Source organism: Rutidosis leptorrhynchoides, chromosome 9 (assembly GCF_046630445.1).
Source record: "Rutidosis leptorrhynchoides isolate AG116_Rl617_1_P2 chromosome 9, CSIRO_AGI_Rlap_v1, whole genome shotgun sequence".
In the NCBI taxonomy this organism is placed as follows: domain Eukaryota; kingdom Viridiplantae; phylum Streptophyta; class Magnoliopsida; order Asterales; family Asteraceae; genus Rutidosis; species Rutidosis leptorrhynchoides.
Window position 1 is genome coordinate 86,985,273 of NC_092341.1, and position 72,089 is coordinate 87,057,361.

At 33.5% G+C, this 72,089-nt stretch overlaps 3 protein-coding genes across 5 annotated transcripts; 1 reads left to right on the forward strand and 2 right to left on the reverse strand.

Annotated features, from left to right (window-relative positions):
• Positions 1–6,328: 6,328 nt before the first annotated feature.
• LOC139866498 (protein TIC 22, chloroplastic) lies at positions 6,329–16,070 on the forward strand. 2 transcript variants are annotated; one of them, XR_011765475.1, is made up of 9 exons: positions 6,329–6,761; positions 6,946–7,008; positions 7,222–7,296; positions 7,670–7,720; positions 8,143–8,202; positions 8,289–8,360; positions 15,286–15,321; positions 15,424–15,589; positions 15,757–16,070. XR_011765475.1 is itself a non-coding variant. In XM_071854752.1 (8 exons), exons 1-8 carry the CDS (start codon positions 6,366–6,368, stop codon positions 15,514–15,516), a joined length of 846 nt encoding a protein of 281 aa, XP_071710853.1. In that variant the 5' UTR covers positions 6,329–6,365; the 3' UTR covers positions 15,517–15,755. The 2 variants fall into 2 exon arrangements, 1 of the variants encoding a protein (XP_071710853.1); XM_071854752.1 differs by lacking the exon at positions 15,757–16,070 and having other exon boundaries at positions 15,424–15,755.
• Positions 16,071–16,272: 202 nt separating this feature from the next.
• Positions 16,273–17,504, reverse strand: LOC139868228 (uncharacterized). Its single transcript, XM_071856558.1, has 2 exons — positions 16,992–17,504; positions 16,273–16,491 (listed from the first exon to the last, which is right to left on the reverse strand). The coding sequence occupies exons 1-2, from the start codon at positions 17,502–17,504 to the stop codon at positions 16,273–16,275; spliced, it is 732 nt and encodes a 243-aa protein (XP_071712659.1).
• Positions 17,505–18,744: 1,240 nt separating this feature from the next.
• On the reverse strand, positions 18,745–22,210 carry LOC139867331 (pre-mRNA-splicing factor SLU7-like). Of its 2 annotated transcripts, XR_011765805.1 has the most exons (5): positions 22,072–22,210; positions 20,209–21,317; positions 19,124–19,343; positions 18,851–18,980; positions 18,745–18,773 (listed from the first exon to the last, which is right to left on the reverse strand). XR_011765805.1 is itself a non-coding variant. In XM_071855695.1 (4 exons), exons 1-3 carry the CDS (start codon positions 22,112–22,114, stop codon positions 19,125–19,127), a joined length of 1,371 nt encoding a protein of 456 aa, XP_071711796.1. In that variant the 5' UTR covers positions 22,115–22,210; the 3' UTR covers positions 18,759–18,980; position 19,124. The 2 variants fall into 2 exon arrangements, 1 of the variants encoding a protein (XP_071711796.1); XM_071855695.1 differs by having other exon boundaries at positions 18,759–18,980.
• Positions 22,211–72,089: the final 49,879 nt, after the last annotated feature.

Genomic DNA, 72,089 nt, shown 5'->3' on the forward strand with positions numbered 1-72,089 from the left:
AATCCACGTGGTTCTCACATGCATTCTACGAACTGGTGGTGTTTTTGGGTAAGCTTCTTGGTCCTTTTGTTTTCTCGTTGATTTAGGGTTTGCTCGTTACTTTTCTTTGCAAGTCTCCTCCGATATCCTTCTTTCATCGTTCGTAGGCGGCAAGTTCCTCTTGGAGTTCAACATCCGACTTGGAGGGTCTTTTTTTTTTGTTTGGGCCGATGATTTTTCCGGCAGGGGGTTTTTCTGTGTGTCAAATTTTTCGGCGTTTTGGCCGGAGCATGTGTTGGTTTTTCATCTTTCTTTTTATAAAAAATGGCGGTTTTGTTTCTTTCAGTCGGAGTTTACTTATGACTGGTGTACCGAATTTTTGTTTTTTTACGTTAGCTACCGGAAACTTCCTGTCTCGGATTGGTTTTCTGGTCCGGAGGTGTCTCCGGCACCTTTCTTTATTCGTTTCTTCCTCGTCCTCCCATTACATGCTTCCTCTGGAATTTTAGTTTCTTGTTGGTCTCGATGCCGGATTTCTTTCCAGTGTCTCACCGTGTGGCTGACTCAAGGTCCTTGTTACGTTCTACCTTGTGGACTTGTTCTTGCGATTTTAGAGCACACATTCCATCCTTCTCGTCGTAGGTTCTTTTCAGAGGGTTCTGATGTCGTTGCCGACTTAACTGAAAGGGTTACATTCTCATGGGGGTCTCTCGATAGTTTCTCGGCCATCCGTAGGTGAGATTCTTCTAGCAGGTACTTTTAGGTGGTCCATGTTGTTGGCGAGTACTTTTAGTTTATTGGTTATCAGGAGTTCCTTTCGGTGTGCTAGTTGCGGCGGTCTCGAGGAGGTTGTTCTTAGGTTGCCTATCGTGTTTCCTTTAAACGCCCTTAACTCAACCTGTTTTTTAAATGTTGACTGACATCAAAGCTAGCTATATTGTGCGGCGCGCCACAGATCTGCGCCGCGCGCAATAATGCTGTTTCAGAGCTGCACATGACAAAACATACAAGACACCTGAACAAAACTGCTAATGACCAAGATAGTATGCATATGTCCGGAATTCCATTCCAAAACATAAAACCTTATTTTTACCAACCTGATCACAATGTTACATAAGCATGACTCCCATGGTTCGAAAATTCATATATCCACAATTTCATCCCTTCGTAAACTTTCAAAACATAAACTAGTCATTAAGTCTTAAACTTACATCAAAAAGACCATCAACAATTTATTGATGACTAAGATGTGTGGGTTTTTTGTGTGGAGTATTGGTGGTATGGGTTATGAGTATTATGATGACGTGTTAAAATATAATTGGGTTAAGTATTAAAAAGGGATAAAAATGATATTTTTAAAATAATAATAAAAAGCAGCGTGTGCTTGTTCCGTTGCTTACCAACGCACGCGGACCAAATGCCTCTATCCAACGCCCCAACACATGGAATAGAGGCATGAGTTTGCATCCATGTAGGATCCAATGCTTGTTGGATGTAACCGATACAATCCGTCTTATACATTATAAGGAGTGGTAGTGGTTAAATGAATTTTGTCATTTATACATGGTCCATACTTTTCAATGTTTAGTAACCAAAAATTAAATTTAAAAAGAAAAAAAATATATGCAAAATCACATATTTGCCATGAATGAAGTAAATATAAAGACATTTTTGTTTTTTATTATTGGTAGTAATTTAACTTAACAACTATTTTCTTTTCAATTTTCAACTATAAATACAACCACAATTTTCACACAACAATACACCTTTCAATCTAGGTTTCTCAATATACGATATTCTCAAATTACCTATCACACAATATAAATAGAATCTTATGATATTATTTTTGCATCTGAAAGTAGTATAGATTTTGTGCACCGATATGTGGATCAATCTTCACAACAATGAACCCCACAACCTCAAATCTACATTCTGAGAGAGTGGGAAGGTGGTGCGAATCGATTATGGAAGGATCACTTTTCAGAGACGCCTAAATATCTAGTAAACATTTAAGAAAAAAAAAAAAAAAAAAATCTGAGCGCTACTAGTTGTTCCTTCAATTTCGCAAGATATATCTCAATATACTCTTGGGACTCACATCTCAAGCATTGGCAATTTTTTAAAGAGACTTATGATATATTCGATCATTAATCTTTAAATACATCACAGAAGTGTACATCCGTCATGCACTAATTGGCGTATGGGAAAATCGCGTATATTTTTTTTTAGAAATACTTACAGATGAACGAGACACCGACCATCAATTGTCTGAACAACTTATTTAAGAGTATATCGCCCCGAGTATATGAGAAACACCATTGCCCAAGATATTACACGTTTATATTGAGCACACGAAGAGAAACATGGAAGCTTGAGAGTATTGACTATATACATTGGAAGAGGAAAAATTGACTAAATGCAATGAAAGGTCAGAAGGTGATCGAAAAAAACGGCGACTATGCTTGAAGTAGTTGCTTCGTATGATATATGGATATGGCATGCTTTTTTAGGATGGAGAGTTCTAACAATGATGTGATATTCTAAATGCCTCCTAGTTGTTAGATGCGATAAAAAGATGAACTACTCCACTCACTCCAATTGATGCGCATCACTATAAAATGATACTACCTTGTGGATGGTATATATCTAGTTTGGGCTACGCTTGTCAAAGGATGGTCGTGTCCTACTGATGAGCCACGAGCCAAGTTTACAAGATTTCAAGCAACTGCTTGTAAGAATGTTGAGCAAACTATAAGGGTACTTCAAGGTTGGTTTGCAATTTTGTGGATATCTTCTCGTGCTATGAGTGTAAACAAAATGCGAAGAGTAATGTACACTCGTGTAAAATCACGCAACATGATACATGAAGATAAATGATTCGCAATTAGTTTAATTGAGAAGAAATGAATGTTATACTAGAGAACCGAATTCAACGTATTAGAGATAGATGAAGGTTCCATGAAACAATTAATAAAAAAACACGAGATAAGCGAGTGAATGACCAACTGAATGATAATCTCGTCGGGCACATATGACACCATCCACCAAATTTTCGCACTATGAATAGTAAATTATATTTTAGCGATTTTTAATTTATGTAATTTTGTAATTCTATATTTTAGAAAAATTTTTGGTTCGCAGAGGCAACCTCCCTAGTGACAATCACATTGGGTCTCCACTAGCGAGTAAAACACTTGGGTGACAAGTCCCCCGAGCGACGAGACCCGTAAACGGATGTATTGCGCACATTGACACCTCCTCCGATCAAGAGTCCGTTTTAATTCGATGAATGTATTTTCAGGATTTTAATTGGCATTTCAATGTATGTATTTCTATATTATAAGATAATTTATTTAATTAATCTTACGTATTTTATGTATTTTAAATTTTTTTTTTCTTTTCGAGGAATGATTGTCTACACTCCACCTCCCCATACCCTACACTCGTGGAATTAGGTATTGTTGTTGTTGTTGTTGTGTGTAATATTTATTTTTTTATTTTATGATTTATAATAAAAATAAATAAAGCTGAGACTTGTTAAATTTTTTGACATTCAAATTTAATACTCACCAGAATTTACTTTCAAAAATTGACACTGATCGACATAGTCAAAATATTATTTCTCCTAAAACAACCATTAAATTTTTCTACACGTCAGTCAGTGATGTGTGATCTCAGTGATCTCATACAAAGTGTTTCACAAAACATGAGTTTTAGATGTTTGTTCATGTTTTCCTGCATGAATAGAACTCGATCAGGACTCATTAGTATCTGTTTACCCGACTTCAATATCTTTAGTCGGTTATACGCAAGGTTGAAAAATACGCGAGACGTGGCCGAAACGGTAGCAACCTCAAAACGTTGCAACGGAAAAAACGGGGTCGAGACGGGGTCGAAACGGATGTTGACTAATGTTGACTTTTATATATATAAATATATATTTACACATATTTTAGAGCTAAAAAACCTTCGTTGACAAGTTTGTACATATAATTGCTATTAGCGTTAATATAATACAAATTAGAATACTAAACTAAGTTAATTTTGATTGATTTGACCGACTTATGACCGATTTTAACAGAATTTCTGACTTTTGACCGGCATTGACCCAATTTTTCATTCATTTGACATGACTTTTTACCGTTTACCGGCTTATAAGAAAACGGGATGAGGTTGAAACGGTTTAGTCAGCAAAACGCCGCAACGGGCGTCGCAACGGACGCCGTTTACAACAGTGGTTATACGTGTAATAATTTCTTTTCTGTTTATTTTCGAGTTCAAGTTTTCGACTCGCTTTGCGAGTAGACTAATCTCAAGATGAAAACCTGCTTTGCAAGCTGCTCGAAGTCGTGCATTGTGAACCTCCGTGGTCATAAGAGGTATAATTTGGTATATTTAAATATTCAAACTTGTTAATCGTGGCAGATAATGTATTCGTTATCTACTTGGGTTGGGGAACCTTGTTCTTCAAATGTTCAAGAAACGCATCCATCAAGATCAAGAAATAGTATTTTTAATCAATGCAATCATATCATATACTCCTATCATATACAGAGTATCATAAAACCTAAATTATGATTATGAGAATAGAATATATAGATAGATTAGAAGGCATAAAGATTAAGAATTAAACAATAGAAAATTTGCATATTCACCACTTTTAGAAAGATGCATTGAGCATGTTTCATCCGATCCTATTGAACTATTCGATGGATAAATCTTTTCGTCTATCCAAGATTTCAAGAGATCAATAGATTCAACATTATGCATCGATTCTAAGGTTACGAAATTAAATCCTGACCACTCGATCGAGCAAGATGTGCTTGGTTGATTGAGATAGCGCGATGCCGAATTTGCTTCACCGTTAAATCTCTTTCGTATATTTCTACCAGTTTACATACTAATATCCATATTTACGAATATTCACATCATATCCTTCATGTTCGTCTTTGTCTAAAAAGGTTTGGGAAAATATACAAATATAGATTTTTCAAAAGATTATCTAAAAACTTTGTTTATATTTACTTAGGTCGATAGAATTTATCCCTTTTTAAATAAAAGTTAAAAATTACAAATTTACCTGGCGTTCGCCCAAAATTTTTATTTATTCTCCCAATTTTTGGCGAACGCGTTGTCCGAAAATTTTGTGGTTTATGAGTTATGACCGAGGAATTTGATTGTGACTGTTTATGCCTTCTAATCTATCTATATAATTCTATTCTAATAATCAGTATTTATGATTATGATTCGTTGTAACCCAATTGGTTTTGAATAATTTTAGATATCTGGACATTGTCACATGCTATGAGTCAAGTGTCTCATGTTGCGAGTCAACTGTCTGAAACTTCTTGAAATGATAGGTGTTTTGAGTAGAAGGCTCAATTTTAACTTCGAAGATACGTGTGTTCTCATAATTATTTGATGGGAATATATGATCAACTTAGTCTTTGTGACTACGTTTTAATATACGTTTTTCATTTTATCTTAATGTTTTATGCTTACGTTTTTGTGTTTTACGTTATGTTTTTAGTTTACATTTTCTGTTTACGTTCTATTTACATTTTAGGTTTACGTTTTTCGTTTATGTTTTATGTTTTAGTTTATGTTTACGTTGTTTATGTTTACGTTTAGCTTGACGTTTTACATCACATTTATGTTTTACTTTACGTTTACATCTATATTTTTCATTTTACGATTTACATTTTACGTTTACATGTTACAAAAATTCACAATCCAAACACATTATCTATCTATAGTTAATATTAAAATACTACAATGATAATGTCATTATTAGGCTAATTTCTTTGTTAAGAAAAAATCAAAAAATCAAAAAAAAAAAAATCTAAGCATGGTGGGTGATGTCATTAATCTAAATAATTTTGAATTAAAATTAAATCTTATTAATTAATTCTTATTAATAATTATTTTAATTATTAAAATTAAATAATTTTGAATTATTTTAATTAATTATTTTGAATTGAGTAGGAGAAGGTATAATTATTTTGATGTGAATTGTTTAATATGCATTTTAGGTGTTTGATGAAATGTTCAGCTGACGAGTTTCTCAGTCGGACTTTGTGGTTTCACAGGTCATTAAATTAAATAATTTTAGCATTTACGTTCACTAAATACCTAAAACATATCATTAAAATGTTTCGTTTAAACAAACCCGTGGTTTCAAGGGTCATTTAACTAGTATAATTTTATATTGAGATTTTAAATCTCCGACCAAACTTCAGCTAACATTTGTGTCAAATCCTATATATGGGCCGGACCAAATAGGCCCAACTACAAATATATATGGGCCGGACCAAAATAAATGTAATATACAAAAAAATCATCTTCCTGTTTCATCTCTTTCTTTTTTCGGTTGTTGTTCATCGGTAATGGAGTCGTCACCAAACCCTTGTTCTTCAGCAACACCTAATCCCTTCACCTTCATTAACCACCATTTCCTCCGTCTACGCGCTCACATCACCACGCGCCTTGATGAAACGCGCCGTGAAATCACCAAAAATATCTTCCAATTTCATAATCTACACAATAAACATCACTCATTACCTTTTGCTTCATTATCACACCAGCCACAAGAGCACACCGGAAAACATGTGTTTGATTTAGCCTTAAGCTCTGCTAATGTCTCTAAAACACTCGCCGGAACGGAATTGTACACCGTCAGTAATTCCGATAATGAATTCGTTTTGATTTCTGATCCTAATGGACTTAAATCAATCGGATTGCTCTGTTTTCGTCAAGAAGACGCTGAAGCATTTCTAGCTCAGGTACCATTAGTCTTCATGGTATATATATTTTATTAGTTGTAATCAAGCAATTAACGAACTACTCAGCTTCAGTATACAGTATTCGAGCTCGAAAAAACAAAAATAACTTCTTCACTAATTCTACCAGTCTTAGTTTATATTAGCTAACAATGTATATATGTAATTATGTGAATGTGAATTGCAGGTTAGATTGAGGAAAGGAGAATTAAGAGGGAGGGCTAAAGTTGTACCAATTTCACTTGACCAGGTGATTGTTTTTATAATTTAGGGTTTTGAAGTTATAATTGAAGAAATGTACTCAGTTTAAGGTTTGTATATGTGTTGCTATAACTGCATATGTTAGGGTAATTGACTGCATTGAGTCACTGACTAACTGTTTATATCAGCTAATAACATGATATGATGAAACTCTGTGTCTCTGTTGCATTTGGTTTTACGTTTTTGTTATTTTTATGTGTAGGTTTATATGTTGAAGGTTGAGGGGATTGCATTTCGATTTTTGCCTGATCCTGTTCAACTTAAGAATGCAATGGAGGTTGGTGGTTTCATGATTATGAAGTTTTTAGTGAGTAGTTACATAACAGAAACGGAGTTAACCGTTAACATCCTCTCTGTTTTCTATTAGTAGTTTTCTGTAACATTTTACGTGGAGCTGACAGGTCCTTAGGAATCTACTTTTGAAAATTTAATCAAAACGTTTTAAATGAAATTATTGATGTTATTGACAAATAATTCAATATGATCAGCCAGTTTTTACTGTATTTCATGAATAAGTCATCTTTTGGAGATTATGGTCAATATACAATGGTAGATAGTAAGCATTACTAATCTGTATATTTGTATTTAGTTTGCTACCGATTTTGATATTGGTGTGTAATTGTAAGTAATTCTTGATGTCTTGCTTATAGCTGAAGGCTTCTGCTACCAATAGTGGGTTCGATGGAGTCCCTGTTTTCCAGGTATGACAAGTTACTTTCTTTAGATATAATATAAATATAAATTTAACAATGACTCATCGCTGGTGGACGTTACACAAACCGTAGCTTCTGTACTTAATAAAATAAGCTCTTCAAAAGAGTTCAAATTTAATGCAAACACTGAAATCCAGCCAAGTAGCCAACTTTGTAACTACACAAAAATGGGTTACTAATGTTGGAGACGAGTAAAGATCTAGCAACTGTTTTGCAAAATCAATGGGCAATTTTATATCCTTGTAGAAATGTTCCTGTAATGGGATGTTTTTGTATAATAACTTGGTTTTTGTAACTTTAGAACGTGAAAAGATTGGGACTTGGGATATAGTAAATATAAATAGTTGCTTTCAGATTTTTATTGCTTCTCACAATATACTTATCGTTGGTTCTTTTGTTTCTTTGAGCAGTCTGATCTCCTGGTTATAAAGAAGAAAAACAAACGCTATTGTCCTATATATTTTCGAAAGGTTTGTGTTTTTTAACTTTTTTACATCCAGATATAGGTAATATTTATTCGTAATTATAACTTAAATCATGCTTGTTACAAAAACAGGAGGATATCGAGAAAGAATTATTAATGGTACCACGAGGACCTAGAGGACAAGGGGTTTCGCAACATATTATGGTATAAAAGTTTTATAAACTTTTTTGTATCTCATATCTCTTAACTCATATACTTTAATTGGATGTCAATTGATATTTTCAAGAAGCTCAATATGTTGGAAATTTAGTGTAATTTTGGGTTTTAATCTACACTTGTAAATGGGTTTGGAGGTACGGAGTGTACACCCATTAAGTGATAGATTACCCGGACCCAAAAGTGGTTTTCCATTATTTACTATCATGACTTGGTCTACCTGAAATTTGACTAAGTGTTTTCAGTACTAAGTTTTCTTAGTAAGTTGAAATTTGGCTAAGTGTTTTGTGCTGGTTGTTCTGCATTGCTGGTCCTTGTACTGGTTGTTCTGCATTGCTGGTCCTTGTGCTGGTTGTTCTGCATTGCTGGTCCCTGTGCTGGTTGTTCTGCGCAGCTGGTCCCTGTGCTGGTTGTTCTGTGCAGCTGGTCCCTGTGCTGGTTGTTCTGCGCAGCTGGTCCCTGTGCTGGTTGTTCTGCGCAGCTGGTCCTGTTTGCTGGTTCCTCTGCGCTGCTGGTCCTGTATGCTGACTTTTGCGCTGCTGGTCCTGTATGCTGACTTTTGCGCTGCTGGTCCTGTTTGCTGATTTTTGCGCTGCTGGTCCTTTTGCAGTGCTGGTTCTTAAGAGACAGCAGTAAGAAAACACTTAACACAATTTTGAGTGATTACGGAAGAATTATTCTTGCACCCACTTTTGCTTTAGTGGTTGAAGGAATAATACTTGTTTATTATAAAGTGATCACTCATGCTTTGATAGTTGTAAAATATAATATTTGTTTATTGTAAAAGTAACAACTTTTACTTTAATGATGGAAGTGATAATATTTGTTTATAGAAATATTCTTCCTGTAACCTCTTTTGAATATTATAGAAGATACTTTTATTAATCAATCGGCCAATTGATTTTAATAAAAGACTCTTTCATGATTAAGGGTGTATATAAATATATTAACCAATATGCATGAGAAAAACACACAAGTTACGAACACCAAAATATTCTTCTGCAAAAGGAATTCTTGTTTCTGCCAAAACAAGAATTTAATCTCTGTCTTATCCCAAAGTGATATTCGTGTAACCCAGGCTATAAGGGTCGAATAATTACTTTCGGAAAGTGATACCACGATTCAGTGATTTATCCGGCTATCGATTATTTTACCCTACACGAAAGAATTTAATAAAACCTCCAACAATCGAAAGTAATTATTTGTTATAATCGATGGCGGCTACGATGAAACACATGACGGCGAATTTCTCCAAACTTGATAAGTTTGAGGGAATTGATTTTAGGAGATGGCAAAAGAAGATGCACTTCTTTCTGAGCAGCATGAGTGTGGTGTACGTACTCAGCACACCAATTCCTGAAGATCATGGTGATGATGCCACTATTGAACAAATTCGAAAAAGGTGCAAGTGGGAGAACGATGACTACATCGCTAGAGGTTTAATCCTCAATGGTATGGCTGATTCCCTTTTTGATATTTACCTAAATGTTGAATCTTCTAAAGAACTATGGGACTGTTTAGAAACCAAGTATATGTCTGAGGATGCTTCTAGTAAAAAGTTCCTTGTGAGTAATTTTAATAATTACAAGATGGTCGATTCTAGACCGGTCTTGGAACAATACAATGAGCTCATTCGTATACTTGGTCAATTCACACAACATAAGATGAACATGGATGAGTCTATTCAAGTCTCAAGCATAATTGATAAACTACCTCCATCTTGGAAAGAATTTAAACATTCTTTGAAACATAAGAAGGAGGAGTTAACTCTTGTTGAGTTGGGTAGTCATCTGCGTATTGAGGAATCCCTCAGGTTGCAGGATAATGACAAGCCAAAGAGCAACGAAGTTGCTGGTACGTCTGTTGTCAATATGGTGGAACATAAAAAGTTCACTAGTAATAATGACAAAAAGGGCAAACGTAAACATCAAGGTTATAACAAGGCTAATCCGAACAAGAAGTCTAAATTGACTTGTTGGAAGTGTGGTAAAACTGGACACATGAAAAAGGATTGCAAGGTTATTTTTGGTAATAATAATGCCAAAGGATCTAGCACAAGCGGTTCGGGAAATGGTTTAGACAACCACAACTCGAAAGGTCAGAATATATTTAATAATTCAAATGAGAATTATTATGTTTCATATATATCTGAGGCTTATTTTGTGCAGGATGATGATGTCGCGTGGTGGGTTGACTCGGGAGCCACCACCCATGTATGCAAGGATAGATTTTGGTTCAAGACTTACGAGTCCGTGACTGATGGATCAATTCTTCATATGGGAAATGAGTCAACAGCCTCTGTTCATGGACGTGGAAGTGTGGATTTGTGTTTTAGTTCTGGAAAAACTATTTGTTTGTTTGATGTTTTGCATGTACCACAAATAAGAAAAAATTTGGTTTCCAGTAGTGTGTTAAATTGTTGTGGTTATAAACAAGTGATTGAATCTGATAAGTTTGTTTTGTCAAAACATGGTATGTTTGTTGGTTTTGGTTATTTATGCAATAGAATGTTTAGACTTAACATTAATCACTTGAATGTTAATTTTGCTTTTATATCTACTTCTAGCATAAATAATTCTACACTTTGGCATGCTAGACTAGGACATATACACTTTAAAAGAATGCAAGATATGTCTAAAGATGGATTAATACCGGCTTTTGACATGAACAATGAAAAGTGTAAAACGTGTATGTTAACAAAGATCACTAAGAAACCATTTCAAAATGTACATCGTGATACTGAAATTTTGGAATTAATACATAGTGATTTATGTGATTTGCATGCTACTCCTACTTTAGGGAACAAGAAATATTTTGTGACTTTTATTGATGACGCTTCTAGATTTTGCTATGTTTATTTGTTACATACTAAGGATGAAGCATTAGATAAATTTAAAATATTTAAAACTGAAGTAGAATTACAACAAAAGGCTTTGATTAAAAGACTTAGAACAGATAGGGGAGGTGAATACATTAACCAATCGTATTTCCAATCCGTTGGTATTATCCATGAGACCACAGCTCCTTATACTCCACAACAAAATGGTATATCTGAAAGGAAGAATAGGGTCCTTAAGGAAATGGTTAATTCCATGTTATCCTATTCGGGTTTAAGTGAAGGATTTTGGGGGGAAGCTATGTTAACAGCTTGTTATTTGCTTAATAGAGTTCCTAACAAAAGAAACAAAATTACACCTTATGAACTTTGGAATAAAAGGAAACCTAACTTGAATTATCTTCGGGTATGGGGCTGTAGGGCGGTTGTAAGACTACCTGATCCCAAGAAGAAAAGTTTAGGTGAAAGAGGTATAGATTGCATATTTGTTGGATATGTTGAACATTCCAAGGCATATAGGTTCTATGTAATAGAGCCTAATGAGTTTGTCTCAATCAATTCTGTGATTGATTCAAGGGATGCAATCTTTGATGAAAATCGATTTTCATCTATACCTAGACCAAAGGATATGATTCCAAGTAACAATGGAATCAATAAGGATTGTAATGATGAAGTCTCTGAAAAGGCTGTTGATCAGTCACTTGAGCTTCGGAAAAGTAAAAGAAAAAGGAAACCTAAATCATTTGGACCAGATTTTCAACTATACTTAGTTGAAGGTTCTAGGGATGATGTTTCTACCCAATATTCGTATTGTTTCAATGTTGATGATGATCCTAAAACATATGATGAAGCAATGAGGTCTCAGGATGTTGCATTCTGGAAAGAGGCAATTAATGATGAGATAGATTCTATCATGGGCAATAACACTTGGGTGTTAGCTGATCTACCTCCTGGTTGCAAACCTTTGGGTTGCAAATGGATTTTCAAAAAGAAGATGAAGGTGGATGGAACTATTGAAAAGTTCAAGGCAAGGTTAGTCATTCAAGGCTTTAGACAAAAGTCTGGAATTGACTATTTTGATACTTATGCTCCCGTGGCACGTATCACTACCATTAGACTGCTGATTGCTTTGGCTACGATTCACAATCTAGTTATTCACCAGATGGATGTGAAGACAGCATTCTTGAATGGTGAATTGGATGAGGAGGTTTATATGAACCAACCTCAGGGCTTTGTCATGCCAGGAAATGAAGGCAAGGTGTGCAAACTTGTGAAATCCTTATATGGTTTGAAACAAGCACCTAAGCAATGGCATCAAAAGTTTGATGAAGTGATTTTATCTAGTGGTTTTAAATTAAACCAAGCAGATAAATGTGTATATAGTAAATTTGATGATTCTGGTAAAGGAGTTATAATTTGTCTATATGTTGATGACATGTTAATCTTTGGGACTGACCAAAGTCAGGTTGATTTAACAAAAGAATTTTTGTCATCAAAATTCTCCATGAAAGATATGGGGGAGGCTGACGTTATCCTTGGCATTAGGATCAAACGTGAAAGCAAAGGAATTTCGATTTGTCAATCTCATTATATTGAGAAGGTGTTGAAAAAGTTCAATTGCTTTGAATGTAATCCTGTGAGTACCCCTGTTGATCCAAGTGAGAAGCTTATGCCTAATCAAGGTGAAGCTGTATCACAACTTGAGTATTCTCAGGTGATTGGCTGTTTGATGTACGCCATGACTTGTACAAGGCCGGATATTGCTTTTGCTGTGGGAAAACTGAGTAGATATACTAGTAATCCTAGTACTCATCACTGGCAAGCAATTAGGCGGGTACTGAAGTACTTGAAGAAAACTATGGACTATAGTTTATCTTATAATGGGTTTCCTTCGGTAATAGAAGGATATTCTGATGCGAGTTGGATAACCAATATTGAAGATCATTCTTCAACGAGTGGTTGGGTGTTCTTGCTTGGGGGAGGTGCTATTTCATGGGCTTCTAAGAAGCAGACATGTATTACCAACTCAACGATGGAATCTGAGTTTGTTGCTTTAGCTGCTGCTGGTAAAGAAGCAGAATGGCTTAGAAACTTGATCCATGAGATACCATTATGGCCTAAACCTATAGCACCCATGTCTATCCATTGTGATAGTGCTGCGACATTGGCAAAGGCTTATAGCCAGATGTACAATGGAAAGTCTAGACACTTAGGTGTCAGACATAGCATGATTCGTGAACTCATCATGAATGGGGTGATTTCTATAGTGTTCGTGAGGTCACAACAGAATTTAGCTGATCACTTGACGAAGGGATTGGCAAGAGACTTGGTGAACAAGTCTGCTGTGGGGATGGGTTTAAAGTCCACATAAATTTCTAATTATAAGATACCCAATTCCCTTCTGATGAAAATTAGAAGTTGAATTCAATGTGGAAGGCTTATACTTAGAAATTTGGAGTACAAAAATTTTGTATCATCCCAAGGTAATGTATGTACTCGGACCTGCTGAAGGTGAGGTTGAAGTCTAGCTTCTTAATAGTTCATTTGAAAAAGTGCATGAGCAGGTGCATGACTGAAATGAACTACCTATGTGAATGTGAAGTTTTGCCGCTTCAACAAAGCTTGGACTTTTGCTTTAGATACATTCATGAAAGGATATGGACACATGGCTTGTAAAGTGTCAGGATAGCTTTAGAGTATTTGAAAACTTATGTGTATGTTATTTTCAGCTATTCAAATGGGTTGAAGGGTTCAATTCTTAGAACACCCCGATTCTCGAATATTTGGAATGTGTAATGTACTAAGGTGAAAATTCAATCTTCAAGATATTTTCATTTATGCATGAGTTTTGTTTTAATTTGTTTAATTCTCATGAAACGAATTGCACTAAATTGGGGAGGATTGTTGGAAATTTAGTGTAATTTTGGGTTTTAATCTACACTTGTAAATGGGTTTGGAGGTACGGAGTGTACACCCATTAAGTGATAGATTACCCGGACCCAAAAGTGGTTTTCCATTATTTACTATCATGACTTGGTCTACCTGAAATTTGACTAAGTGTTTTCAGTACTAAGTTTTCTTAGTAAGTTGAAATTTGGCTAAGTGTTTTGTGCTGGTTGTTCTGCATTGCTGGTCCTTGTACTGGTTGTTCTGCATTGCTGGTCCTTGTGCTGGTTGTTCTGCATTGCTGGTCCCTGTGCTGGTTGTTCTGCGCAGCTGGTCCCTGTGCTGGTTGTTCTGTGCAGCTGGTCCCTGTGCTGGTTGTTCTGCGCAGCTGGTCCCTGTGCTGGTTGTTCTGCGCAGCTGGTCCTGTTTGCTGGTTCCTCTGCGCTGCTGGTCCTGTATGCTGACTTTTGCGCTGCTGGTCCTGTATGCTGACTTTTGCGCTGCTGGTCCTGTTTGCTGATTTTTGCGCTGCTGGTCCTTTTGCAGTGCTGGTTCTTAAGAGACAGCAGTAAGAAAACACTTAACACAATTTTGAGTGATTACGGAAGAATTATTCTTGCACCCACTTTTGCTTTAGTGGTTGAAGGAATAATACTTGTTTATTATAAAGTGATCACTCATGCTTTGATAGTTGTAAAATATAATATTTGTTTATTGTAAAAGTAACAACTTTTACTTTAATGATGGAAGTGATAATATTTGTTTATAGAAATATTCTTCCTGTAACCTCTTTTGAATATTATAGAAGATACTTTTATTAATCAATCGGCCAATTGATTTTAATAAAAGACTCTTTCATGATTAAGGGTGTATATAAATATATTAACCAATATGCATGAGAAAAACACACAAGTTACGAACACCAAAATATTCTTCTGCAAAAGGAATTCTTGTTTCTGCCAAAACAAGAATTTAATCTCTGTCTTATCCCAAAGTGATATTCGTGTAACCCAGGCTATAAGGGTCGAATAATTACTTTCGGAAAGTGATACCACGATTCAGTGATTTATCCGGCTATCGATTATTTTACCCTACACGAAAGAATTTAATAAAACCTCCAACACAATATACTTCATTTAAGCTCTTTTTAGTACTGATAAAGTGATAATGCTGTTTCTAATCCCTACGCAGGTGGGAAGTTTGGAAGATGTTTTGAAAAAAATGGAGGTAACAAACTTATGTAATTATTGTGCCCAAATGTTGTTGCTATATAATATGATTATGTTACTAATTACTAATACTATATTATATATATGCCTTGGGTGACAGATGAGTGAAAAAAATTCTGGTTGGGAAGATCTGATTTTCATTCCCCCTGGTAAAAGTCACTCCCAACACTTGCAGGAAGTTGTAAACGCATAGAAGGCTCGATTTATAAAATGTCGTATCAAACGTAACCCCAAATATATCATTATTGAGTCCTTTCAAAAAACAGGTAAATCTAGTCCCTAGTTTTGTTGTCATGTTATGTCAATCTATTCGGCGGTTGTTAAAGAAACGATCGGGTGCATTTTACAGTTTTTGACAATGAGTAAAAAATGCCCAAACATGTAACTGAATGATGCCAACTTACATGTATGGAAATCTTACATTTTTCTTCAGGATTGTGTTACGGGTTACCAATTACGGTTTTCGGAAAGATGAGATTACCAGAAATTTTTTTATATTTGCAAATTTGGATTAGTTATTGTTGTATGGAAAACATAGCAGTTGAATTGAGACTAAATGACCAGAACTGTGTAGTTTGCTTGTGTTTATTAAATTTTGATTACAGATGTATGAAAGCGTTTATGGAAAGGTCGTGGTCTTTAGTTGGTATCAAATATATTGTTACGGAGTACTTTGTTAGGTTTGTCAATCGGACTGATTAAAGTCTGAATCAATATGGTTGAGAAATGTGTATATCAACTAGATATTTGGATCTATATTGTAGTAAATTCTTATTTTTGTTGAAGATTTTTTTATAAATTTACTAATTTTTTTTGAAAAGCAAGTAGAATTATATTAATCACGAAAGGTTACAATGGTAGCGCGTATGCTTACGACCAATCACGAAGAACTAAACAATATAAACGATACAAACAATACACGAAATTGCAAAGGTTGCAATATAAATAACTAAGGATTATTAAACCAAGAGTGCCAATCCATCTTATGTTTTTTGTGCCTTCTCGAGATCCAATCGAAGGATAGAGATTGAATTTCCATTAACAACGAGGGAATCGAAGGATAGAGTGGTGTTTGGTTTGTTACCGGTGGTTGGCCCCTTGCTTGCGCAACAACGCCCACCTGGCATGCCTTTCGTGTTTCTGTTTCTGTTTTCAAGGCCCCTTGGCTCTATTTATTGAGGCAACACCAAGCGTCGATTAAGTGGCGTCTTGACTGCCGCTTAGAGCCTAAATTGATTTTCAGGCAGACTTTTAAACCCATGAAAATCTGATTCTACCATTTTCATGGCGTCTTTATTTTATTTTTATTTTCTTTTTTATTTTTAATTTTCTTTTCTTTTTTTTTATCCTTTTTTCCCCCATACTATTTCTTAGTTTTTATTTAAAAAAAAAACAAATTTCCTACTTTTTTGCCGGAGGTCCACTCGGAAGCAATCTCTTTATCCGTCGAAGAAAGACAGGGATGACTTTCTCTATTTTTCTGGGTGGTGAAATGACCTGTTTTTATTCTCGGGTAGGGGAAGGATTGTCTACATCTCACCTCTCCCATACACCACTCAGGTGGTATTGGGTTTTGTTGTTGTTGTTGTTGTTGTTGTTGTTGTTGTTGTAACGAGGGAATCGTCGAAGCCTTGTTCTTGAAAACTTTAGAATCCTATTCTTCCAAACCAAGTAGCAAACAATCCAACAAACGGCTTGCCAAATTTTCCGTTTATTATCAAAAGCGGAAGACCCGAATGTGCCCAAGAAGATGTCTTCATACCCGAAAATACTCGAACCGTAACCCCACCATTTGAGAACTTTGAGCCAAACCTCTTTAGCAAAATTACAAGTGAAGAGGATGTGTTCAACCGTCTCGATATCTCCATCACAAACCGGACACCTCAAGCTATGTAAATCAATACCTCTTTTATCTAATTCAACCCGAACCGGAATCCGCCCCCTCCTAGCTCGCCATATAAAGACTTCAATTTTTTTTGGAACTAGGCGGTTACGTAAAGATTCAACGTTGTTATTCTCCCTTCCAAATATTACACCGTCAATTATCTGTGACAATTTCTTAACTGTGAATCCATTTTGTGTGTCGAAGGTCCACTCCCAGCCGTCATCTTTATCTCGATCCAGAAAACATTGCTGAACCAGACTTTGTAATTCACTGAATTGAGCTGCAGTCCGGCCCATTAATTCCCTGGACCAGGCCCAACAGCCCGCTGCACCTTCATCCGAACCTGTAAGCCTATCTCGAACCGATGCGTTTTTGTTACTCTACAAGCGATACAATCTCTTGTACTTGTTTTTGAGACAAGTATCCCCAACCCACAAGTCATCCCAAAAAAAGAGTATTCGCCCCATTCCCAATCTTGCGAGTGAACGAATTAGAGAAATTAATCCCTAAATCATCCACACTTTTTCCTGCATCACAAATAGAAGACCATAGACTCGCGTTTGAATTACGGGCAAGCCCGTCACCAAGCACAAGCCCACCATTAAAACCATAAATACTACGAATCACGGTGATCCACAAAGTGTTGGTTTCGGTTTTAAACCTCCACCACCACTTACAAAGAAGAGCAAGGTTTTTTGATTTAAGAGACATAATATTTAAGCCTCCTTCTTCGTGAGGAAGAAGGATTGTATCCCATTTAACCCAAGACATTTTTGAATTAGAACCCGATCCGCCCCAAAAGAAATGACGTCTCACACTCTCTAAAATTTTTAGCACACAAGGAGGGGCCAGAAAAAGCGAGAAATAGTAAAGAGGCAAACTAGAGAGAACGGATTTAACAAGAGTTAAACGACCACCAAAAGACACCGTTTTAGATCTCCATTCCGCTAACCGATTGTTGATTTCTCGATAACCGGGGACCAATCATTCACTTTCTTCATCTTACTACCCACGGGAAGTCCCAAGTACATGAATGGAAGCTTGCCCGCTTAACGACTTTGTTTTGAATTCGAATATTATCACAATTGAATTCGAGCTAAATGAGTTTGAACTCAAATAGCTCTTGGCTGCATCATTTGATCTGGACTTTTACCTTACTTCTATATATACTTCATCATCTTTCCTAACGTGTTTGTGTTAAAAATAATTTATAAAAGTAATAATATTTGTTTATTTTCCTACATTATGTTTATAAGTGTTTAACACATGAATGGGTTATGTAGGGTATATTACAAATCGGTGGATTTGATGGCTGTTGGCAATTCAAGACATGCCAAATTTCTAGCTGAAATTCGAGATGCAACAATTTTACTATATGTCTATATGCAACAATTTAAAGGGCATCAACGTATGCAAAATCGACCGTCACATGTTATCAACTCAGTTTACCATATACAAGTTTTACACAACTCATACGGGATTAGGCATAATCATTACATTAAAAACATCAGTTGTGTGAAACTGAGTTGATACAAGTGTCAACAACCACCACTACCTTGTATAGCCTACAATATGATGAAAAACTACAATTAGATTTCATTATTGTCACTTAAAAAAGTTCTCGACATTTTCTCAATCTTACCGACATGTTTCATTCAAATGTGGATAAAGATAAGAACATGAAGTGTGTATGGAAACTAGTTTAGGAAGTCTTTAATTGGATCATCATGGTGAACTCTTCATTCTGTAAGCCTCTATATCTTCAGCTGTCACTTGAGATTCATAAAAAAAAAAAAAAAAAATGAAATTAAAAACCAGAATAGGTTGCATATATTTAAGTAAATTAAACTTGAAAAAAGAATTAGTAACTAACAATATATAACAAGAAAACGAACGAAAGGAAATAATGACAAACCTTATTTGGCTTCTTTGCGAGCAATATTAGCCTTCATAAGGTCTGATGATGCAGCTTCAGCAGCTTGAATACCAGCAGCACCTGTACAGTAACTGTTCCTAACAAACTGCTTACAGCACTTATATCCCCATTTATGGTCTTTCCACCACGAACCCCAAACAGTTGTATGGTTATTAATATAAACATCCTCTTCATATTTACTCTTAGTAATCGCCATTTCCTGCAAATAATACAAGTGTTCCCCAAGTCAGATTCATTTACATTAAAAGGCCTCCTTAAATAACTATTAACAAGGGTAGTCTTCAATACATAATGCTTGAATTTGTAAACAACAAATCATGAGCTTCCATAATGCTCTATTTATATTAATTCAAGTAAAATACTAGAGACAATTTGGAAGGTGAGATTAGGTAAGTTTACCAAGTCTTTATTAGCACAATACACATGTGCATGTTGACTAATTTCATCAACCATCAACCATCAACCATCCACTTTATTATTTCAACACAGAATGTACAGAAAATTTGATAATAACATACATGCAAGATAGAGAAACTAAGGTGGTGTTTGTTTTTAAATATGTTTTTGTCTGAAGATCTACGGACCATGTCTGTAAATAAGATGTGGTTTAAAGGTCTGTTTGTTTTTATGTCTGCAAAATAACTTAATTCTATCTGCAACATTTAGAAGCATATTTCTAAGTCTGATTGCAGACATAATAAGACATTATTTTATCTTATGTCTTCAGAAAAACAAACTGTCTGCAGTAAAAACGTTTGCGAGGGCGCAGACGTAAGACATAATGAGATCTGCGGACAGAAAAACAAACTAACACCTAAGTATTACTTGCTCTCTGTCAACTAATATACCAAATTTATATATGAAAATAGATCTGATATTAAATTCAGCTCAGTCTCACTATTGTTCAAACTGGTATCACTTTTTCTATAGGGTCAAAAGCTATAAAGGTTCAATAACAGAAACTATACAGGGCAATTGATAAGAAGAATGCACAGCTCAATCAATAACAGAATTTGGCAATTCAAGCATTTTCATCAATAGTCAAAGTCAAACTTATAACATACCTGGCCCTTAATGATCCTACCAGCACGATCATACTCAACTTCCCTCTCACTTTGTCCAAGTAAAAGCTCTCTCGAAATTACATCACCAGAAGCTGCATTCCCATATTTCTCTACAATCGTCTCCTTCAATTCCATATTCAACTTCTCTTTATTAACCTTAAAGTTTTTGAACAACATCTCAGCTTGCGAGGGACCCGCTTGCATGTGCACATCGTTCCCCTTTTCAAACGCTTCCCACGCATGTACATTCAATTGCTTAAACTCCAACGCTTGACCACTTACTCTATTCTGATTATCTCCAGCATAAAACTTCTCGTTCGGATCCATATCCGGAAGCGGGTCCTCACGCATGGACCGAGTTTTCGGATCATAATGCGCAGAGTTAACATCAAGATTCAGCAGATATTTTGGCGTATCCTCTCGATAACGCAGATTTCTAACTGTTCCGGTACACCCTCCACCCATTGTAGGCACACGTTTCTCAACTTTAGCAAAATCCATCTGCTTACTTTCATCAACCTTTAATTCATCTTCATCATCCTCATAATCACTAACACCATCTTCAACATTTTCAGTATTGTTTTTCTCAAGCTTCATTAACTGCTGATCCTTCAAGAACTTTATTCGAGCTTCTTCACGAGCTTCATATCGTTTAACCACATTAGCATACGATGATACATCATACCCGTTCCAACGATCCCGTTTTCCATCATAATCAAGCTCGAACGCCTCTATTTTCTCGTCAGGTGCAATATTCTTACTAGTCCATTTTGCCCCAACCGTTCTAGGCCTCTCGATGCACGTTTTGATCGTATGTGTCATGGCCCCACAGTTTTCGCACGCACCTTTTCTGTACTTGTCAGCCTGGTATGTTTTAGCTCCTCGATCATACCATGTTTTTGTACTATTTGGATCTGATTTCCGTTTTCTTTGATGATTTAAACTTGGGCTCTGTGCATTAAGATACCAAGGAGCAGAAGATATATACTGAGGAATATGAGGATTAATTTCTTTTCCATCTTCATCAACCTCTGCAGGTTCAAGCCCAGCTTTACGAGCTTCTTCCAATTCCATCTGCTTCTTATGATCCTTTCTCGATTTAAAAGCCACTGCAAAAAAAAAAAACAAACATTCAGTGATCAGTTACAACAACAAACAAGAAACCCTATACCTGGAAAATGGGTCGAGATGGGTTGGGTTGGGTCAAAGATCAAATGGGTTTGGGTCGAAACGGGTCATGGGTTGAAATGGGTCAGAATTAAAATGGGTCGAACGGGTTGGGTCGAGACCCGGGTCGGGCTAGTAAAATTGTTCTTATTTGTATTTTTTGATGTATCTCTTCCGAACACTCGCCCCGAAAAAGCGCGTCGAAAACGCGCCTCAAAAATGACGCATCGAAAATGAGGATCGAAAACGCGCGTAGTAAACGCGCATAAAAAGCATGCAACGAAAACGCGCGTCGAAAACGGGCTTCGAAAACACGCCTCGAAACCGGGAGTCAAAAACGCACGTCGAAACCGAGCGTCGAAAACGCGTGCCGAAAACGGGCAGTGAAAACGCGGCCGAACCGGGCATCAAAACCGGTCGTCGAAACCGCGGGTCGAAAACACGCATCGAAAATGCGGGTCAAAAACGCGGGTCGAAAACTACCAGTCTAAATCAAAATCAACTGGTAGATTATATCAGTTGTTAATATTTATATTTTTGAACGCGTTTTATATATGATCAGATATACGATATATATACAAATACAAGATAAATAAACCCTAAAAACGAACAACTCGAATAAAAACAAACAGATAGGGTTTCTAATAGATACACGAAATAATTAAACTAATTGATAGGTGAGTGATGAATCTATACCTGATGCGGTCGACATTTTGAAATCTTTTGAGGATAAAACCATTGTAATCTACTCGAACTTGAATATGGGATTAAAATTGGGCTTGGAACGAAGAATACAGCCCTAACTGAATCGAATCGAATGGAAAGAAAATAAAAATATTACGGCGGTGATCGATTCAAAACTTGTGGAAGATTTTGCGTCGAATAGGGGCTAATAAAAGTACTCGTATATAATTACCCACCCGATTTAAGTGGCGGGAGCCAAATCAACTGTTAAAAAGTGGAGTACTTGATTTTATTAACCGACTTATGGCTAAAGTTTATTACCGATGGCAAAAAGACTAATACTTGATAGGATTATTTATTTATATCCGGTTCAAACTAGATCCGATGTTATTTTTAATTACTTGAATGGACTTGATAAATCTTTTACAAAGTTGGTAGAAACTTATAAAATGAGAAATAGATAACTACCATAAATATAAATACCACTTATATAAGAAAACAATTTATATCAAAATTAGAACGTAGGTGAGAGAGAGAATGAGAGGTGAGAGAGAAAGAGCGGTGTATGGCGGTTCGAGGAGCACGACGGCGGCGTATGGAGGTTTCAACGGTAATGGCTATGGTAATCGACTAAAGAGTGTATTCGGCAACCAGGTAACATCGTTTCTTTTCTTTAATTTCCCCATCACGTGGATGGTACCCGATTTCTGGCGACTTTTCAAAAGATTCGACAGGGTTCGTGATGTGTATATTGCGAGGAAAACGCTGGCTAATGGCTAGAGATTCGGTTTCGTAAGATTCGATGATGTAAGGGATGCTGATGCGTTTGCTCTGAAACTAAGTTCAATCTTAATTGGAGATATCCCCTTAGGGTTTTCAAGGTTATAAACGACAAAGGCAAAAGGAACAATAACGGCAATGAAATTGACCAATTTAGAGGTATTCGACAAAACTCTAATTGGGTACAAGATAAAAGAACTTGGAACGGGTCTTTTCAAGATGGTAGAAATTTCAAGGATGTAGCAGGAAATATTGTCAAAAAAAAAAAAAAAAAAAAAAAAAAAAAAAAAAAAAACCTGATGTTTCTGGTAACAACGTAAAACCTCAACCTCCAGAAAACCAAACATCAGATTGCAGAGAAGTTTCGGTTTTGGCAGATAATATTAACACTGAAATATTAAGGAAAGCTATTATAGGATAATTAAAAGATTACAACACACTCAAACGTATCCACCTACTATGCAAAGAAGGACTTAATAACTTTTCCTTAAAATATCTAGGCGGTTTGGAAGTAATGCTGTTGTTTAAAAGTCAGAATTCAGTGGATAACATTCTCAAGGATGAAAGTCACTGGATTAGAGGCTGGATGTCAAAACTAATAGAATGGGATACCAATTATGTTTCTCCAGGACGTCTAATTTGGATCAACATTTATGGTGTTCAATCACCTGCTGGAATGTGGATACGTTCAAAAGAATTGCATCTTGGTGGGGGCCGATTATAGACATGAGAAATTGCAAGATTAATGACAAAAATCAGAATCTACTGGCCGGAAGTGTACTCATAAAAAAGAGGGTTTCAACTTTCATACAATGTAAAATAAAGCTTAAAGTTCAATCAAATGACCAACCAAATGTCCATTCAACTGTTATCAATGCTCAAGTTGTTGAAGAAGTCGGCGATGTAATGGAAATCAATATCGATGAATCCGACGACGAGAGCGATTGGGACTCAAGCTTGTATTCTCACTCTGAAATTCCTCAGATGATGATGAACCCCCACCGGAATTTGAAATTCCGGCCAACTTCCAAGAGGTGGAAGATGAAGCATCTAGGTGCATGGAAACCTGTGAAGAATTCAAAAGAAGCAATAACGAGGGTCCAGTTTTTGAAGAAGATGTTGGCGGCTTGAAAAAAGAGAGTAAGACAGAACGTTTTAACGCAAGTCACAATGGCGTAGATGGGTCCCATCAAAGTAATAATCAAAGCCCTAGTATTAACTATAACAACACCTTACCACATGTAGACGTGCCACACGCACAACAAAATCTTAAAAGCTCAATCCCAACTAATCCTAATCCGTCACCCCAACCCACTGCTAATCCCAAGCCCGCGAACTCAAAAAGCCCAAACAATAATAAGCCCAATCCCTCTTTCCACCCTTCGACTAACTTTAAGCCTACCAACACAAATAACCCCCTACCTTCAAAACCTAGTCGGACACCACAACCTGATGCTAATCTCAAGCCCAATAACGCATCAAGTCCTGAGCCCACTTACCCAACATCGAATAAAGGAGCCCAAATCAGCCTAAGAATGGACAAACCTTCGGTCCAGTCCAACAGCCCAATAAAGGTTTTTAAACCTGTTGATATGCCCCCTGTTAACCCACTAGAAAACGAACCCGTAAACCCTGCCATCAGTCCAATTCGCAAACTTAACCTTCTTGATAGCTCTCCTGGTAAAAAAAATCCTGAATTCTCCTATACTGAACTCTCTAATCTCCTCAATCACAAAACCTAATATTTCAATCAACCTTTCCTCACATGTTCCCTCAAAAAAATCCCAACTATCTTCCAACCTTCAATCCCAACATAATCATCCATTCAAAAGCCACTGAAAACTAACCTGAGAAAACTGAAGAATCGATGAAACACACAAGAAAACCACGTGGCAATATTTCGAAAGACGATGCTTGGAACTCTATCTTGAGTTGGAAATCTTCATCTCGGTTTTTAAATGTCAAAAGAAAAGCCAGAGTACCCACGGACAATGCATCTAAAGGAAAGTCAGTCACGGTAATATCGAAATCCAAATCTAAGTCAAAAACACTTTTATCCAAGAAAGATACAAATTACACTTCGATAAACTTTGATGAAACTATCAGTTTAAAGAAGTTTGGTGAGTTGGGATTCTCAATCCCAATAAACTATGGCCAGTCATCTTTTCGTATATTGATCAAACCAAAATCGTTTAGTGTAAATAGATTTCGGGTTTGAGTGCTGGATTTGGGAAAGAGAATGGATCGAATGTTTTAACTCCAATAATTGTGCAAACCCTGACTTGAAATCTGGATTTCAAGGGCGTAAAACAATCGATTAAATTAACCTTATTCGATCGGGATCGAATAAGTTAATATCTTAAAGTGAGGATTAACTCCGATAATGACCGGAGTGTTGATCAGAATTGTATTAACGACTGGAGAAATGATGCTGTAATTAATTTGGGCAGAGTAACATTAATGCATCCAGTGTTGAGAAATAAATGATCTTGTTTACGTATTTATAGATGTTATGAGGGAATGGTGATGTGGCACCTGTCCCTTTCATGCTTGTAACAAACTTTGCCAATCCCGAGGGGTGATGTGGCATCTGTCCTTTTCATGAGAATAATAGATCAGATCCTAACAAACTTTTCTAGATTCATGGGCTAACGTGGATTGCAGCTTGTTTGTATGTTTGTTCCGAGATCAAGTGCTCGTTCCGGGACAATGCACTCACTCCGGGATGAAGTGGCTATTCCGGGATAATGCACTTGCTCCGAGACAGGTGCTTGTCCTGGGACGTTATCCTTGTACCGGTTCGAAATATTTAACTGGGAAGCTGTGTAGTTCCGGTAGTGTGGTGGCCCCTACTAGGTCATTACGGGTGACTGCCTTGATTAGTCGGGAAGGGCTTTGCTTCGTATTTACTCCAAGTGTTTCTTCACGGTGTTTGTCATGACCGGGCAAATTGTTGCCGGTTTATCAACAGGCTTATTTGCAATGATATAATCCTTATCTTCTTAATGCCTCTGCATCCGGCTAGATAATGCCGGTAGCGTGTATGATTATCCGGGCTGGATGGCATTCCCAGCTAGCCATTGTCCGACGTGGTCCTTCCCGGGTGCATGCATAAGTAACCTTCTGGTCGGGTTACTGAGGTGGTGCCGGAAAGACGTCCTTTTCCGGGATAGGCTTATGCCGGGGAAAAACCCTAGCCGGGATGCTGCTAATTAGTGTCTTTTTGAGACGGATCATGATACGGATCATCATATATTATTGTAACTTCATGAAGGTAATATCTTGGAATATCAGAGGTTTTGGTGGTGATTTGAATGGTGAGAGAAAATTCAGCAGTTTTAAAAGTATTCGTGCTAAAGAACAACCGGGTGTGGTAGTGTTACAGGAAACAAAGTGTGATGAAGTATATGATAGATTCGTCAAGTTCATTTGGGGCACTCCAGACTTTGAGTATGTACAAAACTGAAGTTGGGAAATCGGGCGGGTTACTAGTCATTTGGGATCCAAATGTATTTACAGTCAATCAAGCGGTTTCAAAAGAGTTCTTCCTAGCGATAAAACGAAAGTGGATCGGTAAAGAGTAGGAAATTGTATTCGTAAATGTCTACGGCCCTCATGACGATGCGGAAAAGAAAAGGATGTGGAGTAGTCTGGAAGAATTAATGAACTACCCGGACGCAACCTATGTCATTTGTGGATATTTTAACGAGGTTTGTGATCAATCGAAGAGAAAAAATTGTATTTTTCATGAAATAAAGGCAGAATGGTTTAATGGTTTCATTGATAATATGCAGCTCATAGAAGTGCCTTTAATCGGAAAAAAATTCACTGGATTTAGCGACGATGGTCTGAAACTAAGTAAATTGGATCGCTTCTTGGTGTGTGATAAATTTCTTAACTTGTGCGGTGATATTTCAGCAATAACAAAGGCTTCAGATCATACCCCTATTATTTTAAGTGACAAAAATGAACATTTCGGGCCAAAACCGTTTAAGAAGTTTGATGTATGGTTAGAATCGAAAGAGGTTGAGCCTTCGATAGTGGAGGCTTGGAACATCCAAGTCATAAACTCTAGAAAGGATTGTGTTTTCCTGGATAAGCTAAAAACATCAAAGAAGCGCTACGTAAATGGAGTAAACATAAATACGGTGACATTTATGTCGAAATAAAGAATGCGAGAAACAAAGATTTAGAATGGGAAAAAAGGCCGAGAACAACCTGCTAGGAGAAACATAACGGTAGCATGTTTAATGACCCATCCTAATCCATCTGGATGAATACATTACATTTGGTTACATCGCGAGGTACTTGACCTCTATATGATACATTTTACAAACATTGCATTCGTTTTTAAAAGACAAACTTTCATTACATTGAAAGTTGACGGCATGCATACCATTTCATAATATATCCAACTATAATTGACTTAGTAATAATCTTGATGAACTCAATGACTCGTGTGATGACCCGTCCTAATCCATCTGGACGAATACATTACATTTGGTTATATCGCGAGGTACTTGACCTCTATATGATACATTTTACAAACATTGCATTCATTTTTAAAAGACAAACTTTCATTTCATTGAAAGTTGACGGCATGCAAACCATTTCATAATATATCCAACTATAATTGACTTAATAATATTCTTGATGAACTCAACGACTCGAATGCAACGTCTTTTGAATTATGTCATGAATGACTCCAAGTAATATCTCTAAAATGAGCAAATGCACAGCGGAAGATTTCTTTCATACCTGAGAATAAACATGCTTTCAAGTGTCAACCAAAAGGTTGGTGAGTTCATTAGTTTATCATAAATAATTATTTTTCAATAATATAATAGACCACAAGATTTTCATTTCATTTCTCATAAACATTATCTCATATCAGGCATTTCGCAAACTGCATAGAGATAAAAATCATTCATATGGATTGAACACCTGATAATCGACATTAACAAGATGCATATAGAATATCCCCATCATTCCGGGACACCCATCGGACATGATAAATTTCGAAGTACTAAAGCATTCCAAATTCCAGAATGGGGCTTGTTGGGCTCAATAGCACTATCTTTAGGATTCGCGTCAATTAGGGGTGCACTAATTCTCAAAATTAGTGATGTTCCCTAATTCTTAGATTACCAGGCTAAAAGGGGCATATTCAGCTTCGATCCATTCAACCATATAATGTAGTTTCGATTACTTGTGTCTATTTCGTAAAACATTTAAAAAGCGCATGTATTCTCAGTCCCAAAAATATATATTGCAAAAGCATTTAAAAAGGGAGCAAATGAAACTCACAATAATGTATTTTTTAGTAAAAATACATATGACGACATTGAACAATGCAGGATTGGCCTCGGATTCACGAACCTATATCATTTGTATATCTATTAAAACATATAATAGAACTATCACATAATTTCATTTATATATATATTATTTATATATTTGTAATTGTATAGAATTTATACTAAATTCCATTTAAAACATATACTTATATTATATCTTAATTTTTATATCATGTATATTTATTTTATAAATATATTTAAAATAATTAGTATCCATACATTTAGTTATATTAATATATATATATATATATATATATATATATATATGATTAGTATTATATTTAAAAATCATTAGTTTGTTATATGTATATATTTATATATAAAAATGTTAATAGGTTTGATATATAGTTATATGAGATATTAATATGATTATAGTATAAGTAATAAGATTATTTTTATATACAAAATATTTATCTGTTAAAAAAGGTAGTTTTGATAATACTAATTCTTTTGATAAAAATAATAATAATAATAATAACTTTATTAATAATGATAATATAATACTAATGATAAAATAATAATGATAATAATAATACTAATAGTATTTATGTTATTAATAATAATAATACTTATCTCAATATTAATAATACTGATAATAATACTAATAATAATTAATGATGTAACTTAATAACAGTAATAGTACAAAAAAAATATGATACAATGCTAATATTTATGAGAATGATATTAATTTGTAATATGATAGTAATAATAATACTTAACTTAAGAATAATAATAATAGTATTTATTTTTGTTTTTATAATCGTAATAATAATAATAAATGATATTTACTACTTGTATTAGAAATAATAATAATAATAATAATGATAATAATTATAATACTTATACATGTGATAATAATAATCTTTATAACATTAATAATAACACTAATAATAATAACACTAACAATAACAATGACAATAATAATAATAATAATAATAATAATAATAATAATAATAATAATAATAATAATAATAATAATAATAATAATAATAATAATAATAATAATAATAATAATAATAATAATAATAATAATAATGAAAATGAAAGTATAAAATGTATACCCTTTTAAAGCTTTTCTAAAAAGACTTGCCCACGACGGGGCTCGAACCCGAGACCACTCGCTAACCCAACAAACTCCCCAAACCGTTCCTCCATTTTTGTCTATCTGAATTAACACCCACTCATATGTATATAAATTGTGTTACCATCTGTTTCTATCTTCATCATCATCTTGGAATCAAATCAACCCGTGGTATAATTAGCTATATTATCAAAACATTCAATTGGTTTTTGGCTAAAACAACACAGAAAATGAATCTGGTGGGGTGTTTGAGACTAATAGAAGCGATAAAAAAATAAAAATAAAAACTTGTTTGTTGTTCGTAAAAACCAAACACAACTCAATATATGATTGTGAAATCAAGATCGTTTTAGCTGATGTTTATAACATGAATTGTTTTGCAAATCACCATTGGAAACTTCCTGATTCATCAATTGAACTTAAATCTTTTCAGAAAACTCAAATTTAATTGAAGATCGAAGTTTGACTTTTTATTTTAAAACCTTTGACTCAAAAATTAACAATTGATAAGAGGAATTGGATCGTGAAACTTTGCAGGAAGTTTGAGTGGATAATTCCTAACCACTTTGCATTTCTAGATTTTGTTAATTCATTTGAAATTATGTTTTTGTGAAATGGAGTTCACGACAGAGGAAGAACAAGCGTTTTTTATTTTATTTTGGGTTTTTAATTCAATCGATTTTTGGTAGTAATCAGTATATAACCAAAGATTTCTTGTTTTAAATTGTGATTGAGATTGACGTGAAACTGAATCCGACATTTACAAAAATTCATCACAGTTGATTGTTGAAATTAACAGATTCGGTTTTATTCTCTTGATTTTATGATTTATATAATAAATATTAATAATTAATAATATATTAATAATTATTATTATTATATTAATAATTATACATAATAATAATAATAATAATCATATTATTAATGTTAATAATAATAAAATATATTATTTTCTACTAATAACAATAATAATAATAATAATTTATATATATATCAAATATCATAATTGTATATCTCTTATCTTGATATAGTTAAATTTATAGATTTTAATTAATCTTATTAATAAATCTAAATATAATAATAATACTCTTAATATTATAACTATAGTAATGCAAATATAATAGTAATAATAATAATATTGTTACTAATGATAATGTTATTAATTAATGCATAACAATAATATTATTAATAACAATAATACTAATAATATATCAATTTATATATATATATATATATATATATATATATATATATATATATATATATATATATATATATATATATATATCAATTTCCATAGTTATATATTGTTTATTGATAATAATAACACATCTAACACTGAATTAATAATGATCATAAAAATATTAATATCATTAATGGTACTAACATTATTATTAGTTATGAAAACTTTTAATTTTATTGATAATAATAATATTAACAATAATGATATATCAACTTCTACTTATCAAATTTCATATGTATATATACTTGATATATTAATATTAATGATACAAATACTAATACTAATATTAATAATAATATTAATAGAATTGATGATAATATAGCATATAATATATTACCATTTATTATTTATTTAATATTATATTCTCTGATAACATTTACTGAATAGATACTCTTTATATATTTATATATATTTATTTACAAACCATTGTTAGTGAATCGTCGGAAATAGTCAAATGTCAAATGTTATCCATGTAAACAGTTTAAAAATTCTGAGACTCACCGTTACATACTTTACTTATCGTGTCGAAAACATATAAGGATTAGGTTTAAATTTGGTCGGAAATTTTCGGGTCGTCACAGTACCTACCCGTTAAAGAAATTTTGTCCCGAAATTTGATTGGGATGGTCATGGCTAACAAGAAATATGTTTTCGTGACACATATGAGCTGATAAATAGAGTTTTATCATTATTGATTAATATATATAAAAAGATTCGATTATGTGAAGCGTACGAGTGAAGCTATCACAAAAGAGTGTAATGAGAGAAATAAGGTTTCGTCATATCTTTCGACGTAGATATGGTTGATTTTCGAAGTTCGGGGGATTTAAAGAAATCTTCGTAATCTTTAAAAGATTTGATTCTTTGGTGATGAAGGAAATTAGGTTCTCTTTAATTAAATGCGATGATTCGTCCCGATTACTACGTCTGATATTTCCATTATAAATTTACCTTTTCCGTTCCATTAGTTTTCACCACTTCTATACTCAATTCAAAAATTCAAATGATTGTGAAAATGCTTAATCCAGTTCTGATTCTTGTCTTTATCCTGACTATCGCAACAATCATTCTTCTTTTCCAACTTCCCCCGGGGGAATCTGTTTACTTCTACTTCGCCCTTAGGGTTATGGTATTTTTAATTCTCCCGTGTCTTTATGTTGCTATAAACATTGATATCCACGGTTTGTTGATGTTATGCGAGGTGTATATGAAATAGCTTATATTTTACTAGGAAAAACTATTAAATACGATACAATTTTACACAAGATATTTATTTATTTATAGAATGGATATACTTAAACCTTGCTACAACACTTATAGGCAGTGTACCTAATCGTACAGTAGTGTAGTTTTTAGTAAGTCCGGTTCGTTCCACAGGGAAAAATCTTTAAACAAAGCTTAACGCTATATTAGTTTTAATTTATAAAAATACAAATATATAAATAAGTAATATTATTATTATAAAGGGGGGTTTTTACCGTTTAATGATCGGTTTTTCGATTTTAAAACTTTAGTCGCAGTTAAAACCTAATGTAAAATATTAATAAATAAAAGACTTAATTTTAAGCGTAAAGTAAATAACGATAATGAAATTGCGAAAAAAGTGCAATAAAATAAACTTGCGATAATTAAAAGTGCAATTAAATACAATAACAATAAATAAAAGTGCGATAATTAGAAGTGCAATTAAATATAAAATAAAGGAAATTAAATATGAAATAAAAGAATTATGCTTATTTAAACTTCCGTAATCATGATGTTTGACGTGTTGATTTTAGTTTTATGCCCATGGGTTAATTGTCCTTTGTCCTGGATTATTTAATATGTCCGTCTGGTTTTTGTCCATAACAGTCCATCGGTCATACATTTAAGGTGCGAGTATCCTCGTCAAATTATCTTTATACCCGAAGTCAAATATTCCAACTAATTGGGGACTTAAACTGTAACAAAATTTTAATACTTTGTTTAATAATTACACCAGGTTATCGACTGCGTGTAACCCAAGGTTTTAATACTTTGTTATCAATTATGCCAAGTGTCCTTGTACATAATTTCACCCCTGTTTTAATAATTCTAGTGACTATTAATCCATTCCCGTGTCCGGTTAAATGAATGATTATTCGTACATATAAATACCCTGCCCATCGTGTCCGATCGAGTGTATATGATTATTTATAGGGACGTCTAATTATAAATCTTTATATTAAAATTAACAAACTATCATTTAGTTAAACAAATATAAAGCCCATTAATAGCCCATAGTCTAATTTCCACAAGTGTCGTTCTTTTGTCCAAACCCCAATTATGGTACAAAGCCCAATTACCCAATTTTAATATTTTTAGCCCAACATCATGATTACTTCGGATTAAATAAGCATAATAATAACTTAGCTACGAGACTTTAAATTAAAAAGGTTGAACATAACTTACAATGATTAAAAATAGCATAGCGTTACACGGACAGAATTTCGACTTACACCCTTACAGCATTCGCTAACATACCCTTATTATTAGGATTTAAAATTAAAATTAAAATATAAATATATATATACGTTTACATATAGATAGAGAGATTGATGGATGATATTGATGAGCCAAACACTCGTTTTTATAGGGCATGTGGGCTGGAAAAGGTGCTCATGCGATCGCATGAGCTTTTCCCTTCAGGCTCATGCGATCGCATGACCAGCTGGGGAGACTCAAAAGTCTATAAAAACGTGGGCTGCTTATTTATTTATTATATAATATAATATATATAATTAAATTTAATTATATATATTATATTATATTCTTGTACTCCGTTGACTTGTAATTTTTAGTCCGTTACGTCGAGCGTTGAGAGTTGACTCTGGTCCCGGTTCCGAATTTTCGAACGTCCTTGCGTATAATTTAATATCTTGTACTTTGCGTTTTGAATCTTGTACTCTTGTAATTTTAAGACGTTTCTCATCAATAATTGGAACCTCTTTGATTGTATTTTGTACTTTTGAGCTTTTTGGTCGTTTGCGTCTTCAATTCGTCGAATCTGTCTTTTGTCTTCACCTTTTATTATTTAAACGAATATCACTTGTAAATAGGAAAACTGCAACTAAAAGCTTGTCTTTCTTGATGAATAATGCTATAAAATATATGTTCGTTTTTAGCATTATCAAATATTCCCACACTTGAGCATTGCTTGTCCTCAAGCAATATAGTCTTGAAATACTAGAATCACTTCTTTATTCTTCACACTTTGTACATCAGTGATTTCTATACGGCGGTATAAACAATGGTAGTAACGATGTGGTTTACAGTCCCACATGACTATAAAATTTAGATCCTTCAAGGAAATTGGATCTTTATGAAAACATTTGATCTTCTGAAAATTCAATCTAGCTTTTACCCTAGATAAGTTTTCCGGAATAACCCTTCACCGGTGTTTGCAAAATATTTTTGTGGGTTTGGTGGGTTTCATATTTGAAATTTTTAGCTCAAAACTTGCGGTTTTGTGTCACCCACTTGCTAACCTTGTATTAGGAAAGCAACACATCCAGTATACTTGTTCCGTATATTACCTTTCGATAAACTACCGTCCGGTTGTAAAGGAAAGCATTGAACAAGCAACTGTTAAGGCAATGTCCCATGACATGCTTTTAATTATGGTCTTATAACGTGTCAGACGCAATTACTATCCTTTGTAGGAGCAATAGTAAAGCTCACCCTATAGTTTTTCGATCTGGCACAAGGTCCTGTCTTTGACCATGCTATGCAACCACCGTTCTTACGGTTGACACCCGATTTGGTTCAGGTGACCTAATGAATTCCAGGTGAATTCCTAGGATTTTACGTTCAATGGTAATGAACGCATTGAAAATAGGTTTTTAGAAAACAAATCGGTTTGTAATTTTGATCAAAATATTTTCTCGTTCAAGCTCGAGTTTAGATATCATTGAATTCCATGAGTTTGAATTCTCAATCTTTAAGGTCAATCTCTAGGATTGAGTAATATCAGTCTTAAAAACTGATTTTTGATCTTTAAGGAGATTATCCTTTCTGGAGGTCTGATTCATTAGTCTTATCCAGCTAATTTGCACGGCGTCCTCCCCATTTTACAAGACAGATACTCTCATGGTTAGGATAAGTCTGACCACTTGGCGACCCTGTTTGATGCTGAGGTTCGTGGATTTCCTGCTGATTTTAGAGATGACTTTTCTAGATTTTTCATCAACCTACAGCTGGTCTGGACGACAACTTCATGACCTAAATCAATAAGCGCGTTTCTTTTTCGGAAGACTTTACTTCCTTTTAATGATGGAATTTATTCATCGTGTAGATCCATCTTTCATTACAGTAAATCGGGTAAAACTGATTAGATTAGTCCAAAGCAAAAGTATTTTCAGTTATTTGTTACAGAAATATGTGACATATGTTTAAAATAACTTGGTAAATTTTCTCACACTTGGCTTTTATTTTCCTTTTTATTGTCCTCTATTCCATTTTAAATGAATTATAACATTTTGGTTTGTTTCTCAATTTATGTCCTTTCCAAGGTAACAATAATTTCGGTGTTAACACCTAGTTTTATCGTTCATAAATATGTATAAACATGCTTTTGAATTCATTTAATTGAAAATTTTGAAAAATTTTACTAGAAGTGGGTAGTCAGTATATAAGACTAGGGTTGTTCTTTATTATCAGAGAGCACTAGATTCTAATACAACTACTGCTTTACTAGTATTTCTAATGGTAACCAAGTATATAAAGTAAAAATTTTAAAATTCCGAAAGAATTTAACCCCTTCCCACACTTAAGATCTAGCAATGCCCTCATTTGCAAGAAATCAGTAATAATTTAAATTATTGAGGGTGATTAGCGTAGAAAATTGATTAAATTTTACCAAAGTTTCCAAACATATTGGCGTTTGTTTGCTGAATGATAAATGGTGCACATCATTTGTTCATTCTGTCTTGTTGTTACATCACATTTATTTTTCATCTTGTCGTCAAAATTACTAGCTTTTGCTGAACTTAATGCCAGTCTTTGAAAATGCGCTGTTTTACCCTGTTTTGTACAATCGACAATATACATACATACAAATATAAACATGCATGGCAATTTGAAATGGGACTTAATATCCCACTTTCAAATCCTAAATGTGAAATATTAGTACACAATAATAATAGAAATGATAAAAATTACACAAATATATCCAATAACATAAGTTTAATCATGAAAAAGTAAAAAGATAAAAACATAAAAATCATAAAAATAACCAAATGGAACCAAATCAGTCTGGATAGGGGTTCCAGTTCATATCGTCAGGTGGGTTCCATTGTTGGTTATAGGTGTCCTGATAGGCTTGGTTATAGTCATACCGGTTAAAGGGTGGTCGGATCTCGGGGCTGTGTGGCGGAAAATAAGCAGGTCGAGTAGGCACGTAATTATTTGGTACCTGATATGATAGCTGGCTCATGATTTGGTGCTGATGAACTAACCAGCTATCGTGTTGGCGTCGCCTATAATCCTCGTATACTCGCTCGAAGTTCCACTGCTCATACATACTATGTCTGGCCGCGCTCGTCATTGATTCCTCATCTATACGAACGTGGACGTCAAGAATAGCATCTCGAATGACATCCCTGATGTCTTCCGCTTCCTCCATTTCTTCGTCTGAACCCCTTTCTACCTGTGGATGATTACCTTCATAAGGAAGTGCCTGGTTGCGTCTACTTTTCAATACCTTAGCACCCACATAAACCTTCAATCCTATGGTCTCATCCTGTTCTCTACAAAGCTGTAATGGACCCCCTCGGTTCCTATCAACACCTAAATACTCTCCAATGAGAGTAACAAAAATACCTCCTCCTATTATACTCCCTTCCTGCATTCCTTCTACCATTTTAGATAAATAAAAACCAACACAGTAAGAGATATTAACAAAGCTTCTCGGATCCCGAATACACTTTAGGTAGAATAAATCATGTAAGGTCATTTTCTCCTTATTGTGACCTCTTTGTGTAATCGAGTTAGCAAAAAATCTATGAATCACACGAAGCTCGGCTTTGTTAATATGTAAGTAGGAGTGTTTTCCTCCTAGTGTAAAAACATTATAGTTTGACATACGCCTCCAAACGGCATCAGCGTCAAAGTTTCTATCTACCCTTTCCCCACGATAAATCAAACTCATACAATCGGGTAGTAGCAATTCACTAGGAGTGTAAATCTGTAATGCCCTCGCCATGTCCATCATGGACATTCTGTACATCCTACCGCCAAGGAGAAATCTAAGAAAACTTCTATCATCTAACCTATCTACATCTACATTTAACGCTATAGTACTCATCAACTCAACACACCATTCCTTATATACAGGTCTACGAATGGTGAAAAGACGTATCCAATCTGTAAAAGAAGAACTGCCATACCTTTGTACTAAATGCTGTCTAACACGGTCAGCTAAATGGACCGTTTCCAAAGGATTCCAATCAATTACCCTCGGCACCTCTACCTCTTTTGTTACTAATTTGAACTTATTACTTTGATATGATGGATAATCTCTCCATCTTCTATCGAATCTCAAATTAAGATGCAATGTGTGTTCCGAAATTGTTGGGTATTCTACAGGTGGATGCGGTGGAAATACTGTGAATTCATTAGGTAACTGTAGCGGATAATAATAGGGTACGTGCTGTTCAGGCTGATGTTGTGGTTCCTGTTGTGGTTGTTGTTCAGGTTCATTTTGCATTTCTGGTTCTGGTTCTGGAGCTGGAGCAGGCTGTCTAGATGATGATGCTCCTGAACCTCCAGTATCGGCTTTCTGCAAAACACATTAAACACAAAATCTGAGTATCCAAATATGCATTAGTGTTAGCAAAATAACAACTTAAAACAATCACAAAAACATGTTAAATCAAACTTAAACTTATACACATTTTCACAATTTTTCACAATTCTACACTTTTTCAAATGAGCACATATGAAAATGTATACAAAGTTCATAAGCATTTAACTCAAATAACATGTCAAAATAGTCATTACTAACAATTAAACAAGTCTCAATTGGCAATTATATCAAATTAATCAAGTTCATGAATTTTCGCCTAAAAAGTCCACTTTAATCTTTAAAAATCATGTTTAGGATCAATGTTTGGATCATTTAACTACCTAAACATGTTACACTACTCAATTTAGTAATAATTCATGACAAAAATCGGCCATAACCTGTTTATATCAAAAAGCCCCAAATTGCTCAAGAACACAAACCCTAGATTTCTAAAAATTTTGAAGTTTTTGGCTTCAAATCATGTTAAATAGCATCAATCTAGGTTATACATGCATAAAATACTAACAATTTAACACTAATTACACTAGAAATCAACAAAATTGCATTAGGTAAAATATTGGAAATTATCACAAAAATTAGCAAATTTATGAGTTTAGGGGTGTAATTTTTACCTTTTTGCTGAAGAATGAGAATCTAGGCATGATTAGAGCGAAAAATTTGATGAATTACGGTGGAAAAATGATGAAATTTGGTGAGATTTTGGGGTTGGTTCATGTATATGTGTGTGTGTTTGTGTTGAGACAGAACCGCTGAGAGTTTTTGATCTGGCCAGAAATCCAGCCTCATGCGATCGCATGAGGTTGGTGTGTAAACCCCATGCGATCGCATGGGGTGCCGGCTACAGTGCTTTCACCTTTTTTTTAAATTAAAACCTTATACTTTATAAAACATAAAATTAATAAAATTTTGAAAATTTGTTTTCCTTTAGGAGCGAGGGTGTTTCAGATCGTTGTCCTAGTCCGTCCCTCGACAAAATTTTAAAATTTGTCAATTTAAAGCGCGGTTTTTAAAAGTAAAGATTTTTGGGTTTTTTAATATTTTTGGCATACTTTAATTTAAATAAGATTAAAAATAATGATAATAAAAGTTCTCGTCCCTCCCTCGGGTAAAGCAATTTCGGTTCAACGACCTAGTCTTCAACTTACGACGAAGTTTAAAAATCATATTTTTAACTTAGCAAAAATAAAGTAAATTTTTGTTTTTAAATTCACACCAAACTTAAATTTAAAATGCATAAAATTAAAAATTCATATTTTAAAATTTTAAAAATTCACTCCAAACTTAAATTATATTTTTGTTTTTATACATACAAACTTATATTAAAAATATTAATTTTCCAAATATTTACAATTTTAAATATATATTAATTTTAACAAGTTTACAATATTATTTTAATATTAATTTTAAAAACAAAATAAAATTAAAAATCTTTTTGACTTTTATCCCACTTTAATCAATCAAATATTATCAAAAATATACGCCCCTCTTTTCGGTAAAGTAATTTCGGTTCCATGACCTAATTTAACTCATGACGAATTTTTGAAATATTTTGGTTTGATTGATTAAAGATATTTATACCTTAAGAATAAATGGTAAATTTCGCAGTGATGTATTAAATTTTTGAATGATATCAATAATTTCGGTCGCAAGACCTAATTTCATTGAATACCAATTTAATACTTTATAGCGAACAAATTAGCGTTTATTATCAAAAGGTTAAAAATAAAAATAAAAATAAAAACTGTACAGACTTATCTGTGAGATAGTATTCTTAGTGATATGCTCTAGCCCATTCATAAGATAGTCGGACTAATTGATTTTCCATGGCTACATAGGCGTAACTTCGAGCATTTAATGTTTTTTCTTCTAAACATATGAACGGTCCGTCTCTGCATAAAGTAACAAATTCGGTGTTTGAATAGGTTTGATTATTTGAACATTTACCTTCGTGTGACCATTTTCCGCATTTGTGACAATTTTCAAGGTGTCGTGCTCTTCTTTTTGCTACAGATTTTGATTTTCCTTTACCAAATTGTAACTTATTATTTTCGCATCTGGATTCTTTTCTTTCTCCGTCCAATTTTTCTCTAATTACTAATACCAGTTCACTCGAAAGTGTGTCATTATTATGTTTAGTGATCAAAGCATGTAGCATTAGACCATGGTTTAGTTCACAGGAAGTCTTCATTTGGTAAAAACCTAAAAAAAAATAAAAATTCAGAATGGGGGGAGAAGACTAGTTCTTTAGGGTCTGCTAGGGAAAGACCATTCGGGTTCCATTTTCGAGAACTACACGAAAACAGAAAATCTAACTCTAACAGAAATACATATTATCCTTAAAAGACTTGATTCTCCCCACACTTAGTTAGCTGTGGTATCGAAATTGTGATTAACTTTGTTGTCAACTTCCATCGGACTATCTATGTAATGTTTAATTCTGTGACTATTAACTTTAAATTCAATTCCATTTGAATTTATCAATTCTACTGTTCCGTATGGGAAAACTCTTTTGACTATGAATGGTCCAGACCATCTTGATTTTAATTTTCCAGGAAATAGCTTGAATCGTGAATTGAAAAGAAGAACTCTGTCTCCTTCCTTAAATTCTTTTGAACTTCTGATTCTTTTATCATGCCATTTCTTCGTTCTTTCTTTATAGATTAACGAATTTTCGTATGCTTCATGTCTTAATTCTTCTAATTCGTTTAATTGACTTAACCGTAGTCGTCCAGCTTCATGTAAATCAAGATTACATGTCTTCAAAGCCCAAAATGCTTTGTGTTCAATTTCTACTGGAAGATGACATGCTTTTCCATAAACGAGTCGGAAAGGTGTAGTTCCAATTGGAGTTTTGTAGGCTGTTCTAAAAGCCCAGAGTGCATCCTCCAATTTAATGGACCATTCCTTCGAATTTGATCCTACGGTATTCTCTAGAATACGTTTTAAAGCTCGGTTGGTATTTTCAACTTGTCCACTTATTTGTGGATGATATGCGGTGGAGATTTTATGAGTTACTCCATATCTTTTGAGAACTTTCTCAAGTTGATTATTACAGAAATGAGTACCCCAATCACTTATTAAAGCTTTCAGTGTTCCAAACCTTGCAAAAAGACGTTTTAAAAAGTTGACTACAACTCGTGCATCGTTAGTTGGGAGAGCTTGTGCTTCCGCCCATTTAGATACATAATCAATGGCTACGAGAATATAGAGATTATTATGAGATTTTGGAAATGGACCCATAAAGTCAATACCCCAAATGTCAAATACTTCACATACTTGAATGACATTTTGTGGCATTTCATCACGTTGACTTATTTTTCCTCCCCTTTGACAAGCATCACAGGATTTGCAAAGAAGGTGTGCATCTTTGTAAATTGTAGGCCAATAGAATCCTGCATCATAAACTTTTCTTGCTGTTAGTTGAGGCCCATAATGCCCTCCTGTTGGTCCTGTGTGACAATGGTTTAAGATTTTACTAGCTTCATCTCCGAATACACATCGGCGTATTATTCCATTGGGACAACTTTTAAACAAATGTGGATCTTCCCAGAAATAGTGTTTTATATCACTAAAGAATTTCTTTCGTTTTTGGTATGACAATCCTTTTTCAAGGAATCCACATACTAAGTAGTTTGCATAGTCTGCAAACCATGGAATTTCATTATGATCTATCTTCAATAGATATTCATCAGGAAAGTTGTCTTGTATGGCCGATTCATTTAGAACTTCTAATTCAGGATTTTCAAGACGAGAAAGATGACCAGCGGCGAGATTTTCTGCTCCTCTTTTATCTCGGATTTCAATATCGAACTCTTGTAAGAGTAAGATCCAACGGATTAATCGTGGTTTGGCATCTTGTTTCGAAAATAGGTATCTAAGAGCAGAATGGTCGGTATAGACCACCGTTTTAGCTAGAACGAGATATGAACGAAATTTGTCAAAAGCAAAGACAATAGCAAGGAGTTCTTTTTTAGTAGTTGTATAGTTCATTTGTGCTCCTTGTAACGTCTTACTAGCATAATATATAGGTTGAAATATTTTTTCAATCCTTTATCCTAAAACGGCTCCCATTGTAAAATCACTTGCATCGCACATAAGTTCAAACGGTAGATTCCAATTTGGTGTTATCATGATCGGCGCATTAGTGAGTTTCTCTTTAAGAATATTAAAAGATTTAATGCATTCATCTGAAAAGATGAATGGAGCATCCTTTTCTAGGAGTTTATTCATAGGAGTTGCAATTTTAGAAAAATCTTTTATGAAACGTCGGTAAAAACCGGCATGCCCTAGAAAACTCCTAACTCCTCTAACATTGGTGGGATGTGGAAGTTTAGCAATTACATCTACTTTAGCTCAATCCACTTCAATTCCTTCCTTTGAAATTTTATGTCTAAGAACGATGCCTTCTTTAACCATGAAATAACATTTCTCCCAATTAAGTACAAGATTTGATTGTTCACATCTAAAAAGCATTCGTTCAAGATTAACTAAACATGATTCAAAAGTATCACTGAAGACTGAAAAGTCATCCATGAAAACTTCCATGCATTCTTCTATCATGTCGTGAAAAATCGCCATCATGCACCTTTGAAAGGTTGCAGGGGCGTTACAAAGTCCAAATGGCATGCGTTTGTAAGCAAAAGTACCATAAAGGCACGTGAATGTGGTTTTCTCTTGGTTTTCGGGTGCTATTGGAATTTAAAAATATCCGGAAAAACCATCAAGAAAACAATAGTAACTATTTCCGGCTAATCTTTCCAACATTTGATCAATAAAAGGTAAGGGAAAGTGATCTTTTCTGGTGGCGTCATTTAATTTTCTATAATCAATACATACACGCCATCCTGTTACAGTCCTAGTAGGAATAAGTTCATTTTTCTCATTTGTAATGACAGTCATGCCACCCTTCTTAGGTACGCATTGAACTGGGCTTACCCATGGACTATCAAAAATTGGATAAATTAAACCTGCATCTAGCAGTTTAATAATTTCTTTCTTAACTACATCTTGCATATTAGGATTTAGTCTTCGTTGGCGTTGCACATACGTTTTATGGCCTTCTTCCATAAGGATTTTATGTGTGCAATACGAAGGACTTATTCCTTTAATATCATGAATTTTCCATGCAATGGCTGGTTTATGAGCTTTCAACACAGAAATGAGTTGTGATTTCTCATTTTCAGTAAGAGAAGATGATATTATTACAGGTAATTCAGATTCACCATGTAAATAAGCGTATTCCAAATGGTTTGGAAGTGGCTTTAACTCTAATATTGGTGGTTCTTCTATCGATGATTTATATCGATATCTATCTTCTTCTTTTAGCATTTGAATTTCTTCTGTTGTTGGTTCATATCCATTAGCTATTAGTGTAGCTAACATTTCAGTTTCATCAATTGGTTCAGTTCCTTCTCCTAAAGAACATTCTCATGTTCCTTGTAATTCTGGAAATTCTTCTAACAATTCTGCATGTGAATCTATAGTTTGAATATAATAACATGTTTCATCTGCAGATTGTGGTTGTTGCATTGCTCTATCAACTGAAAAGGTAACACTCTCGTTCTCTATACTTAGGGTCAGTTTCTTACCAAACATGTCTATCATTGCTTTAGCCGTGTTTAAGAATGGTCTTCCTAATATGAGAGGAACTTGAGAATCTTCTTCCATGTCCAGAATAACAAAATCTACTGGAAATACTAAAGTACCAACTTTAACTAGCATGTTTTCCATTATCCCTCTAGGATATTTTATTGATCGATCGGCTAGTTGTATACTTGTTCTTGTTGGTTTTAATTCTCCAAGGTCTAGTTTAGTGTATAGTGAATATGGCATTAAATTTATACTAGCACCTAAGTCTGCCAATGCTTCTATTGAACTAAGACTACCCAGAAAACATGGAATTGTGAAACTTCCTGGATCAGATAATTTTTCTGGTATCTTATTCAACAGCACTGCAGAACAATTAGCATTCATAGTAATGGCCGAGAGTTCTTCCATTTTCTTTCTATTTGTGATCAAATCTTTCAAGAATTTAGCATATCTAGGCATTCCTGAAATCACATCAATGAAAGGAAGATTGACATTTATTTGTTTAAACATATCCAAGAATTTGGATTGCTCGGCTTCAAGTCTTTCTTTTCTCAATTTACTTGGGTAAGGAAGTGGTGGTTGGTATGGTTTAACATAAGGTTTAGCCTTAACTGTGTTATCTTCATTAACCTTTTCAACTATCGGTTCTTTTTCCTTATCTTGATCAGGTTGTGGTTCTTGTAGAGTAGGAATAGCTTCATCAGAGATTACAGGTATTTCAGGTGGTTTAAGTGTAATACCACTTCTTGTGGTAATAACTTTAGCTGTTTCATTCCGGGGGTTAGCATTTGTATCACTAGGTAGACTTCCCGGTTTTCTTTCACCTATTAACCTTGCTAGGTTACTTACTTCTTGTTCCAAGTTTTGAATAGAAGCTTGTTGATTTCTAAATGCTTGAGCATTTTGTTCATTGGTTTGTTTCTGAGATGTGAAAAACTGCGTTTGAGTTTCAACTAGCTTCGTCATCATATCTTCTAAATTTGGCTTTTTATCATCGGTTTGTTGTGGTTTGTTTTGAAAATTAGGTCTTTACTGATTGTAAGTATTATTGGATACTTGTTGATTACTAGGACCTTGTTGGTTGGTGTATGGAATATTTTGGTTATAATTCTGGTTTTGATTGTAAATTGGTCTTGGCGGTTGATAATTATTCTGATAATTATTTCCAGGCCTTTGGTTTAGATATGAAACATTCTCTCTTTGTTCCATCGTTAGTTCAATACCGAGACAATCTTTTGTCAAATGTGGTCCTCCACACTGCTCACAACTAATTCGTATTGAGTGTATATCCTTAGTCATCTTTTCCATTCGTCTCTCAACAGCATCTATCTTTGCTGAAATGGAATCTAAGTCATGGCTAGAATAGGCTCTAGCTGCTTTAGATGATCTAACGATATCTTTTTCTTGGTGCCACTCATGTGAGTGGGAAGCAGTGTTATCAATAATTTTGTAAGCATCCGTTTCTGTTTTCTTCATAATAGAACCACCAGCTGCTATATCGATGTCTTTCCTTGTAGTGATGTCGCATCCTTGGTAGAATATTTGTACTATTTGACAGGTGTCTAAACCATGTTACGGACATCCTCTTAATAACTTTCCAAATCTTGTCCACGCCTCATATAGAGTTTCATTTGGCTTTTGTGTGAACGTAACAATTTCTCCTTGAAGTCTTACGGCTTTAGATGCCAGAAAGAATTGTTTAAGAAAATTTTCAACTAAAACGTCCCATCTATCAATCGCCCCTTCAGGTAACGATTCCAACCAATCTTTGGCTTCTTCCTTTAAAGTCCAGGGAAATAACATGAGATATATCTGTTCATCTTCTACTTCTCTTATTTTAAATAGTGTGCAGATCCTATTAAAGGTACGAAGATGTTCATTTGGATCTTCCTTCGGCGCACCACTAAATTGGCATTGATTAGTTACCATGTGTAGGATTTGTTCTTTGATTTCATAATCTGGCGCATTAATGTCTGGATGAGTAATTGCGTGACCTTGGCCAGTGCGTTTAGCTCTCATTCGTTCTTCCATACTTAAAGGTTCCAGATTCTCCATGATTGAATTTGTTGAATCTGAATCACTAGAGGATTCTGATTTAATGGTTTGTTCCTCAACAATCTCTGTTTGAATGATTGGTGGTTCTGGAGGAAAAATTAATGGTTCAGGATCTATGAATCGTCCCTGAATATTCTCCGGATTCTCAATTGTGAGTTCGGGTTCAAAAAATGGATTATCGGAAATTGAATTGGAGTACTTGGTCGACTGGATGACGATTCTAAAGGAAAATCAACGGCGACAATATTTGCTAGATGTCTTGATCTGGTTACAGGTGGTGAACGTACAAAAGGTGGTGAACGTCTTGCTCGGTGCATTCACTGAATATCCTATTAGTTTTTAAAAGGAAAGAAAAATTATATAAGTTATCCAATTAATAGACTTTTCAGATTTTGCCCACGTTTCGAATAGCCAAAAGATGCAGCAGAGGGGCAGGATTCGTTTGGTTTCAATATAATTGAGTACTGTTTGGCTCCAATAACCCGGTCCACGTACAAATTCAATTATTACTACGAACCAGAAAATTTTGATGTCTATCAATTTAACCACTTAAAATAAATTTTTGTAATTTTAAGAAATTTAGAGAAGAAGTAGAATAAAAATCTATGTCCTAAAACTAGAATGTCGAGAAATAAGAAAGAAAATGAGCGCGTCGGTATTAAAATTGGAGAAATAAGAAAGAAAAAGAACGACTTATAAAACTTTAAAACACTCGACTAACCCAACCGTATTATTATCACTAACTTAAAATTAAAATTGCAAATTGAGATTACTAATTGGAGTGATAATTGATACATAGGTAAAAGGCGTCGAAAAATAAAAAATAAGAAAGTAGCGCGTTGAAACAAAAAAAGAACTAAAAACTAAAAGTTGCGTCTAAAAATATTAAAGCTTACAAGTAAAGCTATATCCCAAATGGCAATAACTTAAAAAGGTACTAAAACTTAGATAGGCGTCGCAAAATTCTAAAGCACCTAAATCTTAGTCTAAAGAGAAAGCACTTAAGGGATTTTACGACAAAGCCTAAAAATCTAGAAATAAAAATAACTATGGCAAAAACTATGTCTAAAAACTAAATATAAGCGAAAAATACAAAAATTACGCTAAAACGAATAAAAAGAGACAAAATATAAAAATATACTAAAAGTTGTAAAAAGTATAATTTTTATAAAAATATTATTTTTATATGATTTATTTTATAAAACTATTAATTTTATAATTTAATTAAACTAATTTAACTAAATAATACAAATAATTAAAATCTAAACTAACTAATTAAATATTAAAAACCTAATTAGGGTTTTAAATAATAATAATAAATAATTACACGTAATAAATGCTGAATTAGGGCTTCTGTGTGACCTGTCTGGGCGGCTCCGCGAGTCGCGGTGAACCCAGTTCAATAACTCCGCAAGTCGCGGAGATTGCAGGTTCAAAAGAGACAGGTTAAGTTTTGACAGGTCAGTTATTTATTTATTTTTTTTATTTTTCTGTTTTACATTTTTTGTTTTAATAATTAAATAAAATATTTTTATAAATTAAATAAAAACTTATGTTTTAAAAAACTAAAATAAAAATAGAAATACTTTATAATTTTATAAAAATCTTAAAAATAGATTTATATATATATATATTTTTTTCGGTGTTTTTTTTATATTTTTGGTATTAAAAAAAAATGTATTTTTACAAAAACTAAATAAAACTTAATAAAATTTTTTTTTTTATATATTAGCGTTGCGCTTCCTGCTTTTAAGCTAGATTTGTTCCCCGGCAGCGGTGCCAAAAATACTTGATGTTATGCGAGGTGTATATGATATAGCTTATATTTTACTAGGAAAAACTATTAAATACGATACAATTTTACACAAGATATTTATTTATTTATAGAATGAATATACTTAAACCTTGCTACAACACTTATAGGCAGTGTACCTAATCGTACAGTAGTGTAGTTTTTAGTAAGTCCGGTTCGTTTCACAGGGAAAAATCTTTAAACAAAGCTTAACGCTATATTAGTTTTAATTTATAAAAATACAAATATATAAATAAGTAATATTATTATTATAAAGGGGGGTTTTTACCATTTAATGACCGGTTTGTCGATTTTAAAACTTTAGTCGCAGTTAAAACCTAATGTAAAATATTAAATAAATAAAAGACTTAATTTTAAGCGTAAAGTAAATAACGATAATGAAATTGTGATAAATAAAAGTGTGATAAAATAAACTTGCGATAATTGAAAAGTACGATAATTAAAAGTGCAATTAAATACAATAACAATAAATAAAAGTACGATAATTAGAAGTGCAATTAAATATAAAATAAAGGAAATTAAATATGAAATAAAAGAATTATGCTTATTTAAACTTCCGTAATCATGATGTTTGACGTGTTGATTTTAGTTTTATGCCCATGGGTTAATTGTCCTTTGTCCTGGATTATTTAATATTTCCGTCTGGTTTTTGTCCATAACAGTCCATTGGTCATAAATTTAAGGTGCGAGTATCCTCGTCAAATTATCTTTATACCCGAAGTCAAATATTCCAACTAATTGGGGACTTAAACTGTAACAAAATTTTAATACTTTGTTTAATAATTACACCAGGTTATCGACTGCGTGTAACCCAAGGTTTTAATACTTTTTATCAATTATGGCAAGTGTCATTGTACATAATTTCACCCCTGTTTTAATAATTCTAGTGACTATTAATCCATTCCCGTGTCCGGTTAAATGAACGATTATTCGTACATATAAATACCCTGCCCATCGTGTCCGATCGAGTGTATATGATTATTTATAGGGACGTCCAATTGTAAATCTTTATAATTAAATTAACAAACTATCATTTAGTTAAAAAAATATGAAGCCCATTAATAGCCCATAGTCTAATTTCCACAAGTGTCGTTCTTTTGTCCAAACCCCAATTATGGTACAAAGTCCAATTACCCAATTTTAATATGTTTAGCCCAACATCATGATTACTTCGGATTAAATAAGCATAATAATAACTTAGCTACGAGACATTAAATTAAAAAGGTTGAACATAACTTACAATGATTAAAAATAGCGTAGCGTTACACGGACAGAATTTCGGCTTACACCCTTACAACATTCGCCAACATACCCTTATTATTAGGATTTAAAATTAAAATATAAATATATATATATATATATATATATATATATATATATATATATATATATATATATATATACACGTTTACATATCGATAGAGAGATTGATGGATGATATTGATGAACCAAACACTCGTTTTTATAGGGCATGTGGGCTGGAAAAGGTGCTCATGCGATCGCATGAGCTTTGCCCTTCAGGCTCATGCGATCGCATGGCCAGCTGGGGAGACTCAAAAGTCTACAAAAACGTGAGCTGCTTATTTATTTATTATATAATATAATATATATAATTAAATTTAATTATATATATATTATATTATATTCTTGTACTCCGTTGACTTGTAATTTTTAGTCCGTTGCGTCGAGCATTGAGAGTTGACTCTGGTCCCAGTTCCGGATTTTCGAACGTCCTTGCGTATAATTTAATATCTTGTACTTTGCGTTTTGAATCTTGTACTCTTGTAATTTCGAGACGTTTCTCATCAATAATTGGAACCTCTTTGATTGTATTTTGTACTTTTGAGCTTTTTGGTCGTTTGCATCTTCAATTCGTCGAATCTGTCTTTTGTCTTCACCTTTTATTATTTAAACGAATATCACTTGTAAATAGGACAACTGCAACTAAAAGCTTGTCTTTCTTGAGGAATAATGCTATGAAATATATGTTCATTTTTAGCATTATCATTTGTAATTTATGTGTTGTTATTGGGCTTTATATTCTCTCTTATATTTCGGAGTTCTTTGCCTTTTTATTTTCTTCTCAACCCTAAGTCAAGCGAATAATGGTCCAGAATTTGTAGATATGAAATTCGGAATGAACATAGTTAATGTTCTAAGAAGAAAATCGTAATGGCACGATCTTGATTTGTCAAATTACCAGAATATTCGGAAAAGATAGATTTATCAAGAAGATATGATCTTAATATGTTTGGAGATTAGATAGAATGTAAGAGTCGTGTAACATAGCACATGATGACGTTATGATCTGTGAATCATCACGTTCCATTTAGAAACTCAGCATGACTTACTGTAATATAATCATGTTAATCAAGTGTCATTATATTATACTAACTCATGCATCAATTTCTAACACTACTTCAAAATCATACATAATTCAAAAGTTTTCAGAGATTTAGAAACTACAACAGTTTTCTTTTATGATATAACACAGATAGAGCGGAGAGATAATTAATATCGGACAAGAATATTTATGAAGATATCTTCAGAAATATTGAGGATATTTATAATGAAAGATACGATAAAATCTTATAATTCTACAATCAAAATGTGATGAAGAAATTCATTCACAATGATTTAGAACAATTACAGAACAAAGTATTCGCCAAAGATTTCATCAGAAACAGAATCATCTGGATTCTTTATGTACAAGTTTAGTCCTTGTGATTTGTTCAGAGTCTCCTTCATGGTTTGCTCAATCCATTTTCCAGTTCCAGCTTTTCTGAGTTTTACTAACATATTATTCTTTATCATAAGTCTTCCAACGGTTAAGGTCATTTACAGTTGTCTACAGTTTCTGCTGTTTCGTTCAGCTTTTTCAATATTCAAAGTATTGATTCGTAGACTGGGTGCTTTTCAGAATTTCAGAATGGAAAATCATAATTCTAAGAGATAAAGGTTATATGTATACATATATCTGTTGATGTAGTAACGCTGCGAGATTCAGAATACTGATTGCTGATTTCAGGTAATTCGTATGGAAATTCTTGTTACAAGATGTAGATGAGTACATGATAGAATTTCAATGAATAATTTGATTTTTCGAAAAATCAAAGATCAATGAAGTTGTTGGTAAGTTTACTGCTAATGTGGCGAAATATAAAAGGTTCCTCGGTAACAATAAAAGAGCACGCATATATATATATATCAAGGTTATAATAAGGTTGTTTCGAACGAAAAGTCGAAGTTGACTTGCTGGAGCTGTGACAAAATTGGCTAATTTGAAAAAGAATTGGAATGTTATTTTCGGTAATAACAACGCCAAAGGAGTTAGTACAGATATATGTTAAACATTTTTCTCAGGTTCCGAGTGTTTTCAGGTGCATAACTATATGCATAAATCTTTTCTCTCATAGATGAAGTGTGGTTGGTTCATCCTTTCGATTGAGATGTTTTCAAGAATCATGAAAGGTTTAAACACAGATTGTAATCGTCAAAATACAAATGAGGTTTAAGATGAAATCAAGTGGCAAACTTGAAGAAATATTTAGTTTCATATGTTATAATCAATATTTTATTTCATTTTAATTATCCAATGTTGGCAGTCCACAGTTAGCAATCCACAATTAGTAATTCAATAATTCATATATAGTTTAATATATAATATTCGAATTAATTAATATGTATCGTAACCCTTTGTATATATGTCTCAGACTCGATCACAACTCAAAGTATATATATTATTGTAGAATCAACCTCAACCCTGTATAGGTAACTCGATCATTACTGCATATAGAGTGTTTATGGTTATTCCAAATAATATATATAGATGCGTCGATATGATATGTCAAAACCTTGTATACGTGTCCCGATATTTAAATGCGTAAATAACAGTATTTAAATGACGATAAATAAAGTGCGTAAAATAAATAACAGAAATTAAATGACGATAAATTAAATTGCGAGGATATAAATTACGATAAATAAATTGCGATAAATAAAATGTAATCAGTTAGCTAGGAACAGTTAGCTTGAAACAGTTAGCGTGGATTCTTGACAGAATTTCTCATAGTTAATTTATTTGTTTCTAACAAATTTTATTTTGTCCAATGTTTTCTTCATTATGCCACTTGTTGGATTCTGATAGGTCAAAATCCAAATATGAAATTGAATGAAAATGGTTATTCTGTGGTGAACGGATTTGTATAGCTGTGGTTGTAAGTAGGATAGTAATTGACTGTTGAATCAGATTCGAAGAATGTACAGTGTAACTTATTAATGCGAAATCTAAATATTCCTCGGGTATTACCTACCCGTTAAAATATTTTCACCATTAACAGTTTGTACAATAAAATTTTTAATTACAATCTTTATGAAAACATATATACATATATATTTTCTTTAGACGTAATCATGGATTTAATGAGTCAATGTGATATTAAACTCATCAGATTTACGGCTAAAACTAGAGTACATAATCTCTAAAACATTAGAGATTACATAATCGCCATGAAGGACGAAGATAGTTTATGTAGAACGATTCGTAGAACGATGATTATGCTTAAGGTATAGATTGCGAGGTTGAGACGTGTGATGATGTTGTTGTTGTTGTTGGTACTGGTTCTGCTGATGGTGGTACTGTTGCTGTCGGTGCTACAAGTGTTGTTGGTGCTGAGGTTGGTGATGATGTTGGTGTAGTATGTAGTGACCCGAACTTTTCCATGTTTATATATATTAAATGATATTGTTATTTACATGATTAAGTGTTTCCAACATGTTAAGCAATCAAACTTGTTAAGACTTGTTTAAATGAAATAGGTTTTATTTAGACAATTGACCACCCAAGTTAACCGGTGACTCACGAACGTTAAAACTTGTAAAAACTTTATGATGACATATATATGGATATATATATATATATATATATATATATATATATATATATATATATATATATATATATATATATATATATATATATATATATATATATATATATATATATATATATATATATATATATATATAAATATATATAGTTAACATGATATTATGATAAGTAAGTATCTCATTAGGTATTTTAACAATGAGTTATATACATAAAAATGAGACTATTGAATTAAAAAACTCGAAAACGATATATATAACGATTATCGTTATAACAACGTCTTACTAAATACATATGAATTATATTAAGATATTGATACACTATGTTTAATCATGATAAATGATAAGTAAATATGTCATTAAGTGTATTAACAATGAACTACATATGTAAAAACAAGACTACTAACTTAATGATTTCGAAACGAGACATATATGTAACAATTATCGTTATAACAACAGTTAACTATATATATATATATATATATATATATATATATATATATATATATATATATATATATATCATACTATGATATATTAATATATCATAATATCATGATAATGTAATAATTTAACATCTCTTTAGATATAATAAACAATGGGTTAGCAACATTTAACAAGATCGTTAACCTAAAGGTTTCAAAACAACATTTACATGTAACGACTAACGATGACTTAACGACTCAGTTAAAATGTATATACATGTAGTGTTTTAATATGTATTCATACACTTTTGAAAGACTTCAAGACACTTATCAAAGTACTTCTACTTAACAAAAATGCTTACAATTACATCCTCATTCATTTTCATCAACAATTCTACTCGTATGCACTAGTATTTGTACTCGTACAATACCCAGCTTCTAAATGTATTTACTATTGGTATATACACTCCAATGATCAGCTCTTAGCAGCCTATGTGAGTCACCTAACCATGTAGGAACCATCATTTAATATCTAGCATGAAATATCTCCCAAGATAACAAACTAATGGAGCCTATATGGTGACACCATAATTCACGTGAATGAACACACACATATACACTTTCATTTTGCAACTTACATGCATCAAACTACTCTTTATCAAGTGTTCTTCCATTGTTCTAAGTGTTCTTCATCATCTTCATCAAAATCTAGCTCAATCTAGTTCATAAATCCATACATAAACCAAGTTATAAAACAACTACTCAAGAACACACCAACAACACTTCCAAGTTTACTAGCTTACTTCCAATCTTGCAAATCCACTTTGAGTGATCATCCAACCTCAAGAAATCTTTCTTATTTACAGTAAGATATCTTTCTAGTATAAGGTAATACTCATATTCAAACTTTGATTCAATTTCTATAACTTTAACAATCTTATTTCGAGTGGAAATATTACTTGAACTTGTTTTCGTGTCATGATTCTACTTCAAGAACTTTCAAGCCATCCAAGAATCCTTTGAAGCTAGATCTATTTTTCTCATTTACAGTAGGTTTAGCCACAAAACTTGAGGTAGTAATGATGTTCATAACATCATTCGATTCATATATATATAACTACCTTATTCGAAGGTTTAAACTTGTAATCACTAGAACACAGTTTAGTTAATTCTAAACTTGTTCGTAAACAAAAGTTAATCCTTCTAAATTGACTTTTAAAATCAACTAAACACATGTTATATATCTATATTATATGATAACTTAATGATTTAAAACCTGAAAACACGAAAAACACCGTAAAACCGGATATACACCGTCGTAGTAACACCGCGGGCTGTTTTGGGTTAGTTAATTAAAAACTATGATAAAATGTGACTTAAAAGTTGTTCTTCTGGGAAAATTATTTTTCTTATGAACATGAAACTATATCCAAAAATCATGGTTAAACTCAAAGTGGAAGTATGTTTTCCAAAATGGTCATCTAGAAGTCGTTCTTTCGACTGAAAAGACTACCTTTACAAAAACGACTTGTAATATATATTTCTGACTATAAACTTATACTTTTTCTGTTTAGATTCATAAACTTAAGTTCAATATGAAACTATAGCAACTTATATCACTCAAAACGGATTTAAAACGAAGAAGTTATGGGTAAAACAAGATTGGATAATTTTGCTTGTTGCAGCTACGTGAAAATTGGTAACAAATCTATATTAATCATATCCTAGCTAACTTATATTGTATAATACATATATTCTAATATACTATGTAATCTTGGGATACCATAGACACGTATACAAATGTTTTGACATATCATATCGACCCATGTATATATATTATTTGGAAAACCATAGACACTCTATATGCAGTAATGTTTGAGTTAGCTATACAGGATTGAGGTTGATTCCAAAAATATATATACTTTGATTTGTGATCTAGCCTGAGACGTGTATACACTGGGTCTTGGATTGATTCAAGATAATATATATATCGATTTATTTCTGTACATCTAACTGTGGACAACTAGTTGTAGGTTACTAACGAGGACAGCTGACTTAATAAATTCAAATCATTAAAACATAATAAAAATGTTGTAAATATATATTTTGAACATACTTTGATATATATATACATATTTGTTATAGGTTCGTGAATCGACCAGTGGCCAATTCTTACTTCCCGACGAAGTAAAAATCTGTGAAAGTGAGTTATAGTCCCACTTTTAAAATCTAATATTTTTGGGATGAGAATACATGCAGTTTTATAAATGTTTTACGAAATAGACACAAGTAATTGAAACTACATTATATGGGTGAATGATCGAAGCCGAACATGCCCCTTTTACTTGGTAGCCTAAGAATGAGTAAACCGATCTACTAATTGACACGAATCCTAAAGATAGATCTATTAGGCCTAACGAACCCCATCCAAAGTACCAGATGCTTTAGTACTTCGAATTCATTTTTTTATCATGTCCGATGGATTTCTCAGAATGATAGGGGATATTCTTATATGCATCTTGTTAATGTCGATTACCAGGTGTTCACCATATGAATGATTTTTATCTCTATGTATGGGATGTATATTGAAATATGAAATCTTGTGGTCAATTATTACGATTTGATAAATATATAGGTTAAACCTATAACTCACCAACATTTTTGTTGACGTTTAAAGCATGTTTATTCTCAGGTGATTATTAAGAGCTTCCGCTGTTGCATGCTAAAATATGGACAAGATTCGGTGTCAGCATGATTGTATAATATTGTTTAAAACTGCATTCGAGATTTACTTTGTTGTAACATATTAATATTGTAAACCAATATGTATTGGTAGTGTGTAAGTGTAATATTTTTTAGATTATCATTTCTGGATAATCTAGGTGGTGTCCTTTTAATCTTATCGATAAAATAAAGGTTATGATTTGTTTTAAAAATGAATGCAGTCTTTGAAAAACGTCTTATATAGAGGTTAAAACCTCGCAACGAAATCAATTAATATGGAACGTTTATAATCAATATGAACGGGACATTTTAGTTGGTATCCGAGCGTTGGTCTTAGAGAACCAGAAAATTTGCATTAGTGTGTCTTATCGAGTTTGTTAGGATGCATTAGTGAGTCTGGACTTCGACCGTGTTTCTTTAAAAATGATTGCTTAATATTTTTTGTTGGAAACTACAAATTGTAACATGTAAATATTATGTGATATATTAATCTCTTAACGTGTTTGATTTTGTGTGATAGATGTCTACCTCTAGTACAAATCCCATCGACTCACCTAATAATAATGAAGAGTTGAATATATTTTGGGAAGATTCACAAATTCCCGAAGAGGAACCAGAAGAGGAGGAACCTGAAGAGGAGGAACCGGAAGTGGAGGAACTGGAAGAAGAGGAACCGGAAGAGGAGGAACCGGAAGAAGAAGAGGTTCCGGAGGAAGAAATATTGATACCTACAGTAAATCGATTAAATAAAAGAAAATCCTCAAAGTTAAAAATGGTCAATGGTGTTTCCGCCGAGGAAGCAAAATATTGGGAAGATTACCAATTTTTCGATGAATCGGATCCCGATGAGGATTCCGATGATGTTATAGAAATTACCTCGACCCAATTTAATAAAGCAAAAGAAAATAATAAGGGAAAAGGTATAACCCGGATCCCGGTGAGGATTCCGATGATGTTATAGAAATTACCTCGACCCAATTTAATAAAGCAAAAGAAATTACCTGATTCCAACCCCGATGAACTTTATATGTATCGTCAACATCCGTATTTCCTAAAATGTAACAATAACCCGGGAACCTCTAAACCACCAGGTTTTTCTAAACCATTGTGGAAAACGACGGCTCGTATTAGAGGAACACCATATATCCCTAGTAAATTAGGAAAACGAACCAAGTTCGAAGAAGAAGAAACTAGTGATTCAGATTAGAGGGTTGTAATCATGTTGTGTATTATATGTATTGTAGTGTGCTTGTACTTTTATATTCTATGTAAAAATTGCTTGTATTGTTTGTTAATTATCTTTTACGAATCTAATCCTTGTCTATTTTACAGTATAAAAATAAAATGGACGTTAAGGGTAGACAACTGAATATTTTAGAAGACCTACCAGAGGATATGATTGAGGAAATCTTGTCTAGAGTCGGTCAGAATTCATCAGCACAATTAGTTATGGCGAAATTAACTTGTCAAACATTTGAAAGACTTTCCAGAAATGCCTTAGTTTATAAAAGGCTTTCCTTTGATAGGTGGGGTATATCACATTGGGGAGACCGTAAGTTACGCCGTGTTTTCTTTAAAGCGTTAAATGCGGGGAACCCATATGTAATTTTATGCTACGGGTTAAGAACCTATTTTGACTCAACATATCCCAACATAGGATTTCGTGAATTAGAAAGAGCTTCTAACATGCAACATAAAGAAGCATGTTATGCTTACGGGTTAGTGATGTTTGCTTCTTACCAAAGTGAGTAAAAGAACATCGGATTGCAACTTTTAAATAAAACCTTCCCACAAGTGACGGATTCAGTAGTTGGGATGAGAAACAAGGTTTTTAGATTATTACGGGGCTGTTAGACATTACGAAACCCTCGTCCTTTTGACGACATTACAACATGATTCCTAGCCAATGGTCATAACGGTTATTTTCCACAAGACCAAGGATGGGAAGTCGTCTTAGTAAAACCAGAATGCATGACTTGTTTCTGGACTTATGAATTACGTGTCTTTATTTCCTTTGCTGAACAACTTGCGTATTAACTAGATTTATCTTCAAAACTATCCAGTATCAAAGTGTACTATATTTCATGTTATATGTAATATAGCGATGTTGTAAGTTTGAAGAATATTTATATGTGATATATTATTATAATCAGTTTTTCATATTGAATTGTAGTAGTTGAATTGTATATTAGCTACTAAGTATGAACTTAACGGGTAGGTAGTACCCGAATTTAAACTTATAAAACGCTAATATGAAGAAAAAAGCTTTTATAAATGAGTTCATATTATGCTACGAAATACTATTGACTACTCTTAATATTCTGTATGATTAACTCGATTCAGTTGGCTATTTTGAAGGAAATGGCACCGACTACTCGACACACCATGAATATGAGCAAAGAGGAATTTCGTACCTTTCTTGCTGCAAACATAGCCGCAGTACAGGCTGCGCTACATACCAACAATAACTCTAAATCTAGCAATGCAGCTAACGGCACAAGAAATTGTGTAGGATGCTCCTACAAAGAATTCACTGCCTGCAAACCTTTGGAATTTGATGGAACCGAAGGAACAATTGGATTGAAACGGTGGACCGAAAAAGTCGAATCGGTGTTTGCCATAAGTAAGTATACTGAAGAGGACAAAGTTAAGTACGCTACGCATACCTTCACAGGTACTGCGTTAACGTGGTGGAACACCTATCTTGAACAGGTAGGACAAAATGCTGCTTACGCACTATCGTGGTCGGCATTCAAGCAATTGATGAACGATCAGTACCGTCCTGGAAGCGAAGACAATAAGCTCAAGGTAGAGCTTAGAGAGTTACGAACACAAGGGTTCGACATTACCACGTATGAACGACGATTCACAGAGTTGTGCCTATTGTGTCCGGGAGCGTTTGAAGATGAAGAAGAGAAGATCGACGCGTTTGTAAAAGGGTTACCAGTAAGGATTTAAGAAGATGTGAGTTCACACGAGCCCGCTTCCATATAAAAGGCAAGTCAAATGGATCATAAACTCCTAAATCAGATTGAGGGAAGAATTAAAGAGCAGGCGACCGAAGAAGCCAACACGAAAAAACTCAAGAGGAAGTGGGAGGAAAACGGTGACAAGAGTCACCAGTACAACAACAATAACAATTACAACCACAATCGCAACAACTATCCCAACAACAATTGTAACAATAACCCCAATCCTAACAATAACTACAACAAACATCCCAATAACAACAACTACAACAACCATTTCAACAACAATAACAATCCCAACAACAACCTCAAAAACAACAACGACAATAAAAACCAAAAACAGCCATGTCATAGGTGTGAAGAAAATCATCAGGGGTTTTGCACGACATTTTGCAATAGGTGTAAAAGAAATGGTCATAGCGCGACAAAGTGTGAGGTCTACGGACCAAAGTTTAACAGAACTAAAGGAACAAATAGTGTCGGAACAAGTAATGCCTGAACGAATAGTGTCGGAGCAAGTAATACCAACGCTGTTTGTTATAAATGTGGATAACCAGGCCACATTATTAGAAATTGCCCGAATCAGGGGAATACTAATGGGCAGGGCCTTGGAAGAGTTTTCAATATTAATGCGGCAGAAGCACAGGAAGACCCAAAGTTTGTTACGGGTACGTTTCTTATTAACGATAAATCTGCTTATGTTTTATTTGATTCGGGTGTCAATAGAAGCTATATGAGTAGAGAATTTTGTGCTAAATTAAGTTGCCCATTGACGCCTTTGGATAATAAATTTTTACTCGAATTAGCAAATGGTAAATTAATTTCAGCAGATAATATATGTCGAGATAGAGAAATTAAACTAGGTGATGAAATGTTTAAGATTGATTTAATACCAGTCGAGTTAGGGAGTTTTGATGTAATAATTGGCATGGACTGGTTGAAGAAGGTAAGAGCAGAGGTCGTTTGTTACAAAAATGCGATTCGCATTATGCGTGAAAAAGGAAAACCTTTAATGGTGTACGGAGAAGTTAAATCTTATTAGTAGTTTGAAGGCGCAAAAACTAATAAGAAAAGGTTGTTACATCATTCTAGCACACATCGATGAAGTTAAACCTGAAGAAAAGAACATCAGTGATGTTCTCGTCGCAAAAGAATTTTTTGATGCATTTTCGAAAGAATTACCGGGATTACCCCCACATCGATCCGTTGAATTTCAAATAGACCTTGTACCAGGAGCTGCACCAATAGCTCGTGCTCCATACAGACTCGTACCCAGCGAAATGAAAGAATTACAAAGTCAGTTATAGGAACTTTTAGAGCGTGGTTTCATTCGACCAAGTACATCACCATGGGGAGCTCCTGTTCTGTTTGTCAAGAAGAAAGATGGTACATTCAGGTTGTGTATTGACTACCGAGAGTTGAACAAACTTAACATCAAGAACCGTTACCCATTACCGAGAATCGTCGACTTATTTGATCAACTACAAGGCTCGTCGGTTTATTCGAAGATCGATTTACGTTCTGGATATCACCAAATGCGGGTGAAAGAGGATGACATTTCGAAGACTACTTTTAGGACGCGTTACGGTCATTAAGAGTTTATGGTTATGCCGTTTGGATTGACTAACGCACCAGCTGTGTTTATGGATCTCATGAACCAAGTGTGTGGGCCATATCTTGAGAAGTTTGTGATTGTTTTCATCGATGACATACTTATTTACTCGAAGAATGATCAAGAGCACGAAGAACATTTGAGAAAAGTGCTAGAGTTACTGAGAAAAGAAAAACTGTACGCTAAGTTTTCAAAGTGTGCATTTTGGTTAGAAGAAGTTCAATTCCTCGGTCATATAGTGAACAAAGAAGGTATTCAGGTGGATCCAGCAAATATTGAAACCGTTGAAAAGTGGGAAACCCCGAAAACTCCAAAACACATACGCTAATTTTTAAGGCTAGCTAGTTATTACAGGATATTCATCCAAGATTTTTCCAAAATAGCAAAACCCTTGACTGCATTAACGCATAAAGGGAGGAAATTTGAATGGAAGGATGAACAAGAAAAAGCATTTCAATTGTTGAAGAAAAAGTTAACTACGACACCTATATTGTCATTACCTGAAGGGAATGATGATTTTGTGATATATTGTGACGCCTAAAAGCAAGGTCTCGGTTGTGTATTAATGCAACGAACGAAAGTAATTGCTTATGCGTCTAGACAATTGAAGATTTACGAGCAGAATTATACGACGCATGATTTGGAATTAGGCGCGGTTGTTTTTGCATTAAAGACTTGGAGGCACTACTTATATAGGTGATAATGCTAAAAACGAACATATATTTCATAGCATTATTCCTCAAGAAAGACAAGCTTTTAGTTGCAATTGTTCTATTTACAAGTGATATTCGTTTAAACAATAAAAGGTGAAGACAAAAGACAGATTCGACGAATTGAAGACGCAAAGGTCCAAAAAGCTCAAAAGTACAAAATACAATCAAAGAGGTTCCAATTATTGATAAGAAACGTCTCGAAATTACAAGAGTACAAGATTCAAAACGCAAAGTACAAGATATAAAATAGTACGCAAGGACGTTCGAAAATCCGGAACCGGGACCAGAGTCAACTCTCAACGCTCGACGCAACGGACTAAAAATTACAAGTTAATTATGTATATAAATATAATATAATATATAATTAATTATATTAATTATATATATATTATATTTATAAAATAAACCGTCGGCAAAGAAAGAAGCCAAAGTTGTGAGCTGGAATTTCAAACTCCGCGACTCGCGGAGTTTGGAGGAGGAAATGGCCGCGACTCGCGGAGTTCCCCTGGACTCAATTCCCTATAAAAGCCAACGTAGTTCGACGAATTTTAATATCCATAATTCAATCTCTCTCTTAATATATACGTAATATATATATATATATATATATATATATATATATATATATATATATATATATATATATATATATATATATATATATATATATATATATATATATATATATATATATATATATATATATATATATATATATATATATATATATATATATATATATATATTTATATTTTAATTTTAATTTTAATTATAATTCTAATAATAAGGGTATGTTAGCGAATGTTGTAAGGGTGTAAGTCAAAATTCTGTCCGTGTAACGCTACGTTATTTTTAATCATTGTAAGTTATGTTCAACCTTTTTAATTTAATGTCTCGTAGATAAGTTATTATTATGCTTATTTAAAACGAAGTAATCATGATGTTGGGCTAATTACTAAAATTGGGTAATTGGGCTTTGTACCATAATTGGGGTTTGGACAAAAGAACGACACTTGTGGAAATTAGACTATGGGCTATTAATGGGCTTTATATTTGTTTAACTAAATGATAGTTTGTTAATGTTAATATAAAGATTTACAATTGGGCGTCCCTATAAATAACCATATACACTAAATCGGACACGATGGGCGGGGTATTTATATGTACGAATAATCGTTCATTTAACCGGACACGGGAATGGATTAATAGCCACTAGAATTATTAAAACAGGGGTGAAATTATGTACAAGGACACTTGACATAATTGTTAACAAAGTATTAAAACCTTCGGTTACACTCAGTCGACATCCTGGTGTAATTATTAAACAAAGTATTAAAATCTTGTTACAGTTTAAGTCCCCAATTAGTTGGAATATTTGACTTCGGGTATAAGGATAATTTGACGAGGACACTCACACTTTATATTTATGACTGATGGACTGTTATGGACAAAAACCAGACGGACATATTAAATAATCTAGGACAAAGGACAATTAACCCATGGGCATAAAACTAAAATCAACACGTCAAACATCATGATTACGGAAGTTTAAATAAGCATAATTCTTTTATTTCATATTTAATTTCCTTTATTTTATATTTAATTGCACTTCTAATTATCGCACTTTTATTTATTGTTATTGTATTTAATTGCACTTTTAATTATCGTACTTTCTAATTATCGCAAGTTTATTTTATCGTACTTTTATTTATCGCAATTTCATTATCGTTATTTACTTTACGCTTTAAATTAAGTCTTGTATTTATTTTTTTTACATTTGGTTTTAACTGCGACTAAAGTTTTAAAATCGACAAACCGGTCATTAAACGGTAAAAACCCCCCTTTATAATAATAATATTACTTATATATATATTTGTATTTTTATAAAAGTAAACTAATATAGCGTTAAGCTTTGTTTAAAGATTTTCTCTGTGGAACGAACCGGGCTTACTAAAAACTACACTACTGTACGATTAGGTACACTGCCTATAAGTGTTGTAGCAAGGTTTAAGTATATCCATTCTATAAATAAATAAATATCTTGTGTAAAATTGTATAGTATTTAATAGTATTTCCTGCTAAATTTTAATAGTATTTTATACCCCTTAGCTATAACTATCAATAGGGTCAAAAGTATTATATATACCGACTACAAAAGTCTTCAACACATATTTAATCAGAAACAATTGAACATGAGGCAATGCAGATGGATTGAATTGTTGAATGATTACGACTTTGAGATTCATTATCACCCGAGGAAGGCAAATGTGATAGCCGACGCCTTGAGCAGAAAGGACGGAGAACCCATTCGAGTAAAAGCTATGAATATAATGATTCACACTAACCTTACTACTCAAATAAAAGAGGTGCAACAAGGAGTTTTAAAAGAGGGAAATTTAAAGGATGAAATACCCAAACGATCGGAGAAGCATCTTAATATTCGGGAAGACGGAACCCGGTATAGGGCTGAAAGGATTTGGGTACCAAAATTTTGAGATATGAGAGAAATGGTACTTAGAGAAGCTCATAAAACCAGATACTCAATACATCCTGGAACGGGGAAGATGTACAAGGATCTCAAGAAACATTTTTGGTGGCCGGGTATGAAAGCTGATGTTGCTAAATACGTAGGAGAATGTTTGACGTGTTCTAAGGTCAAAGCTGAGCATCAGAAACCATCAGGTCTACTTCAATAACCTGAAATCCCAGAATGGAAATGGAAAAACATTACCATGGATTTCATCACTAAATTGCCAAGGACTGCAAGTGGTTTTGATACTATTTGGGTAATAGTTGATCGTCTCACCAAATCAGCACACTTCCTGCTAATAAGAGAAGATGACAATATGGAGAAGTTAGCACGACTGTATTTGAAGGAAGTCATCTCCAGACATGGAATACCAATCTCTATTATCTCTGATAGGGATGGCAGATTTATTTCAAGATTCTGGCAGACATTACAGCAAGCATTAGGAACTCGTCTAGACATGAGTACTGCCTATCATCCACAAACTGATGGGTAGAGTGAAAGGACGATACAAACGCTTGAAGACATGCTACAAGCATGTGTTATTGATTTCAGAAACAGTCGGGATCGACATCTACCGTTAGCAAAATTTTCCTACAACAACAGCTACCATTCAAGCATTGAGATGGCACCGTTTGAAGCACTTTATGATAGAAAGTGCAGGTCTCTGATTTGTTGGAGTGAAGTGGGGGATAGACAAATTACGGGTCCGGAGATAATACAAGAAACTACCGAGAAGATCATCCAAATTCAACAACGGTTGAAAACCGCCCAAAGTCGACAAAAGAGCTACGCTGACATTAAAAGAAAAGATATAGAATTTGAAATTGGAGAGATAGTCATGCTTAAGGTTGCACCTTGGAAAGGCGTTGTTCGATTTGGTAAACGAGGGAAATTAAATCCAAGGTATATAGGACCATTCAAGATTATTGATCGTGTCGGACCAGTAGCGTACCGACTTTAATTACCACAACAACTCGCGGCTGTACATAACACTTTTCACGTCTCAAATTTGAAGAAATGTTTTACTAAAGAAGATCTCACTATTCCATTAGACGAAATCCAAATCAACGAAAAACTTCAATTCGTCAAAGAACCCGTCGAAATAATGGATCGTGAGGTTAAAAGACTTAAGCAAAACAAGATACCAATTGTTAAAGTTCAATGGAATGCTTGTAGAGGACCCGAGTTCACCTGGGAACGAGAATATCAGATGAAGAAGAAATACCCGCACTTATTTCCAGAAGATACGTCAACACCTCCAACTACTTAAAATTTCAGGACGAAATTTATTTAACGGGTAGGTACTGTAGTGACCCGAACTTTTACATGTTTATATATATATATATTAAATGAAATTGTTATTTACATGATTAAGTGTTTCCAACATGTTAAGCAATCAAATTTGTTAAGACTTGATTAATTGAAATAGGTTTCATATAGACAATTGACCACCCAAGTTGACCGGTGATTCACGAACATTAAAACTTGTAAAACTATATGATGACATATATATGATTATATATATAGTTAAAATGATATTATGATAAGTAAGTATCTCATTAGGTATTTCAACAATGAGTTATATACATAAAATTGAGTTTATTGAATTAAGAAACTCGAAATGATATATATAACGATTATCGTTATAACAACGTCTTACTAAATACATATGAATCATATTAAGATATTGATACACTATGTTTAATAATGATAAATGATAAGTAAACATGTCATTAAGTGTATTAACAATGAACTACATATGTAAAAACAAGACTACTAACTTAATTATTTCGAAACGAGACATATATGTAACGATTATCGTTGTAACAACATTTAACTGTATACATATCATACTAAGATATATTAATATATCATAATATCATGATAATGTAATAATTTAACATCTCTTTGGATATAATAAACAATGGGTTAACAACATTTAACAAGATCGTTAACCTAAAGGTTTCAAAACAACATTTACAGGTAACGACTAACGATGACTTAACGACTCAGTTAAAATGTATATACATGTAGTGTTTTAATATGTATTCATACACTTTTGAAAGACTTCAAGACACTTATCAAAATACTTCTACTTAACAAAAATGCTTACAATTACATCCTCGTTCAGTTTCATCAACAATTCTACTCGTATGCACCAGTATTCGTACTCGTACAATACACAGCTTTTAGATGTATGTACTATTGGTATATACACTCCAATGATTAGCTCTTAGCAGCCCATTTGAGTCACCTAACACATGTAGGAACCATCATTTGGCAACTAGCATGAAATATCTCATAAAATTATAAAAATATTAGTAATCATTCATGACTTATTTACATGTAAACAAAATTACACATCCTTTATATCTAATCCATATACCAACGACCAAAAACACCTATAAACACTTTCATTCTTCAATGTTCTTCATCTAATTGATCTCTCTCAAGTTTTATCTTCAAATTCTAAGTGTTCTTCATAAATTCTATAAGTTCTAGTTTCATAAAATCAAGAATACTTCCAAGTTTGCTAGCTTACTTCCAATCTTGTAAAGTGATCATCCAACCTCAAGAAATCTTTCTTATTTACAGTAATATATCTTTCTAATACAAGGTAATACTCATATTCAAACTTTGATTCAATTTCTATAACTATAACAATCTTATTTCGAGTGGAAATATTACTTGAACTTGTTTTCGTGTCATGATTCTGCTTCAAGAACTTTCAAGCCATCCAAGGATCCTTTGAAGCTAGATCTATTTTTCTCATTTCCAGTAGGTTTTTTTAGATATCAGGGTTGTAGAACCTTCATGCCTGAAATGGTAATGACTCCGGATTGATCTTTGAATCGTGTGAACACTTTCCTAATCGAATATTTCGACCCTATTAGCCACGGGTTACACGAAGTTTCGATTGGGATAAGACAAAGACAATATTGTCATCTTGGCTAAAAGATAACAATCACACAATTGCAGAGATGTATCTTCTAATTGCTTGAAGTTGAAAGTGTGTAAAAAGAACAAAAATCTGGAACCTTTTGCAAATACACAAAGAGTGTATTTATAATGGGTCAAAAGACTTCTTGAAAAGTCACAATCTTTGATTCACACCCATTGGTGACTTGGAAGTTTACATTCATGTATTTAGACTTAAAATGGTCTAAAAACATGAAAAAACGCAGTTAAAATGTCCTAGAACAACCCCAAAACGATTGGGGTTTGAATGTGCCTTTTGGGTTGAAAAAGCACCTTTTCAGCAAGCCCTTTGTTAAGCCGCGCCGCGGGCTAACAAAGAAAAATACTTGAAAAGTTTAAAAATCCTCGACCTGAATTTTGTGCTTTAAGCCGCTCCGCGGGTGGCTGAGCCGCGCCGCGGGCTAAGCCTATCCAGCACTCCAAAATTCGATCTCAAGGTTTTTCACTCGTATGGCCTTTTCAAGTCTCGTTTCGCATTCTATAAGTTCCAAATATCATTTCCAAGTCCAAAGGAAGCCTCAAACCACCTCACGTTTTACGAACGTGTACTCCACACTCTCCGAATTCATGTAACGTATCAATGGTTCGAAAACACTTTCAACATAGTAATCCAATCAACTAAAATGACGTTGGATCATACTAAAATCACCAACAATTGCCCCCCATTTTAGTATGATCCTTGATTACTAAAATACCAACAATTAGAAACTAATGCATAAGTGTAAATGTCACATGGATTGAATTTACACATAGTATATTACACGTGCAAGAATTCAAAAATCAGGGTGCTCTAATAGTTTGAACCCATCAATTCATTTGAAAACCTGTAGATAATATACACATTAGTTCCTTACTCTCTAACAATTAACCCCGACACTATTATAAGCCATGTGTCCCAATCCTCTCATGAACATATCAAAAGCTAAGTCCCAAGCTTTCTTGAGGCGGCTTAACCTCATGTTCACATAGGTAGTTTCTTTTAATCTTGCTCCCGCGATGCAAATTTTCAAGACAACTATTAAGAAGTTTCAAACTTCAACCTACTTTCTCTCACGGGTCCGAACACATACCTTGGGATCATATATTAAATGTGTTCCAATCTTCAGATAGTAGGCTTTCCTCATTGAATTCAGCTCCTAGCGTTGTACTAGAAGGGAATTGGGTATCCCACTATGGAAGATCTAAATGGGCTTTAATCCCACAACATTAGCCAACTTGTGCTCACTACCGGCTAATGCTTTTCTCAAGTGATTTAGTCAAACTTTGTTGTGATCCAACAACATCCACAAACATCACTTCGTTCATGATAACCTCATGAAACATAGTTTGTCTAAGGCATAAGTGTCTAGACTTTCTTTGTTTCAAATACATGCCTTAGTCAAAGACATCCCATTACTCGGGATCACCACGAACTTTAATCTAATTCATTATGACCTCAATCAATTTCCATTTTACAATCCTTTAAACTAAGGATTTACTAAATTCTTACTATACCATAAGAACCTTAAGAGTACTCAAATCAATTGATTGATTAGTTCTTGCATATGTCCATTTTTCACAAGTCATCAATGTAATCCTTATAATTCATACACCTTTGATAATGTATCCCCATTATCCTTGTGCACACAATTATTACCATTACATTAGAAGTGAGATTATAATTATAAACATACCCTAGTCAATACACTTCTAAAACTAAGAAGTAATGACAACAAGTTTATGATATCCATAATCTCAACATCAACACTTTGATTCAAGATACCTCATCTATACCAAGTGTAAATCCAATAACTTGTAGATGTATCATCTTAACTCAAAATAATTTAATATGCTTTAAGGATTCACATTGTGAATTAAACCATAGTCCATGGTTGGCTTTTACAAGTATGTTAGTACTAAAGCCCCATCACAATAAATTTCATTAGACCATGCTTAATCTAATACCATGCTAGAATGGTCACTAGATGTAATCACATACATCTTACCACCAATTTCCATAGCATACCGGTATTTAAAAACAAATAAGCAACATCTAATCCTTATCCCATATTAAAATATATTCGTTTCACTAACTTGTACCATCTTTATAAACCTCAAAGATTTATGGACAAATCTCACCAATGAATAAAGAATTCATGGACATTATTTAGTAATCAAGATAGTCACTTTACAATTATATAGATTGTTTTGTGACATATCTAACGAGTTGTTACCACCCGTCAAATAATCTAAAAGTTGTTACCACTTAATCCATTGTGACTCCAACGATCACAATTATTAACAACTATGGAGGTTTTCATGTCAATATCCAAAAAATATAATAAGTTATTCTTTTATTGACACCATAATACTACCATTTATCATTCTTATTTATTTATTAATAAAATAAATAATAAGTGACAACACTTTGTCGGTTAACTTATTCAAATATAACAATCCTTGTCACACCTTTTCACAAAGGTAAGAATACCTTTTCGTCAAACTTTCTAACAACCGAATTTAGTGCCAAGATTGTAACAAAATTTGGATCACTACCAACATGAATGTTAAAGAAACTTTATGGCGGTTATCAATGAAATACATGAGCAATATCTATTCAAATGAATAAATCATTTACATCAAATAGTTGTAACCATTCAAGATATATTCACAAAACTTAATTGTGCAATATTATCTTCATGTGGACAACAAAAAACAATTACTTGCACATCAGTTAGGACGAAAGTCAACCAACACCAAGATTACTGTTACCAATACAATTTATGGCCAACCACTAAAAATTTGGTAACTCATCATTTGTCAAAATGATCACAAGTAATTCGTATGTGAAGACAAATTCACATCTACATATCTCACTGTTTAATAATCACTTCATATTAATATTAATATTAAAATTCTAATATTAATAAAATAGTGAAATGGATGGATTGTATGTCACCATTCACTGTTTGATAATCTACAATTATGATCATCATAATTTGTAATTCAATTAGTCACTATCCCTTAATCATGCGTATTGCACTTATTAAATAAACAATTATCAACAGTAAATAATTGTAAGGATCTAAGGAATTAGACAAACCGTCCCATGTATGGTGCATGCATGTGATTCCTGAATATTCATGAAGCACAAACCCATAAATTCATCCATTGTCACACATCCACGTTTGAACGTTTCCTCAACATAGCCAATTTCTTTCCAGCCTTTTTCTATAATCCATCCCTTCAAACTTCACACCAATTCGCGGATCATCTTCTATCACCGTTTCTCCGGACATAGAATGCACGAATATTCGATTAGATTGTTAGATATCGAGGTTGTAGAACCTTCGTTCCTGAAACGGTAATGACTCCGGATTGATCTTTGAATCGTGTGAACACTTTCCTAATCGAATATTTCGACCCTATTAGCCACGGGTTACACGAAGTTTCGATTGGGATAAGACAAAGACAATATTGTCGTCTTGGCTAAAAGATAACAATCACACAATTGCAGAGATGTATCTTCTAATTGCTTGAAGTTGAAAGTGTGTAAAAAGAATAAAAATCTGGAACCTTTTGCAAATACACAAAGAGTGTATTTATAATGGGTCAAAAGACTTCTTGAAAAGTCAAAATCTTTGATTCACACCCATTGGTGACTTGGAAGTTTACATTCATGTATTTAGACTTAAAATGGTCTAAAAACATGAAAAAACGCAGTTAAAATGTCCTGGAACAACCCCAAAACGATTGGGGTTCGAATGTGCCTTTTGGGTTGAAAAAGCACCTTTTCAGCAAGCCCTTTGTTAAGCCACGTCGAGGGCCCAAGAGCCGCGCCGCGGGCTAACAAAGAAAAATACTTGAAAAGTTTAAAAATCCTCGACCTGAATTTTGTGCTTTAAGCCGCGCCGCGGGTAGCTGAGCCGCGCCGCGGGCTAAGCCTATCCAGCACTCCAAAATTTGATCTCAAGGTTTTTCACTCGTATGGCCTTTTCAAGTCTCGTTTCGCATTCTATAAGTTCCAAATATCATTTCCAAGTCCAAAGGAAGCCTCAAACCACCTCACGTTTTACGAACGTGTACTCCACACTCTCCGAATTCGTGTAACGTATCAATGGTTTGAAAACACTTTCAACATAGTAATCCAATCAACTAAAATGACGTTGGATCATGCTAAAATCACCAACAGGTTTATCTACAAAACTTGAGGTAGTAATGATGTTCATAACATGATTCGATTCATATATATAAAATTACGTTATTCGAAGGTTTAAACTTGAAATCACTAGAACATAGTTTAGTTAATTCTAAACTTGTTCGCAAACAAAATTTAATCCTTCTAACTTTATTTTTAAATCAAATAAACACATTTTATATATCTATATGATATGCTAACTTAATGATTTAAAACCTGGAAACACAAAAAACACCGTAAAACGGGACATACGCCGTCGTAGTAACACCGCGGGTTGTTTTGGGTTTGATAATTAAAAACTAATATAAACTTTGATTTAAAAGTTGTTCTTTTGGGAAAATGATTTTTCTTATGAACATGAAACTATATCCAAAAATCATGGTTAAACTCAAAGTGGAAGTATGTTTTTCAAAATGGTCATCAAGACGTCATTTTTTCGACTGAAATGACTACCTCTTACAAAAATGACTTGTAACTTATATTTCCAACTATAAACCTATAATGTTTCTGTTTAGATTCATAAAATAGAGTTCAATATGAAACCATAGCAATTTGATTCACTCAAAACGGATTTAAAACGAAGAAGTTATGGGTAAAACAAGATTGGATATTTTTTGATTGTTGTAGCTACGAAAATATTGTAACAATTCTATACAAATCATATCCTAGCTAACTTATATTGTATTATACATATATTTTAATATATTATGTAATCTTGGGATACCATAGACACGTATGCAAATGTTTTGACATATCATATCGACCCATGTATATATATTATTTGGAACAACCATAGACACTCTATATGCAGTAATGTTTGAGTTAGCTATACAGAGTTGAGGTTGATTCCAAAAATATATATACTTTGAGTTGTGATCTAGCCTGAGATGTGTATACACTGGGTCATGGATTGAGTCAAAATAATATATATCAATTTATTTCTGTACATTTAACTATGGACAACTAGTTGTTGGTTACTAACGAGGACAGCTGACTTAATAAACTTAAAACATCAAAATGTATTAAAAGTTGTAAATATATTTTGAACATACTTTGATATATATATGTATATATTTGTTATAGGTTCGTGAATCGACCAGTGGCCAAGTCTTACTCCCGACGAAGTAAAAAATCTGTGAAAGTGAGTTATAGTCCCACTTTTAAAATCTAACATTTTGGGATGAGAATACATGCAGTTTTATAAATGTTTTACGAAATAGACACAAGTAAATGAAACTACATTATATAGGTGAATGATCGAAGCCGAATATGCCCCTTTTTCTTGGTAGCCTAAGAATTAGTAAACCGATCTACTAATTGACGCGAATCTTAAAGATAGGTCTATTGGGCCTAACGAACCCCATCCAAAGTACCGGATGCTTTAGTACTTCGAATTCATTTTTATCATGTCCGAAGGATTTCCCGGAATGATAGGGGATATTCTTATATGCATCTTGTTAATGTCGGTTACCAGGTGTTCACCATATGAATGATTTTTATCTCTATGTATGGGATGTATATTGAAATATGAAATCTTGTGGTCTATTATTATGATTTGATAATATATAGGTTAAACCTATAACTCACCAACATTTTTGTTGACGTTTTAAGCATGTTTATTCTCAGGTGATTATTAAGAGCTTCCGCTGTTGCATACTAAAATAAGGACAAGATTTGGAGTCCATGCTTGTTTGATATTATGTAAAAACTGCATTCAAGAAACTTATTTTTGATGTAATATATTCTTATTGTAAACCATTATGTAATGGTCATGTGTAAACGGTATATTTTAGATTATCATTATTTGATAATCTACGTAATGCTTTTTAAACCTTTATAGATAAAATAAAGATTATGGTTGTTTTAAAAATGAATGCAGTCTTTGAAAAACGTCTCATATAGAGGTCAAAACCTCGAGACAAAATCAATTAGTATGGAACATTTATAATCAATATGAACAGGACATTTCACATTAGGTATTTAAACAATGAGTTATATACATAAAAATGAGACTATTGAATTAAGAAACTCAAAAACGATATATATATAACGATTATCGTTATAACAATGTCTTACTAAATACATATGAATCATATTAAGATATTGATACACTATGTTTAATCATGATAGATGATAAGTAAACATGTCATTAAGTGTATTAACAATGAACTACATATGTAAAAATAAGACTACTAACTTAATGATTTCGAAACGAGACATATATGTAACGATTATCGTTGTAACAACATTTAACTATATATATATATATATCA

What these genes read in the sequence shown, in the direction of transcription:
- LOC139867331 (XM_071855695.1), bottom strand. Translation starts at nt 22,114, where the DNA reads ATGGTTTTATCCTCAAAAGATTTCAAAATGTCGACCGCATCAG. An exon ending in CAAAATGTCGACCGCATCAG is followed by an intron (nt 21,318 to 22,071) that starts GTATAGATTCAT and finishes TTTTTTTTGCAG; the next exon opens with TGGCTTTTAAATCGAGAAAG. An exon ending in GTAGGATCATTAAGGGCCAG is followed by an intron (nt 19,344 to 20,208) that starts GTATGTTATAAG and finishes TATTATTTGCAG; the next exon opens with GAAATGGCGATTACTAAGAG.
- LOC139866498 (XM_071854752.1), top strand. Translation starts at nt 6,366, where the DNA reads ATGGAGTCGTCACCAAACCCTTGTTCTTCAGCAACACCTAATCCCTTC. An exon ending in CTGAAGCATTTCTAGCTCAG is followed by an intron (nt 6,762 to 6,945) that starts GTACCATTAGTC and finishes TGTGAATTGCAG; the next exon opens with GTTAGATTGAGGAAAGGAGA. An exon ending in GTCCTATATATTTTCGAAAG is followed by an intron (nt 8,203 to 8,288) that starts GTTTGTGTTTTT and finishes TTACAAAAACAG; the next exon opens with GAGGATATCGAGAAAGAATT.
- LOC139868228 (XM_071856558.1), bottom strand. Translation starts at nt 17,504, where the DNA reads ATGGGCCGGACTGCAGCTCAATTCAGTGAATTACAAAGTCTGGTTCAG. An exon ending in GTTGGATTGTTTGCTACTTG is followed by an intron (nt 16,492 to 16,991) that starts GTTTGGAAGAAT and finishes CTCAATAAATAG; the next exon opens with AGCCAAGGGGCCTTGAAAAC.